This window comes from Genypterus blacodes, unplaced genomic scaffold (assembly GCF_046128005.1).
Source record: "Genypterus blacodes isolate CSIRO-AG114 ecotype Tasmania unplaced genomic scaffold, CSIRO-AGI_Gbla_v1 ptg000156l_1, whole genome shotgun sequence".
NCBI lineage: Eukaryota > Metazoa > Chordata > Actinopteri > Ophidiiformes > Ophidiidae > Genypterus > Genypterus blacodes.
Window position 1 is genome coordinate 10,679,178 of NW_027466957.1, and position 65,823 is coordinate 10,745,000.

Consider the following 65,823-nt stretch of genomic DNA (forward strand, 5'->3'; position numbering starts at 1 on the left):
AGAACAAGTTACAAAATGTTTACTACAGGTTACAATAAGTGATTCCATGTGTTAAAGTGCACGGTGTGTTAATAGATTTCACTTCATCTCCCACAGGGAAAGAGTACTCCAAAGGTGACAGCAGATATGTAATGTGAGTTGAACTAAACATGGAATTATGTTGATTTAAGGAATAACTACATTAAAAAGGACAACACATGTGACGTCACCACTGCATATGTATTTTCCATCCAGAGCAGATAACTTCACCGTCTGCATGGAGACAGTGACTGCTTGCCTGTGGGGGCCGTTCAGCTTCTGGGTTGTGTTTGCCTTCCTCACCAACAAGCCCTACAGATTTGTACTGCAGCTCATTGTTTCATTAGGTAAGACGCCACGGTTGTAAATTCCTATTCATCAAATTTGTGACTACCACGTCTTTAACCCTGGCTGTGATTCCAGGTCAGCTGTACGGGGACGTGCTTTACTTCTACACCGAGCACAGAGACGGATATTCTCACGGCGAGATCGGGCACCCCGTCTACTTCTGGTTCTACTTTGTTTTCATGAATATGCTGTGGGTGGTCATCCCCCTGGTGCTCATCGTGGATGCGTGGAGACATCTGTCAGCGGCTCAGACACATGCAGACGCCACACAGGCACACAAGTCGAAGAGGAACTGAGCAGCAATAAAATGATCTGATTGTGGGACTGTAGGACTCTTGGACTACAAGAGATACAACAGGAAAGGGACAACTGGTAAAGTCCTGAATTTGTAATGTTGTACTGTCAGGATGCAGAATGATCAATTGTTGATACCGAAACCTTTGTTTGGAATAGCATTATTTTTCATTTAAGATGTGTTATTATGTAACATGTTGCGCCATGTGCCTTTTGAATATCAAGTCCCAAGATATGTGAGCTGGGGGAACTGAATAGATAGACACGAAATAAAATCACAGTTTTCACAAAGCCATCTTCTAGTTTCTGTTGACTCATCACATTAACACGGACCGCTAGTAACGCAGAGTCTCATTTACACGTTATAACACGCTTTAACGTTAAAGTTACGCCATCAGCTTTCTTGTACTTATCACACAGAACTCTGCTTTACTGTACTGCTAAATATGATGTACGGTCCATATCAGTCTCACGCCGAAATAGCTCAGTTGGGAGAGCGTTAGACTGAAGATCTAAAGGTCCCTGGTTCGATCCCGGGTTTCGGCAATTTTTGTCTGTACTAATTTCCGAATTTATTTATATCAACATGACCCATTTTCCTTTTACTTACAGCAATGATCAAACACGTGTTTCGTGTCTAATATAAACACTTAACCTTGGCTAACAACAACATTCATGTTTTTTAAAGAGACAAAATAGCTCTCCACCCTCGTCTTTACCATGTCTGAGTTTATTGCTGATAAAGCCTGACACCTTGTGGTACGATTCAAACATTACATGTATGAAGGTTTGTGAGCTTATTTAATGGAGAATACAGAAGTATTGCTTATCAACCATGTACTCCTCACTCTCAACAAAAACACTGCCTAGATAAATAAAAATGAGTGCTATATGCAGCATAATTTACGTTTGAAGAAGTCACATGATCCAAAGATGAGCTTTAGTTTGGACATACTACACAGAATTTAGAGATTCACCTCAATATTTAAGTGAAGATTTGAATTCTTCTTTTGTGTCACCTTGCAGTCTTCAGCTGAACATTTTGCTGAGTCGCATTCCAAGCTGTGCGTTTGTCTCTTTCTCTTTATTGGCTACATCTTTCAGTGCTTTCAGGGCCGCAGGCGAATCTGGTTGGAGCTGCAGCAGTTTCCTAAAGGCGTGACGGGCCTCCTCCAGCTCATTCACCATCTGGCAGGCCTGGCCCAGCCGGTACCAAGCTTTAGCTCCGCTGGGCTCCAGGCTGGTGGCCTTAGCGGCGCTGGCCTTAGCTCTCTGTGGCAGGTTGAGTTTCAGCTGGCATAAGGACAAGTTGGAGTGCAGCTCTGCTTTAAAGGTTTTGCATTCTTTAGCTGAAGGTGAGACTGAGTCCGTGTGCAGCTGCTGCCCTTCATCACACGACTTCGCCTCCTTCTGCTCCTCACTTTCTTGCCCTTTTGCTGACGCCTCTCTGCTCTGTCGGTTGAGCGTGATGAGGAGTTTGAGGGCTCGGCTGTAGCTGTCTGCAGCGCCCCACACATCCCCACTCCTGAATCTAACCCCGCCCCTCTCCTTATGTGCCCTCACCCACTCCCATTTATCACCAGGAGACAACTCCCACCAGTCCTTGCCTGGTGTGAAAGTGTGGAGTTCAACCGTGGCATAAAGAGGCCGGCGTTCCTCTGCAGGCGGGGCCACAGGGTCATCGGATCCTTTTTCCACTGCTGTCAATAGAATCTGAGTAACAAATACAGATATCAGTATGTCATCATTCTTGTAAACATTCAGCATTAAGAAATATGACAAAATAAGTGACTATTATTTCTATTTTTCTATTCTGTCAAATAAACATTGACATTAGTATTTTAAATTCCAAAACAGAATTGAATCCAACCAGCTTAATGGCCATACCCAAAAATAAGTGATTAAATGTGTGTAAATGTCACATTCTTAATTATTTACTGACCTCACACTCCTCTCCAGCTCTCATTCCCTCCACGCAGGCTTCTGTAACGTCACACTGACCCTCCCCTAACTTCAGCGTTATCCAGTCACCCAGAGGAACCTGGAGCACAGAGTCGAGACACCGTGTGAAGGTTGTGATCACTTCGTCTGTCAGCTCACTAACCGCCCGGGCAGGTGGAACTGACAGATTTCCATTTTCAGCTTCCGGACTCTCTGTTTTGTCACCATCAGCTTTCAGCCGCACACGGACTCGACACAGAGAACCCAACCTCGGACAGAAACCGGACGACTGTGCTAGATGAGAAGACAAAAAACAAAATGCATGTTTCAGTGTGTAACTCTAGTGGACAGAGACATAATAACTGAGGCAAAGTGTAACGTAAGGCAGCGTACATGCATCAGCCCCTATAATATGAGCAGGAGCTGGACTTTTCTTGAGTGTTTGCTTTTTGTGAACCTCCCACAGGCCTCTGGGACACACAGACACCCAGGAGGAGACATCAGCAGCTTCAGAGTGAGCAGGATCCATCACTGGAATCAGAAAACAAACATATTTAGCATTCATTTCTGCTGTTTGTGCAAGCCTACAAATCTCAAAGCTGTTGTGGAATTGTCAGAATAAGGACAAAATGACAAACATTTAAGTTGCAAACACACATAAAGTCTCACCTACAACATAATGCTTTGATAAAACATAAACGTTAACCCGACAGAACAATTACAATGTTTAGGTCTGATGATACGCAGAAAGAGAGTCAAAACAACACATAACATCAATTTGAATTATGACATTTAGCCTCCAAATTTCAAATACTATCACGTGTTACTTCTTACTAGCTTTTTAAATTTAACCAACAACATCCTTCCAATCTCACACGCTTCTCTCAACTTCGCTTTGCAATGTAAACATATATAAGGAGTGAGAATTATCTGGGTAGTGTTTCTCAAAGAATACTCTCATTAGCTTTGCTACACGGAACAAGCGAACATAGATAGCATCACACAGCTAACAAGGACTCCCAATCCAAGCGTGAAGAAAACTACGACTGAATTCTAAAGTATCAACTTGTTCATTTTAAAGCTCATATCTCCTGCTTATTGTAAATCATATTCATTTGTGTTACCTTGGAAACACAAGCCCAATATTACGGCTGCGGCTCAGAGTAAACAAACGCTTAGTAGCTTCTTCCTTTTCTTTTTCGACCTCCGATAACAAACCTAGTTTAGCTCTATATCGCCACCTACTGCACAGGAGTGAAACTCATTGTGGCAAAATAAAGCATTTTCGACATACAGTATATTGTCCTATAAACGTTTCACGAATAAATAAAATAAAATCTACGCCACTATTTTAATTAATATTAGTATCTCCTATTATACTGTTATATTCATACATTTCACTGGCCCATTAAGAATCACAGTTCCCATTACCTGTGCAATGTTGTATTTTAAAAGAAAAGTCTGACTGTTTTTGTTCACAGTAAATTCAAAATAGATTATAAATGTATAGAAACAAACCCCTAGAAAAAAAGGTTCAGGTCACAAGCAGCAGGTGGAGACAAAGACCAAAATTATTGCAAATGAACTCAGGAAAGAACAGTCCGTGTAAAACAGCAAAGAAGGTAACAGGAAATGGAAACATTTAAACAACATATAGTCTGGAGTCACCAAAATGATTGAGAGGTGGTTTCATGCCTACTTGTCCACATACATTTGTCTTACTACCTACAAGAGCATTGGCATCACCTCCCTCCCCCCTTCACTGACGCACACACGCAAACACACGTTAGATCTCTGTGTATTGACCTTTGACTTCTACCACTCATGTTTAAGGCCTGTGTGTTAATCTGCCCTGTCAGTAGGAGTTAGAGCTCTATCGTTTGGCCACTAGAAACCATTAGGTCTATCAGAGGAATACCTCACTAAACTTCCCTGTGTGTGTGTGTGTGTGTGTGTGTGTGTGCGTTTGTCTTATAGTGTGGGGTGAGTGAGAGTGAGTGAGAGAGTGGAAGAGGGTCATTTAAGATGCTATCTGTGCTCTTTTGTGGGGCCTGTTTGTCCCTTGTTGAAGATAATAAACCTGCTACAGTGATGAGATTTCTCCACATGATATGATGAGATGAGATCTGTGCATGTGGCACAGAGGAAAGTCACATGGAAAGTTTGGACATCGAATCTTCTAATCATTTCAAACTGCTGAAACAAAGTCTCCAGAGAAATTGACCTTTGGCGTTGGAAGGTTTGGGTTTGGCTGCTCAAAGGCATAAGTAACTGCACACACACACACACTCATATTCATGAATCTCCATCTCTTGTAGTCCGTTCACCTTCCCCTTGATTTCCCCACTGGTGTCTTGTGTAACATCCCCGTGGGTAAGTTCAGAAGCGAGCTCAAACAACAAAGAGTGGTCCCAGGGCTCGTGGGCTGCACTTTGTACGCCAGAAAGGCGTTGCAACCCACCAAAAGTTGGGGCCGGGGAACAGCTGCAACCCCAGTAGCCAGAGCTCAGTGCTGTGATTCACTCCTGGGGTTTTAATGTGCGTCATTCTGGGAAAAGGTGGAGTATGACAGGTGATCAAAAAAGAGAAAAGAGCCAGGGAGGAGAAGAAGAAGTAGAAGAAGAAGAAGAAGAAGAAGAAGGGAAGTTGAAGAAGAGAAGCAGGACGAGACAAGAGCGACCACTGAGAACCTTGTACGATCCATCCTAACCGGGAATAAAAAAGACAAGAGCTTAGTTCTGTGTGTGTGCTTTTACCTCAAAAAGCTAAATCATACAAAAACGCGTGTTTGCCTGTGTTTGTTTTCTCCTCAAGGCGGACAGTTGGTCTGAAATGCTTCGATCGCATATCCTCCAACACTCACAAACACAAACACACACACACACACCGCCTCTGTGAGCCAGGCCGGCCAGGGTCTGACTCGTAAACAGATCGGGCCGTACTACTGGGGTGTTTATCCCTCACAGCGAGACCGACCGGCCGCTGCGCATGATACTGTCTGAGCGCCGAGGCTGTGCACTTGGGGTCTTGAGCAAGTGAGCACTTTAACCGTATCTAGCTTTACTCCCTCAGGGCTGTTTGTTGTTGATAGTGAGAAACACTGAACACAGCTCAGACTTCACTATGTAAACTCAATGTGAAGGCAGAAGTCAGCTCTAAGTGGTTCCCACACTCAGAATTGGTATATGAGACAAAGTAGAGGATCATCCCACCCCATTAAGACACCTTTATCACACTGTAAAACAACAACAAAACTATAATATTCACCATCAAATGAGTCACTTCTCAGATTTGTTGGATTTATTGAAGTTTCCAGGTCAAGTGTGGATCACGGTCGATTCGAGCCGCTGACACGATGAGGTCAAACGAGACAGAATTAAAGGTATCGCCCCAGCACTTGCGGCATCAACATACAAAGTACATTGTGTCCCATCCTGTGCTCATACCAGCCAATAAAAAACAAAGACTATCTCGCTGCACGGCCTTGTAATTCAGACTGATTGCCAGCAATATTGCACAAGCAGTGAAATATGACTTTTCTCCTCCATTAGAAGTGGTGGAGTGGAGCCTGCCAGGTCAGGGCCATTCATCTACATTATAATGTCATGATGAGGTTGCACGAGAGGAAAACATGCTGCTCGCTCAACTCCCAGCGTAACAGCACTTTGGAGTATTGCATCCTTTACGTGGCACACGCGGTTTTGCACGCGCGGACGCCGCACTCTTGTGAAAATGCACAGTAAGCCCGCTGATCGCTGCGAAAAGAGCGGCGGCTGCCATCGAAAACTGGATGCCTGACGCTGTGCTTTCTCTGGAACGGAGGGGGAATGTTAATGACATTTCAACACTTCTGTGGTTTTTCATTATACATAATCTGGTTGCAAGAAGCCTTATTTATCTTTATTTTGATATATAAATTTAAATCTGTATGTGGTTTAGTTCGAAAGCAGCGCATGCGAGAGAGAATGTCGAACGAATGCGAATGTGTGTGTGTGTGTCTGTGGAGTCAGGACGTGCAGATGTGGCACACAGTTCAAACTCTCCTCTTGCTCTTAGCGTCCACTCACACACTTAAACACACACACATGCGCACACACACACACACACACTGAAACACACACACATGCGTTACGCTGCTATTTTGCCATCACGGACGGATATTCACAACATTGTGTGTGTGTGTGTGTGTGTGTGTGTGTGTGTGTGTGTGTGTGTGTGTGTGTGTGTGCGCGTGTGTGTGTGTGTGTCTGTGTGTGTGCAAGCCTACTGGGAATAAGGGGGATCTGGCATTAGTAAGCCAGTAAGGGTAGATTTGTTTTAACTGGAGCGTGAACTGGCTCCTTAACTCTATTATGTTGTTTCTCTGGGGCCCCATTATACAGTGGGACCTGCGTGGCCTGAGTGGGAACCCACTGAGGGGAGGAGATGGCTATCGGGAGCCACGGGGCAGATAGGGGGACCGTTTTTATCGATGCACACGCTGTAATGGGGGTTTCCTGTGAGGGGGCCTGAGGTGTTCCTTCTGACAGAGCTTTCATGTGTTCTTCTACTGTAATGTGAGTGTGTGTGAGCAGAGAAAGTCACTGTGGGCCATTAGCCCTCTGCACGCATGCACACTAGCACACATCTGGATATGCTTCCGCTTAAACAGTCACCAACATACAGTCGTTTGATTCATGCGACCTTTAAACACCAATTGAACACTTTTAGATAACACCAATTAGACTATTTGGCCTGTGTATAACCACCACCATCATGTGAGCACCATATCTACAGACACACACACACACACACACATATCCACCCACCTGCCACCTGCTCATTTCTTGTCACAGGGCTTGCACGCAATTTTATCCACCATTTCACACAGATTGCAAATTTACATGCTCGCAACTGTCAGATATCTGTAAGAGAGTCTCCGGCAAAATGAATTCAGATGTGTGTGTTTTTTTTTTATAGTTGATACACTAAAGCACAAACTCTGTCAGCCGCTAACAGCGTAATCAGTGGAAACGCTCTCCATGTGTGACGATCCTGTGAGCGAGGGCTTGATGTACAGTTGACATACCCATAAAGATTTTACAGCTGTGTTTAGGAGACGGCCTTGCTTGTGAGGCCTGTAGGCTTAACTTAGCCATGTACTGTATCAGCTACTTGGTGCAGGTGGGGGCACACACACTCGCCTCTTCTCCGAAAGTGAGTGGTGGGTTCGCAGGAGTGCAAAGAGGGCAGGAAGGGCAGCGAGAGAGAGAGAGGGAGAGCGAGAGAGAGAGCAAAGTTGGCCAGTGAAAAGAAACAAATGTTAAGATTACAGAATCACCTGGGCAACAGTGATTTATACAGGAGTTAGGTTAGGTTTGGATCTGGGTCTGAGGTCTGCAGAGGGGGCGAGGGGCCCTAATTCAGACCAGCCTGCCGTCAAAGTAACAGTTATCAGCTCTGCAGACTGTCAGCTGGTGGACCGGGGCATGTCCTGTCATGTGTGTGTCAGCCTCACTAGATGGTCTCACACGGTGTTCTCAACAAGCTGTGCGTGTGTGTGTGAGGGATGAGGCCTGTGGCTTTGGTCTACATGGAGGGTTCCCAATGAAACAGAGCAGCAATAGTGAAAGGACTTAGAGTATATAAACCAATACAATCTGATCATTATATATTGTTTTGCTATGTATTCAGATTCAGATTTTTTGTGAAGATAGAAGAACTTCATCGTGCGGACATTTGAAATCCATTATTACACTTTTACAGCTATCCCACATATTTACTAGCAGTGGGAAATATGGTGTAAACCCCCCACAGGGAGGATCAGTATCATAATCTACCTTCAAAGTACCATTTCAGCTGAACTCCAGAAGTGTGTTATCTGAAAGGCACCGTACCCAGGAGAGCGATACGGGGCAGTGTGAGAGGGCAAAGGCAGACGAGGCCAGCCCACCCATCGGAGTGGAACATGCGGAGGGCAGATGTACAAAAGGGTGCATCGGGCTCCTTTCAGAGTACAAAAGGTTGGTTTTAAATAAGACCCAGCTGATGTTGCTGTTCTCTCCTCAGACTCCTCAGCCCTCTCTCGCTCTCTCCACTCCTCCATCTCTTCGTCATGTCCGTAGGCCTCTCTTACTAATCCTCTTGCACCGTTTGACCTGTGACTTTGTGCCCATACTTTTTCACATTTCTCCCCCTCTTTTGTTCTGCTTGGAGCGGGTGTATGTGTGGCAGTCTCAGGGGAGCAGGTAAAGTATAAATCTATAGCCGTTCTGACATCTCCCTGTCTCTGGTTCCCATTTGGTCTGATGCCCTGCAATCACTCACTCCTGTGCTCTCATCCTTCCCTTTTCTTTTCGCTTTCACTCTTCTCATTTTGCAGACATTAAGTAAACCATGTGGACTTTTTTGAGTCTTTGAGTTGGAAATTCAATTCATATCTTGACTAACAATGAAAACGGACCCTGATTGTCTTTCCTTTGCCATTTACTCTTCTTCTCTCCAAATGAACATAAAAAGGCCGGGTCAGTATTCCTGCTGACAGCTAGAATCAGCAGCACGACAAGATCCCGCTCTGCACTTTCATCTGCAGTCATATCTGGTTGATCAGTGAAACCGCTTAATGTGGACATGTGTTTCCCCTGTTAACAGTCTGCTACGGGGCACATACACTCACACACACTCAATGAGGAAGAGAGTCTGTTTCATATCCCGCAGTGAGCAGGCTGATAAGGAATTCTGCATTTATAAGAACTTAAATGTGTGGCTTGTACAGCATCATTTGAATTATGTCACAGTCTCTCCAAGTCAAAGTCCTGCTTGATCTGAAGGCTTTCTTCACTTCTTTCATATTGGGGACAGAGTAAAATAACACAGTGAATATTCACGAGTTAAGCCTTTGTTGTGTCTTATATCCTGATAAGAGAGCAGTGGAGAGTTGTGACTGCCCTCTACTGGAACTTAGGAGGAGTGTGATTGGATTGTATCAGTGTCTGCTCCACACAAAGCTGAGCCTTTATATTCTCAAGCGTTAAATATCTTTGGACTTTGTAAGCATAAACTCGAAGCAAAAGACGATGCAGTCTTTGAGCACAAACACCTGCGTTTAACCTCTAGTTGTGTCTTTAAAATGATTATGTCGGGGAAACGAGATAAAATGAGGGTGTTGGAGCAAAGCTGAGTGAGGTTTGGGAAGACGAAGGTTCTATGGAGCAGCAGGATGCTAGAGAAGAGTCAGGAGGAGGGGAATGAGACAGAAGACCACCAAAGAGGACAGAGGGGTTTGATTAGAAGCACATGGTGAGACATTGGGGCTTGCAACATTGGTGTATGAGGACGAAGGTAGGTGGGAGCAGCCAGACTACCTGGCATTAGGAGACTCCTGGGGCTGGTTCAGATATCTGCTGCAGGCCTGACGGGGATAGCTTTTCATATAGGGCTGATTCCAAGGTATACGTCAGCCAGCCACAGGAGAAACCAACACATTTCCACTACGCATGGCAGCACAAGTACGTGCGTCTGCAAGAACAGGCCCCACGTTCCGATCCTCAACATCTCCTGAACCCTGGCAGAGACTACAGAAGAGAAGCTTCCAGGCCCTTAAAGCGGTCCAGAGGCTGATCTAAGCCTCAGATCTACCAACATAGCTGTGTTTCAGATCTCCAGAGGCCTCAAGAGGGCCCGTCCATCACAGTCAGAGATACGAGAGTATACGTAGAGCTGACACAAGGGCAACATTTCACCCTGACAGGCCAGGACGAGCGCCAGCCCCCTGCCAGGGATGTGCCAGCTTTTACTGGACTGATTCAGTCAGCCACAACACAGCTATTGTGAAAAGATGGCGTGAAAACCCTGTGTTCCTCACCAAGAAAATGTTTTCATTTTGATGTTGACAATTACTTGCAGCATTCTGACATCAGCCTGGCAAGCGTCATCGCTCAAATGTGGAGCTGGTAAGCTGCTGTCACCGTTCCACGCAGGGCAGCGTGCAACTAAAGCTTTACATAATGTCTGCTAGACAAACTGCCAAGACAAAAACACACACGCTTCACCGTGAAGTGTGTGTGTACTTGCCTCGAAGCACAGCACAGCACATGGATTGAATGGTTGATACTGATACTAGTAATATATGCCTATAATAGAGAAATATGCAAAGATGAACAGTTACAGATTGAGATTCACTGTGATCTTTACAGCCTTGTTCATAAATGTCTTCAATCATTTGCATTCATTCCAGTCACTTTTTCTTCACGTGGTATCAGAAAATTTGAGCACATTACAGAATTGTTTTTAGACAATGATAGTTTGAAACGCTGCCTAGTATTACTATGATTTTGACATCAGATGCTAATATCGATAGTAGAAAAGTTATTGCAGTGCCGTCCATCCCACCCAGGACGAATATAAGATATCTGTTTAATCCGGGATTGAACCTGGCAGGAAATTGTAGGCCAGACAGAGGCTCACAGGGCTTCAGAGGCTCGTTGAAATGCCTGCAAGAACACACAGGATGAGTCGACTTTGACCCCGGTGACCTTCAGAGACAACCATAGCAGCAGAAAATTACATGAGTAACTCTGAACGTCTGTCTGGTGTGAGAATGAAAGGGCACACATGTGATCGTCCTATTTATGTGCATTACTTCTCTCATTCATAACACTTCCCCCGTAATGAAGTTGTCAACAGCTAACTCTTGACACACACACACACACACACACACACACACACATTCAGCAATTACACACTGATTACACACTCAGACACCACAGCACATGCTTCAAAATGTGTGTCAGCAATTTCACCAACAGTCACCAGGGAACGATGACGGCCTGAACCGGTGAGTCACGATGCCAGTGAAGCAGAGCTTCACAGAGGGACACAGAGGGACACAGAGGGACAGAGAACCATTCGGTTTGGTCTTCTTCAACAAAAGCTCCTCCATCCTGCTGATGTTCTTCTACAGTAGCGTATTAAACTTGTGTGTCTCATGTACCTCATTCCTTATTTGGCCTCACGTTAATTCGGTCCATGTACGTTACGGCAGACAGAGCTGTGAGTCCAGAGCTTTTATTATTGACACCCCCCACCCTCAGTCAGACGTAATAGCAGAGGCCCAGCAGACAGGCATCAACAGGGGTTTAAGAGTTTAATATTGTGTAGGGTGGCTTTACATGGGTTGTTGTTGCTGTTTGTGCCAGGGGATGCAAGTCCCTGTCTGAGCCCCTTTGTGTCTGCCGGGTTCAATACGTTTGGCACAGCAGTAATGGAGGAGCTGGGACTGGGGGGTGACCACCGTGGCAGAGTCGTACCTCCCAGTGTGTGTGTGTGTGTGTGTGTGTGTGTGTGTGTGTGTGTGTGTGTGTGTGTGTGTGTGTGTGCCTGTAATACAGCATGCCTGGGACTAAACCGCATTTGATTTTTATACGCTTGTGGCTAACAGAAGCCAGATGTGGCCGCCTCCAGGGAGCTCACCATCGAAACAGCCATTTATTTCTCTTTTTCACTCTCTTTAATGAGATCTGTGTGTGTGTATGTGTGTGTGTGCGCGTGTTTGCTCACATATATGCTTACATGCCTATAAGTGTGAGCAGAAAGGGCCGGTAAGCCGCAAAAGCGTTTGCTGATTGTTCAGCAAAAGCAGAATCCGTCTAGTTCTTGCCGAGTGTGAGGATGACGAGATCCATGATTTCATCACAGAAAGATAAATGAGAAACAATAGATCAGGGTGTCAGAGCTCTGTGGACTCACAGTCCTCTGGACGCTCAACCTGGCCCTCAGACACAAGAAGATTCATGGCGCCGAAGTTAGAGGTGAAGTAAGAATTGAGCGCGCGCACACACACACACACACAAACAGAGAGAGAGAGAGAGAGAAATACACACCCTGTCACAAACAGACTGATAACACACACAAAAAATAATCTTGGCATCCTGATAGAAGCGCATTCATCAGCTCATCAGTGTGCAATTATTCACTCACTACAAACAGGAAATGTGAGTTATTGCACCACAGTTGTCAGGCTGAGCATAGATTAGTGTTGGAAAGGAGAGCGGAGATGATATGAAGCAAAAGAGCAGCGGCAAAGAGGGAAGGGAGAGTGTTAACTGAAAGCGAATGTGTCTGCTCTGGCTGCTGGTCAGAGATGGGCCGCCGTCCCAGTTGGCTTCCACTTCAAAGGCTGCAGCCCGCCCCGTTTCAGGCGCACCTGCAGCCGGTTAAAGCCTGCTCTCATCACTCAGGGCGTGGAGGGAGCTCACCTACAACCTAGAGCTCTCACCACAAAACCGTTGCCAAAGGGCCCTAAAGGCCGCCGATCAAGAATTCAACCTAAAGCGCCGCAACACCTAGCATCCAACAGTTTCCACTTCAAAGTCCAGGCCACCTCCGTCAAAGGCTTCACTTCTATACACAAATTAACCCTCAGACCACCATTTAAAAATAATTTAATGTCAAAGAAACTTGGCGGAAGTATTCTCACGTGCACCTCAGCGCCTCCCAATGTGATCTGTGCCATTGGATTGGATTACCTTGGAGAAAATGCCTTTCGAGCAAACGCAGCTGCGGTCAGATTAGGCGTGATGAATTTCGACGCTTGTCAAGAATAAACTGTTATTTATTTTTCCTGGTATCTCCTGGAACCGCCTCAAGGAGCACACACCCTCTCCACACGGCCTGTCGCAACACACTGCGAGAGGCGAGAAATGTGGAGAGCAAAGGGGGGACCAGTCTGAACACCAGGACTTCAGCTGGACCCAGGTTTGTGAGTGCCAGGACAGAGATCGAACAAGACGAGAGCGTAACCCTGGAGGCGCGTTTGCAACAAAAAAGAGAAGGACATAGATGAGAGGACACGGTGAGAGAGAGGCTGAGGTTCATGGAAGCATTTGTGAGGAATGAAAGGCAAAATATCTCAAAATATCAAAATATAGAGAGAGAGAGAGAGAGAGAGAGGATTCACTGTTGGCTTCTATTTTTTCTCTGCTACCTCAGCTCATCTCCATGTGACCAAGCTGCTGCCCATGACCTACAGAGTACGTCACACACACACACACACGCACGCACGCACGCACACACACACACACACACACAGTTCCTCCACTGAAACAGGAAACCAGTCAGCACAAACTCAGTTCAACTCAGAGGGAGCAAGGAGACGCTGCGGCGCCCAGTGACCAGCATCTAAACCAGCAGTTAAAAAAATCATAAAGAAGATCATCTGTGTGTATATGTATATATGTGTGTGTGTGTGTGTGTGTGTGTGTGTGTGTGTGTGTGTGTGTGCGCACGTGCTTACACACGTTCCAGATTCAGCCAGCATGACGGTATCCTTCAGCAACCTGCTAAACATTCTTTTATAGACTTGTCAGCATCACATCCATTGACATTCGGTGTGTTCACAGCACCTATAAAGTCTATAACTGACAGGTGATTCTGTGGCTAAATAAAGAAGCAGGCTCACCCACGCACACACACACACATACACACATACACACGCTGTGGAGGCCAACCATGATGTAATCCCGGGGCACGTATAGATTGCAGATGTGTGTACAAACCTCCCTTCAGTTTACATGCCTGTCAGTGGAGCTGTTGCATTGTGGGGAAGTCGTCAGAGCGGCGTCCAAGAGTTCCAGAGGCGCTGAGTTTGTTCTGTCGGCTCATTTCTGTCAGCACATCTAAATTTACATGACGATAAATTGATCACAGAGATGATTCTATGGCTTGTCTACACACACACACACACACACACACACACACACACACACACACACACAGCGAAATGAATAGATGAATAGATGGAGTTGTAACAGCTCCTCTCACTGTCCTGTTTCATCTCTAACACTCTCCACCTCATGTTAACTTCTCTTTACCTCCTCCGCGTGTCTTACCACCTTCTCTCGACCCATCCTTGCTCTAATCCCCTGTGTGGGGCTGCACCACAGTGACTCCATTTCAGTGTGTTCCACGTCAGGCCTGACGACAGGCTGTCCCCACCCCGTCGGCCTGCCGTCAGATGGGAATACATGCTGAGCTCATCCATGGATCCGCCGCCTGCCTGCCTGGCCCCACAGTGTCAACCCTCTTGTTCCATTCAAACCTCAACTCCCTGCAACTTTCCTTCCACAAATAATCCTCAGTGATTACAATGCATCAACTCAGAAATCGACTGGATTACTCCGAACCCCCCCTGCCTCTGTAACCCCCGTCACCCCAACGCAGCACTCAAACCAAAGCAACCTCCATCAGTAATTTTCCTATAGAGAGACGATTGCCAGATTGAATCCAGTTTATCAGGGCAAACTTTTCCTCTAGCTGACAATCAGGCACTTGACTCTGTTATTGTTTATGAAGAGAAAGCTGGGGTCAAGTTCGCAGCCTGAGAGAGAGGGAGAGAGAGAGAGAGAGAGAGAGAGAGAGAGAGAGAGAGAGAGAGAGAGCGCAGAGACAGAGAGTCTGTTCCAGCTCCGGCCCCATGAGAAAGAGCATAACTCAGGGGTGTTTGTGCTTCCCTAATTCCTTTTGATTTAGCAGAAAATTGTGAGCGAAGCTGCGAAGCTCAATTATTCACCAGAGCTCAGATCCCTGGCCTCACCTCGTGGCCTCAAACAAACCTGCTCCCACTCTGCAGCCTGAGATATGTGTTTACCTGCACATGGCTGAAAAACGGTTCACAGCGTCTGAGTCCTGTTCTGACAGAACGCTGAGACCTTCTGCCAAAACACTAACGTCTCTAGAAGGAGCTTAGCTTTATCAGCAGCTTCGGGATAAACATTGGGTTTGTTTTCTTACTATGTGACAGCTAACTCTAATAGTTTCAATTCCGACCAGGATTTCCCTGATTTGTTTACTCGTTTGTTAGTATTATTGAGTCAGCTGAGTTACCTGTTCTCCTTCCAACATCACCAACTTTCCAGGGAAGTGTTGGTAAGATGTGTGTATGAACTGGCGTCTGTAAACGATTGTGTTTATCAGTCAGGAACCATTCAATGACAAAGAGAGGAATGGGATGATGGACAGCAGAATGTCAAGAAGCCTGAACACAACCTGAAGAGACAAAAGAGACAAACAACCAAGAAGAAGGTAAGGATGGTTGGTCTGTGTGTGTGTGTATGTGTGTGTGTGTGTGTTTTACCTCAGCGCTGTCTCAGCACTCTCTCTTACACGGCACATGTGGTTCATATTTGAGCCACAGTGCTGTTCCACTGGACGATTTGGCTCTGTTCTCCCAGTCCCACATTCCCTCCTTCTCTCTCTGACTTTCACTTCTGCTGTTGTTCGGCAGGCAGCTGCACACCATCACTATTATTTGAAATGGTCTTATTCTTAAATCATAATGAAATTAAAACCAAATCCTGTTGAAAATGTATGTTAAAAGGTAAATTGTCATGATGCATATTTGTCTGGGATTTAAAAGATGTGTACAGGACACACACAAGAGGCAGAAATACACACGATAATATTACTTTATATACAATTAATCTGATCTAATCTGCAGTTGCTCTTTTGCTATTCACAGGTGGATACATTTATTTGTAGAATAATAGAACGTTGGACCCAAAAAAAGTCAATTAAAGTGTGTGCTGGCAATTTAGTCACGTACTTTCCTGATGTAAGTGAAGGCATCATCATTAAAACAATGTCATTGCTGCGGCTTACAGGTGGATCGTCACACACACACGTCTCTCCATCCTCTCGCCTTTAATATCTCAAACTCTGTAACCTCTATACATTTGCCCAATGGGCGAGAGGAGCTGACAGCAGCGAGCCCTCCCTCATCTCCCACCCACGTCTCTCTCTCTCTCTCTCTCTCTCTGAGTGTGTGTGTGACTCTATCCACTGATAAAGAAGAGGTCCTGTGCGAGCATCGGACCCAGCACAGAGTAACAGAGCCGACGGAACCGCGGCGACTCTCCTTTGCATCCTCCCGGCTTTGATTTGGATACATTTGTGCGCAGACGCGGGACCATTGGAGGAGACGTCTCATCGCTCCGGACACTTGTTGCTCGTCTCTGTTATGTGAAACCTCTCTTCTCTCTTTTTTGGGAGCCATTCACTTCTCAGCGGAGAGTCCCCGACGCGCACATGGCAGCGGCGAAGACGCGCTCCACACACTCCTGACTGACAGCCGCGCCGGATAATGAGGCCTGATGAACCTACGTCACGTCAAACTTCACATGTTAAAAATCGGCACACTTCCTTCTGAAATCTGAAATTAACGCGGAGCCATTGAAAACGCACAGAGACATGTTGGGTTTGAACAAGATCCAGAGCCTCCGGGAAGCTCGGATCCGGAGCTGCGGTTCGCCGGGAGTCAGACACTCTCCCCGGGCTTCGTCGTGCCAAAGTCCCGGTACCAGCTCGCGGATTTACTGCGCGTGTGTGCTGCTGCTGCTGCTGGTGACGCCGCGGGTGGACTCGTCATGGTGGTGAGTTCACGGCGCACCTACAGGCCTTTACCTGAACGCATCACACAATTAAGGAAAGTATCAGAAAACATGCTGCAAGGTTGTAAATAAATAACCGAATTTCTTGTTTTTATTTTATTAATATTATTATGGCGGAATTTAGACACTGTGGAATACAGAGACGTCGTCGATTTGTAAAGATGCCCTCCTCATAATTGATCGTTTGAATCATTTTTAGGCGGATGTGGCGGCTTTCGTTTCTTCTTCTGCGGTTCCCAACGAATTTAACTCGAATTTAAATTCAGGTAATTTCGCTCGTTTTCCACGAAGAAGTCAGGCGAGGCCATTATATGAGGTTTTGGTGTTTGAGTTTATTTATTATCACGGACATTTAAGCTTTCTACAGTGCGTCTCTCATCCGCAGAATTGGTGGAAACGTTTCATTTTACTTATTTAATTCGCGCATTTTTGTTTGCTTGGAATCATTCAAACGTGAAGCTAAAGTTTATGAATATGTGTTTTATATTTATTGTCACGGATGGGTGTTATTATTTATGGGGTAATTATCGCGGACAGAAACTTCAAATGTGGTTTCTTGTCATTTCGTTTAGGCTCATCGACTCTTAAAACGGGGAAAATAGAAATAACATAATATTTTAATGAATAGGTGAAAATAACTGAACTGACCAGTTTGAAGCCCGTGTAAGGTTTTGTGTCTTTATGTCAGTTGTTGGCCTGCCACACTGAGCAATAATAATACAGCGATAAATATAATTTATGTCTTCGCTGTTGGCTGAGCTGTTCAACTCAGCTGGAGCTTGAATGCGGCGAGGCAGAGCAGTCATTAATAAACCAGGTACCACACACACACACACACACTTCTGCAAAATACCCCCAAAAGCAGCCATCTAGAGCATAGGTGAGGGGTGAAAAAATATCTGCGTAATAGCATATGTGAAAATGTCCGTGTGTGAGTGTGTTTATAGGAGAAGTGTCTGCCTGTGGGCGGGTGGAGGGGTGTTTGTGTGTGTGTGTGGAGGGGGGTGATGGAATGCCTAATAGTTTGTGTAGATTAAAAGCAGTTATGGGGAGTAGTGGGGAGGGTGTGTGTGTGTGTGAGGGCTTTGGCTGGGCATTATTGGCTTTGAAGGGAATCCAGTGTGTCTGTTCACGAGATGACAAATCGACAGGAGATATTAAGTGTTTATCAGCCCCCCCTACCCAGCCCCCCCCTCTCTGAGAGTCCCTGTGAGCCTTTTTGAGGAATGTGCCAAGAAAAAAAAGGGGACATAAAACAATACAAACAGAGAAATTGTTGTTTCATGATGAATTCAGTCCCGCTTGTGTTCATGTACCTGCGCCAGGTTTGGATTTTGGCTTCTGTTTGTTATGGCCGCGTTCCCCTTTTTCAACTATTTAGTGTACAAGCTCAGGCACCTGATCCATGTCTGTCCTGGAGCTAATTTGTCAGCAGATCCCCAGAGCCTTACATGCTGATAATGCCAAAGAAATGATATGGGAGATTATTTATCTACCAGATTCCTTGGACTGCTCGTTGTAAAGGATCCAACCTCTCCGCCTCTGAGACGTGTTTGAGGAGAAACGAGAGGACAAGAAGGGGTTTGTAGTTTGTACAGAAGCAGCCCACTGTCCCCATTTGTCTCCCTCTTGTCTTCCCGGCTGATCGGCGGTGCGGTCGCAGGGCTTTGCTGCGTGTTGTTTCAGACCTGTGGAGAATGATTTACTGACCTATAAAAGCCACAGAGAGCGAAACAAAATTACGTGTGAATTGCTGCCCTGGCTCTTTCCTTTGATGAGCACTCTTGTTCGTATTCCTCCCCTCTAATCCCTCTCTGGGGAGTGTGGAGCCTCCAGTCTCCATCCTATCGCCCGGCCTCGTAAAAGAAACCCAAACGACCACACAGCCTCACGCTCCCTGACCTCCGCTCAGCCTCTCAGCCACCAAGCGGCAAGTGGTCTCACACGAAAACACACACATGTAGTTTGATAGCATCGTGTTAAAGTCTGTTTTATTAGGATGAGGAGCACCACAGGGAACTGCGAAGAAGACGAGCACGAGAGAAGCCAGCGAGTAAACGGGCTCTTAGTGTGGCAGGGTTATTGGAGGGTCCCCGGACCTCGACGACATGATTTCAAGTCAAACAAGGCTTGTCGGGAAACATTTAAGCACACACACACACACAGACACACACACACACACACACACACACACACAGGTCTGGTGGGGAGAGGTTAAGTGCTTATTTATTTGAAGAGCAGAGTAAATGGTTTGCACTCCCCTCCTGCTCGCAAAGCTAAACTGTTAAGTGTAGTGAACTCTGACTCAGAGGACTGTTACTACAACTCTCCGTCACCCGTGTGTGTGTGTGTGTGCGTGTGTGTGTGTGTGTGTGTGTGTGTGTGTGTGTGTGTGTGTGTGTGTGTGTGTGTGTGTCTGCATGTGTCAAAACCAAGGCCTGTCATAGGGGGAGGTCTATGAAAACCAGTCAACCGCACAGCCATTAATAATTGAAGTGCTGCATATGGGCCTTTTCTGCCGTGTGTGTCAGGTACATCGGGGCTCTGGGGGCGCGTGTGATCTGTGACAACATCCCCGGCCTGGTGAACAAGCAGAGGCAGCTGTGTCAACGCCACCCCGACATCATGCAGGCCATCGGCGAGGGCACCAAAGAGTGGATCCGAGAGTGCCAGCACCAGTTCAGACACCACCGCTGGAACTGCAGCACCCTGGACCGAGACCATACAGTGTTTGGAAGAGTGCTGCTGCGGAGTAAGTCCCTGTGTGTGTGTGTGAGTGTGTCTCAAGCCTTCTCTCCTTCACTTTCACCACTGTCCCTTCCTTATCTCTCCCCTCTCCTTCTCCCCTTGCTCTGTTCTTTCTCCCGTCTTCCCTCCTCGTACTGGCGTATGCCGGAGCCCCGTGTTTATAGTCACTAATGGACCGTTGTAATGCCTTACGCCTCGTCAATAAACACGTGGGCTCGTCCTCATTTTGTTTTTCCACTCCTGTCAGACTTCCCCGCTTTGTAACAGATTCATACATATACAGCTACGTGCACACGCATGTACACAAACGCGCCTCCCCTCCGTGTTTGCAGCCCAGTGTGTGCGTACATAACTCCTCCTTATAAAGCGTTTTATGGCTGCAGAGAGTAGAAGACACACACAAGATAAATTGGTCAAATGATGATAAAAATGGTCGCTGTATCTTCCACGTTAGTTCACCTGCAGCAATCAATGTTGCATGCAAGGTAACCAGCCAAACATGTGCTCCTACATGCAACATCTGTAGGCTAGAAGGTTTAAATCACAGCAGGTAACGGTCGCCTGTCTGGACCCAGATAGCAGAAAATCAGGTGTTTGTTTGTTCTAACTCGGCGTCTGACGTCACTGACTCGCCTAGAGTTGTTATTGTCCCTCACTCAGCCACGCCAAGCATGCAAGGGGCCAACCATGCATGAAAAAAAGTAGCAGATATGAAGATAGTGTGTGCGTGTGCGTGTGCGTGTGTGTGTGTGTGTGTGTGTGTGTGTGTGTGGTGCAGAGGAATAAACAGTAATGTAGATGTAAATATTTAGAGAGATATTCGCACTGTCAGACAAACATCACATGTTGAATGATGACCAGGAACCCCATCCCCCACCTCCTCCTTCCCCCCCCCCTCACACACACACACACACACACACACCCTCTCAGCACCCCCCCGACTCCCCACCCAAAGAGATGAAACTGGACATTCCAGTGGATGCAGAACAAGCGGGTTAGGTCCCACAAACTCTTCGGTTCACATTTGCAGAGTTCATTTGTGCTTTTTAGATCCGTGACCTCCAACACTTTGACAGTTTTGGCATTTTGAAGACTTTTCTACTTTGCACTCGTCACTGCACAAGAAGACGTGTCAAGTTTGCTCCTATGTTGCGAGCGAGTAGCTTCGACTCTGCTGCCATTCTTTACGTAGCAGCAGAATAAATCCATAAATAAATCCTATTAAATGCAATGTTATGTAATCAATATAATCATTCGACCATTTTCTCCAGTTTGGTCAAAATGGACACAATGACAATAAAAGATGAAGACAAACTGAGTTGCACAGAAAGTGAGCAGCTCAAACTCGGAGGACCTGAATGCATGATGTGCAAACCATAAGGTGCATAATGTAGAGGAGACATGACCACCAGTGTGTGTTTGTGAATCAGAATTCCTCTCATGGCCGAGCTCTCTGCCGAGGCGTTCACGCTCCACACGGCACCGCTCTGTGACTAAAGCCTATGTCCAATCCTCTATGACTCTTTGGCCACACAACAGATGAGTCATCGTCCAAAGGAACTGAAGAAGAGAACAGATGAGCACAGAGATGGTAGATAATGCTGTCATGACATCATCCTGCCACTGATTAATGGGGTATCACTGTGTCTGTATTCAAACAATTTATGTGAGCGGAGGAGAGCCCCGCAGAGAGGATTACTTCCATGATAATATTTAAACAGAGCTGTCCTATACGCCACACCAGGCCTGATATGCTCCCGTCAGCTGCACCGTCACGTCCTCGGGGCTCACACCCAGCAGGGCAACATATGTGTGTGTGTTTGTGTGTGTGTGTGTGTGTGTGTGCGTGTGCGTGTGCGTGTGCGTGTGCGTGTGCGTGTGCGTGTGCGCGCACCGTTCAAATCAAATCTTTGTGTGTTTGAGAATTGATTGGGAGATGTGCCAACGTCTACCTCGGCCTTAACACTCCTTCTCTCTCGCTCTCTCTCAGGCAGTCGCGAAGCAGCGTTCGTCTACGCCATCTCCTCCGCGGGGGTGGTGTACGCGCTCACCCGCGCCTGCAGCCAGGGGGAGCTCAAGACATGCAACTGCGACCCCCAAAAGCGCGGGCGGGACAGCGACGAGCGAGGGGAGTACGACTGGGGCGGCTGCAGCGATAACATCAACTACGGCATCAAGTTCGCCAAAGCCTTCATCGACGCCAAGGAGAGGACGGTCCGAGACGCTCGGGCGCTCATGAACCTACACAACAACCGCTGCGGGAGGACAGTAAGTGTGTGTTTTACAATTTCCCAAGTCGAATGGAAAAGGAAGTTGTGTGTGGCGGCTGAAATAACGCAGCAGCATCTCTGTGTTCAGGCAGTGAAGCGCTTCATGAAGCTGGAGTGTAAGTGTCACGGCGTGAGCGGCTCGTGCACACTGAGGACGTGCTGGAGGGCCATGTCAGACTTCAGGAAGACCGGAGACTACCTGAGGAGGAAATACAACGGGGCCATCGAGGTGACCATGGATCAGGACGGAACAGGCTTCGCCGTAGCCAACAAGGCGTTCAGGAAGGCCACCAAGAACGACCTGGTCTACTTCGAGAACTCGCCCGATTACTGCCTGCAAGACAGAGCGGCAGGTAAGAGAGACCAAGGCAGACCGGAATGAGGAGAGGGGCAAGTTCTCATGGATGTTGATGGATTGGCCCGACTGTGTTATGTGTGTGTTGTGTGTATGTTCACGCATGACTAGTGTGTTTATGTGTGTGTGTGGTGTTGCGGTAGATAACACAGCAGGCGTCCTGTGTGATGTCTGTGGAAGCTAATATCTCTGTACCCTGGGGACACAGGGCTGCTGCTGCTGCTGTGACCACCTGACCTCTGTCAGTCTCTTGTCAACACACCGAACACACACACACACACACACACACACACACACACACACACACACACACACACACACACACACACACACACACACACACACACACACACACACACAAAGAGAAGGTGGCCAAACATTTTTGACAAACCTTCACGCAGCGCTCCACATAGATTATGACGGCTGTTGATTGGACTGTTGCAGGACGACGTGGTGTGATGCAGTTTGCTTCGCCTCTATAAAAGTCAGAAAGTCAGAATGTGAACCTGCGTCCTCTCCTCGCTCCCTTTGTCCGCCTCACTCTTTGTCCATCCCCCCCCCCCTTCACCTTCCCAGTGGAATCCACAGCCTTGGGACACAAGCATCTAATTTAAAAAAAAAAAATCACTTCTTTCTGTCTGTCACAGTCTCTCTCTCTCTCTCTCTCTCTCTCTCTCTCTCTCTCTCTCTCTCTCTCTCTCTCTCTCTCTCTCTCTCTGTCTGTCTGAACTAAGCGTAGCTGGAGGGCAGAGTGGGCCTCCGAGTGTGAGAGCCTGTCTGTCTGTCACGCTCCACTGTCCATTTAACCCTCACACACTCACACACACATAGAGCGGCTTCAAAGGGAGCAGTGGCTTGGGAAAGGCAGTGTAACTATAGGACGCTCTACCAACACCGCATAGTTGTGTGTGTGGGTCTGTTGTTCTACGGACAGCTTGTTGTGATAGGTAGCAGTTCAGACGGGGAGCTTCTCCCACCAAACACCAGCGCTAATCTCTGTGGGGATGACATTCACACAAGACACACACACACACACACATGACGCATTAGGTAATAGATTGGCTCATTCACTCGCCACTGGTGACAACAATGTCTTGAGCAGGTTTGACTCAAAGTATTGGACAGATTTGTAAATAAGGGTGTAAAGCACAGCCATTGAGCGAATTGGGCAAGATATGGACATAAATAGCTTGTTATGTCTGTTTTTCTTGCTATGAGCACAGCAACTATTGCAGCTGAATCTGTATGAATTCTGAATCTATTTTCATTAATATTCCAAAAATGTACTATTATATAGAACGCAACCAAAATGCTGCTTTTTGTCATTTACTAACCGATGATTCATCTGCTTGTCTGCGTTTAGGTTCCCTGGGCACAGCCGGGCGAGTCTGCAACAAGACGTCACGCGGCACCGACGGCTGCGAGGTCATGTGCTGCGGGCGAGGCTACGACACCACTCGGGTGAAGAGAATCACCAAGTGCGAGTGCAAGTTCAAATGGTGCTGCGCCGTGGAGTGCAAAGACTGCGAGGAGGCCGTGGACATACACACGTGCAAAGCCCCCAAGCGAGCCGACTGGTTGGACCAGACCTGAGGACGCGTCCCTCGCCCCCCCACCCTGTGACGGCACCCCATCCCCCTCGCCCTTTGCAGGACATCCTGTGGAATGTGGCATTCTGGGAAAGTCCAAAAGCTGTTCCGTGTCTCCGCCCTCCTCTTCCCCATATTTCGGTTTCCTCATTGCATGGCTTCTCAACCCGTCTCTGTGAAAGCACTAGAGTTCACTACCCATCAATATGAATACATAGCCATTAGCCCCCGTTTGTGCACGGCCCTGTGACTGGACAGTGGATCGCATGGTGGTCAGTGAAAACCAGCCGACACTCGAGTCAAATTTTGGGATTTGAGCAAAGAGGTTTTTCTAGCATGTGGTTCTGGGTTGAAAATGGTTTGCTGCTTTCATGATGCTTTAAAGACACATTTCTACATTAACTGAGCCTTCAAACTTATCCAGTATTATTACAACAACAACATATACTCACATAGTTCTCGTGTTTTTTTGTTTGTTTGTTTGGGAAATACCTATCTACCAAAAAACGCTTGGTTGGACAGTTAGGAAGTGGCTTGACAAGTGCACTTTGAGAAGTGGACAGTGGACGTCAGGGCGTAGGCCCCTGATGACAGGGAGACGGACACCGGATGAACAAATGGACGGATAGATGGACGTATACGCCAATGGGAATGCTGAATGCAACTGTACAAAAGAGAGAGCTTGTGTAAAGTGATTTATTTAATTGTAAAATGTTTTATTTTTCATCTGTGGATGAGACTGCACTACGTTTAGCCGACATGAGGAGAGAGAAGAACGCTCCTGTTACTCTGTGTTTGCTAGTTTTCAGACGTCAAGAAGAAGAAGAAGATGTGGATGGTCACTCGCGCGTCCATCCTGATCGCACACAAACGCTACATCAAACAGATTTTGCATCTCTGCTCTCCAGCTTGCTTGTATAACAATGTGTATATGGCCTCATTATTATAAAAACAGATGTTCTTATGAAATATATGGCGCATTAGTATGACACTGGAATCTTTGTTTTTTTTTTCCTCCATCGGACAGACAAACATATAGAAGCTGGGTGTGTGAGAGAGAAACACACATACACACACACACACACACACACACACACACACACACACACACACACACACACACACACACACACACACACACACACACACACACACACACACACACACACACACACACACACACACACACACACACACGGAGCAGAACTAATCAGCGTGACCGAACAGGGTGTTGAGAAAGTTCCGTTGTTCTGCTATCATAACCTGCTGTGTTATTCCCATCACACACACACACACACACACTCTTTGGGGGAAAAGTATGTGAAATTGTTCTCAGCGTCCTTACGAAAATGGAGAAATATTTAGTTTGAAGTAAAGTCCTGAGTTTCAAATGTGGGATAGAATGCTTTTCATCCAAAACAGTAAACCTTTTAATTGTCAATTTTGTAAAGAAATAATGAAAATGATACAATCTATCAATCATTGCATTTAAAAGTCCAAAATTGCAGAAACAAAGAATTCCAAGTAGAAAACACAGTTGGTACTTTCTCTGTAAACCAAAGTATATAAAGTCTCCCTCTCTCTCTCACTCACACTCACACACACACACACACACACACACACACACACACACACACACACACACACACACACACACACACACACACACACACACACCATAACTGCTCCTCACCAGTAGTAATAATGCAATCTATGTCACAGTAACAAAGGCTGATTCTGTGTGGATTGGGGTGGGGTCTGTTATGTGAAGGGGAGTAAAGTGTTTGATTAAAGGTCCGGCCTGAGCCCCCAGCCCCTCCTGGCCCCATCCCTCCCCTCCTATGTGGAATTCCAGGTGGGTCCCGGCCTGATGACTAGATGGCTGTAATTACCCCGGCCTGTTGATAGCTGGTGATTGGACATGGTGGTGCCACAGAGGAGCTAGTGTGGGCTCCTGCTGGGACCACATTTAATCAAAGACTTCTTGGCCGGGTTATCAAAGGGAATACTTTCCAGCAATCTTCTCTGCTTCAGCCCCCTTTGCTCCCCAGCCTCTCGGTTATATTAGGGCCAAGTCCAGACTCCTGATAACGTGAATTCAAAAGGCTATCATGCAACAAGAACAAAATGAAGGCAAAGAATGCACCGAGCAAACGCTGGAGCTGACTGCTTCTTTATTTTTAGGGACTTCAGTAAGGTTATAACACCACATGCTGTGATGGTAGCTGTGTCTCTGGGTGATAAGATCATCTCTCCTTGCTCAGGCACAGAGCAGGACGCCTGATCGGACAGACCAGTTCCCCGACACAGGAAATACAAGGACAAGGAAATAGCTCAGTACAGGAAACTGAAAATGTGAAAATTTCCAACCTAACCTGTTATGAGTTTGCTCCAAGTTTAAGGTGTAACCTCACCCCAGAGCAGTTTAAGTGTTTAATTAGTCAGCAAAGGACGATCATCTGTAGCCCTTAACATTGTAGGAGGTCTTTTAATAGCTGCAGGAGGCCCATATCCCCAGATAAGATAAGCCTTATTGTCCCTCGGGTAATATTATCGAGCCATCCTAGTCATTGAGTTTTAGTGCCAGTGTACTGTGGCAGAGTCTATCTGCGTCCTGGATGCCAGGCTGAGAGCATTCCTTTTGCACAATATCACAGGCAAACCATTAGTCTTTGCCATTGGCAGGCGCTGCCCTGGGCCCCGGAGAGGGAGACGGTCCTGGGGTACGGATATGAAGCGACAGAGAAGGTTGAATCCCACAGTAAGGTCCAAGTAGGGCCGAGGTAAAGCGTGTAATCCATCTGAGCGCTCTTACAGTGGAAAACATTAAAGTGGTACACAGACATTTCTGTTATTCTCTACTGTGTCACCCTGTTTTGCACTTGTGATATATATTCTCTCTCTCTCTCTCTCTCTCTGCCTGTCTCTCTCTTCTTCTTTGTGAGTTCTGGCAGCCAAATGACAACATCCCTGAGGATACAAGAATGCGGTAGACACGCACCGGACAGACCGGAGAGTGTGTCCTGAGTGATCGAGGGGAAGAGGAGAGGTGTGAGATCGTCGGGAAGGTAGCACAAGGAGACGAGCGGATGGTTCCAGGGGGGAGAGGGAGGGGTGTAGGGTTACTCAGAGACCCGGCGGGCATGTTTATCACCAGATCTTAATCTGAGCCCAAAGAGCGGTGTTCCCCACACTTCATCATCATTAACCGCCCCACCTGCCACATCCCGTTGACCGCCTCCCTCAGCCTCCTGCCTGCTCCTCACCTCCATATAAACACAGGCTCCGGTGGGAATCTAGCTGACATTCCCCGCCATCGGTCCTCCTGATGGCCCCTAACGTTCACCTGAGGGTGGTCTGGGTGTCGGGGTGGGGGGCACCCATGCGATCTGTTGCGTACACATATGCACATGTACACACCTGCAGGGTAGGACCCCCCCCCACACACACACACACACACACCCCTGGTCCCCCCAGAGCTCACCCATCACCTGTCTGCTATAACCTCCAGCATGTTAGCCAAGCTTTATAATCTGTCATTCACTGCTCACACTGCCCTGACCAGAATGTGCACACAAACATAGGTGTGTGTGTATGTGTGTGTGTGTCGTGGGATATGTTTACCCCTCAGGGCCAGTAGAACCTGGGTCATTCCTTTTTTCAGGTGAGGAGTACGATGAGGGAGGTCAGGGGTCATAACATTTAGGAGTATCGACGGAACACCTTCATCAGTATGGATGACCACCTCTGGGTCCATCTCCTGCTGCTGGCTTAAGACCTGGACATCCAAGAGAGTCAACTCTTCATCTCATATTCTCTCTCTTTCTCTGGCAGGGTTCGGCAATGGCTATTTACTGGAAAGCTCAGACTGACCATCCAGAGAGAAAGATTAACTATCAAAGCTCAGAGTCCCACTGTAGGTAGGGTTCTATTTGCTTGGTTATGAGCTCGGCTATGAGAGGCGCAGACTGAGCAGCAGCAGCTTGAGCCCATGATCGCACGATTCCATTCATGTTTCTCACTACTATCATTTGGTATCGCAAATAATAGAATGCTGACCCGAGGACATTTTGATGTATTTTAATGGGGAATGACTAAAAAGAAACCTGTGAAAAATTGATTTCTGTATATTGATGGTTTCTGTACCTGAATGAATGAAGAAGTTACAAGCATTTTGAGTGACAGCTAAAGCTCAAATTATTTGAAGCCACTATTTGTTTATAAACAACACATGCAGCAAATTAAGCAGAGCCACAGATCTGAGTCAGTCTGAAGGCAGAAAATGCCTCAAAGTCACATGTGGAATAACTCGCTCTCATGCAAAAGATGTAACTCATATCGTTCCTTTATGCCTTCTTTTTACTCATTTTCTTTCTCTTTTACCTGTCCTGTCATTCTTCTTTTTCTTTCTCTTTTTTCTCATTACTGTTGTTCCTTTTCTTTCTCTCTTTTGTCAGATTTTCTCAGTCTTTCTCTCTTTTTTCCCCCATCCAGAGTCACATCGCCCGGTCACGACTCATTGGACGGACAGCTCAAATCCTCTGAAGCCGCCGTTTGTTTATAAACCTACCTAGTTACCTAGTGTCGTCGTGCACATGACAAATGCTGCACCCGTGCAAATCGCTGCAAAGTTCCTGCTGATCATTGCTGGACATTGTATTCTTGCTCAAGTGGATCTGACCCGACGCAGCAATTTGTCATAAGTGATGTAACTCAGTCAACACGTATAGAATGTCTACGTCTAGCTGAACGTTAGATAGCAGAAGATCCACTGGCAGGTTGTGCTTGCTGACAGCTTCACTGCAGAAAAGGTTAAAGGACAGAAAACATGGGTGCTGAGCTCCAGGGGTCGCAGAGTTACTCCGGTCGCAGTGAATTCTTCACCGTACAAGGTGTGGGCTGCGATGTGACAAGGTTTGTATATGCGTGTGACAGTGTGAGTGTGTTTATCTCCATCTCCGTGTGGGAATTTACAGACACACCTCACGAGGCACAAACAACGGTGACCTGGACAAATAGTCGAAATTCCACCAACATACCAGGGAATCTGGGGGTTTGCGTTGATAATACACACACAGGCGCTCACACACAGACACAGACACAGACACAGACACTGGGGGGGACGGGGGAGACGGAGGTGTGGGAAACCCAGGAGATACAGGGTCAGGGTCAAATTGTGCAGGCCTCACAGAGATACCGGTGAGTGATACCAGCTGACACACACTGATGCTGACACTAACAGTGATACCACGGCTACCTGAGTGACACTGATAGATAGAGCCCAGCCATCCCAGCGTGCACAGGCTGTCACAAGTGAACTCAGCTCATCCCTGTGACTTTAAATCCATGTACCAGGATGTATTCTTGGACTCGTCGCCTTGTGAGCGCCAAGTGTGTGAGAGGCGACAGCGTCTTTTAGAGCATGAAGCTGTAATCAAACGTGTTCACAACTGTGTTTGTTGTTGCTCAGCCAGCGCAGAGTGGATGTGTTAACCTCACCTCCCTGACAGTTTCCTCACCTTTAGAAATACAAAACGTACCGCAAAAACACACACAAATTCACTTGTACACGGTAGAACCAACCAAATGTACGATGTGTCACGGAACCCCGGAATATGTGTTATTTCTACACAAACTAGCTTGAGCTTTAACTCAGTTTATATGGCCACACACTATCCCCGACTGAGCTTCATCACGGAGCAGAGACGACACAGTACAGTAGCCTCAGTCGCTCAGTAAACAGTGGTAAACAGAGCAGGCGCTCGGCCTGAAACAGAGGAATACTGCGTGCAAAACATTTACACAGAGCTGCCAGGGGAACAATATCATTTCAGTTTTACAATAAAGAGCTGCCGTGACAAAAGCAATAGAGGGGAGCTCATCTGTCCCTGCTTCTGCTTCAGGGTGGCCTGTTTGTGCTTCAGCCCCCCACACGTGCTGAAGGGGGGGGATGATTCAATCAAGTGTAATAGAGCTCTCAGAGAGGCTTAACCCAGCTTTGATTCAAACACTACAAGACGAGAATTCAGAGTTTCATCGACAACACGTTTCAGTTGTTGAGCACCTTCTCATCACCTGGAAAGGGTTTGAATCCCCATCGCGCCTTCACACCCAAGCAATATCACCTCAGATGTCCACACTAGATAGATATGACTGGAGCCAGGAGATGGGCGAGACTAAGAGACACAACAGACACATGTCCCACAGGCACTCAGCAGGACAGACAAGAGACAAAGACAAAAGCCCACAGAGACTCTCACACCACACAGCTGTCACATGACATGTCCACATACACCTATACAGAACCTCGTCCTTACATTGTTTCTCTCTGCATCATAAATACAAGGAAACATAGCTGCGGGATGATAGAGGAAAGTGTGGAAAGAAGGCTAAAATCCTAAACATCACATATGTGCATGACTACATGGCGTGTGTGCTTGTGTGCACGTGTGTGTACGTGCACCAGTGCATTGTGCGTGTTGACGGGGTGATTTTGTTCTCACTGTCACAGGACTACAAGGACGCTCACGTCCACTTCATTGGCTCGGGAGCTCTAGTCTCCGTCAAGTGTTTGAGCTGGGATAGTTTAGGCGAGAGTAAACAGAAGTCTAATGTGTTTATCAGACACTAAAGCGAACACCATCAGCTGTTTACCACACAGAGAGACCAACAGCGCAAAACAACAACAACAACAGCACGCTAACGTAATCTGACGGAGTTCAATGGTGTAAGGAGAGCGATGAGGGAGGCGTGCGTCTGAGAATATGGCCACCCTGCACATGAGCGTCCAGCTGCTGCGGTGCACTCTGTCACCCTATAGTTTGGAGGGAGGGAGGGTGGGTATAGCATGTACTCACATACATGTTTTTTTGACATGCTACAACTTTATTTGTGCTGGCGGTCAGACCATGAAGCGTCACCCAAATGCGATGTGACACACTTTGGATCCGCTCTGCACACGTCAAAATGTTCTGCTCTGTAAATATTTAGCCTTGCACTACTTCACTGTCAACATCATTTGTGCGTTTTTGGCCAAACGTATGTACGCATCACACGATGGATGGCGTCCTCCTTGCACAGAGAGGAGCGAGGGACGACAAAGGCAGCCAGTGTGAAAGATATCAGATTGGGATTTATTCAATTTTGAAATATTATAAATGACTTAGCAGATTTGGCACTGTAACTGAAAATGTGTAGCATCCTACATCAACATCTTCACCAATCCGCTTTGATGGAGTGGGCGCGCACGTGTGTGTGTGTGTGTGTGTGTGTGGTGTGTGAGGAGGGTAGAACAAGTGTGGCATCTTGCCATGTCTGGATCCAGGAGTGAGAGAGGGAGAAGGGACGGCAGGAGATAAGTCCACTTCAGAAAGCTCAATGAGACACTTCAGTGCAGGCGCGGCACTCACCCTGAGCGCTGTCTGTCTGCCTGTCTGTCTGCCTGTCACGACACACAACCAGGGAGGGAGACAGATTAACTTCAATAAGTGGACGATGTTACCGTGATGTGGCACTGGTGTAACATCGGCATACAGACAATGTAAGGTTGCTATGGAGGGCAAAGATACTAAACATGATTCTATATCTGTAACTGTGCCTGTGTGTGTGTGCCCGTGTCTGTGCCTGTGTGTATGTATGTGTGTGTGTGTGTGTGTGTGTGTGTGCCTGTGTGTGTGCCTGTGTGTGAGTGTGTGTGTGTGTGTGTGTGTGTGTGTGTGTGTGTGTGTGTGTGTGTGTGTGTGTGTGTGTGTGTGTGTGCGATTGTGCCCAGCAAGCACAATGACAGAGACAGATTGGGTGTCTGAGAGGAGCAGATAGCCTCACAGCCAACCTCCACTCACTCATTGAACGAGATAAAGAACAACTTTCACACACACACACGCGCACACACTCCTCCGCTGGCATCCAACCAATCAGGTTGAGAAATAACTGAACCCTTAACACGGACAAATAGGTGTGGATAAGCCTGCCTTAGGTCCGCAGAAAATTGCCGATTCATCACAAGTTTCAAACAAACAGATTAGAAGAAGACTGTTGTGGTATTCAAATGGACTTAAAGGATTTGTCGGTGTATACACTCTGCGCCGGTGTGTGTGTGTGTGTGAGCGTCAGGAGGGTTTGTGAGTGCGAGAGTGCGTGAGTGTGCCAAAACAGTGACAGGCCATTCTTCTACAAACAGGTTTTCAACAAGCTCTTATCTCTCCTCTGCTCCCTCCTCATCCTTTCCCTTGTTTCCTTCTCTCCTCTCCTCTCCTCTCCTCTCCTCTCCTCTCCCAAACGTCTTCATATCACAAATGGTCGCTCAATAAAGGCCACACTTTACTGTAGATGTGTGTGTGTGTGTGTGTGTGTGTGTGTGTGTGTGTGTGTGTGTGTGTGTGTGTGTGTCTGTGTGTGTGTGTGTGTGTGTGTGTGTGTGTGTGTGTGTGTGTGTGTGTGTGTGTGCGTGTGGGGCGGCTCAGGTTGCCATGACTATTAGAGCAGGGGGCTATTAGAGCGTCAGAAAGTGGGAGCATCCCCTCTCTTGCCTTGGTGATAAGATCAAGGCATTCCGACAGCCAGAGCGGTCATTACGCTGCTCTCCAGCCCATAATGTCCCTCCATTAAAACACCCGGTTGCCATGGAAATGCAGCTGCGGACGTTTAAGTCATTTCTTGGCCCTGCTGTCTCCCTGGGTCACTGACTCACACGCACACACGCATACAGGCACACACGCACGCACACACACGACTATAAAGACTTCCATGACATTTGATAAACTGTTACACATGCGCACTGCTATCAGGGTTTTGCACCCTGTTGCGCACACACACACACACACACACACACACACACACACACACACTGGTGTCTGGGTCTTGACCCTGGTGGGCTGCTGCAGGGTCACAGCCGTCAGGACAGCAAGATGACCCCTGAGTCACTGCCGGCGCTCCCAGACAGAGAGACGAGAGGTGACACAGACAGAGATGATGGTACGGGGAGAAAATCTGGAGTCTGGCTGAGTCACCATGCGATCTGAGACACAAACACAGATACACACACTCACACACACACACACAAACAGACGCATGCACAGCAATAACACTGATCAGAGTAAACAAACAGCTCTGGTTGTTCTGAAGATTTGCCATCAAACAAACCATGACCCTCATTTGAGTCATCAGTGAACACACACACACACACACATACACACACGCACGCGCACACGCACACCAGACCATGTGAACCTCACTTTCTAAAGACTCGTCCCTGCCCTCTAGTGGTGATCCTATGGAACTACTGAGCGTCTGAGCCAAAACATGCAACAAGTTCAGTCTGGCTGCAAGTGTTTGTCCTCCATATAATTCAAACATGATTCTAAACATGAATCTATGATGTCAGAGCGTGTGATGTGATTGGTTCATGTGACTAAACAATTCAATAAGGATATTATAGACAAACATTCATTCAATTTCCAATGTCAAATGTCAAATATATGGAAAACAAATGCTGCTATGCTATTATATATAAACAGTGTATATATAATAATAAACATATCGGAGTAATGCGGTATTTACATTTAGATATTTATCACAAAATGTATGAATCATTATCTATATTATCTTATCTTATATAGAGAGCACAAATCATCGGACCATTTCATTTCATATCTGCCCTGACACGTAGATCAGATCTTTTTTTTAGAATAACATTACTGCTGCTCAATTTTATAATACGGTAAGAGACTCTCATTGTTGAAGATTGGAAATGGAAGATTCATGTGTGACCGTGAGGGGAAAATGTGATGATGATGACGATGATGATGAGATGACAAATTGTTATATGGCAGGTACATTTGTTGCTGTGTGTTTCATTATTATTTTTTTACCTTTTTAGTTTACTTATGAAAGAAATTAAATACACTTATTACTGGATGGAATTTCACAACATCCTCTTAGGGGTCAGTGTGGAGGTGATTGAAGGAAAGGTGCTCGTTGTACTGAATGTGCATATACATCTATCCGAAAACGAGATAGTGTCGCCCCCTAGTGGCATAAACGTGGCAGGCGCAGATGTAAAACTGAAAGGGTTTTCTCTCCGTCGGTATTAGGCCGTGGTGTGAAGCCAAAAAGAGGCCTAGAAATGAGTTTTCATTCCACCACCTCAGAACTACTTGCTCTTTGTGGTTTTCTAATCTTAAATATGTCCTAAACCATGGGTAAAAAGTTCTCCGTGTGAATCCTACCCAGTTTTGAGAAATCAAAGACAGAAAATGAAGTTTTGAGGGAAAAAGGTCAAAATTTGGCCTTGGAGCACTTTTCACGCCCTCATGAAATTCTCATTTTTGGACTTACAAGCATGATTTTTTGGATTTCATCAGCCATTAGAACTTTCCGCAAATGTGCAAAGTATCAATACTTTTCATTGTTCTGTTGTAAAAATATGTTAAAGTGAAAATGGTACTTTCTGTGATTACAGCATTCATCACTAAGCACAAGTAATTCTTCAATTCTTATATTATGAAGAATTTAATGTCCATGCAGGTCTAATGTATATTTAGACAGACCTTAAAATGGCATTTACCAAATATATAATGTATCTATATACAATAATATAGGCCAAATCTAAAACCAATTTTAATGCTTCAAAGAAAACATTAAGGACATTCTAGTGAATTTCAAATACAACCTTTTATTTAACAGAAATGAATTAAGAATCGGCATCACATCTATGCCATCTGAGGTCTGCAGAGACACTTCATCAAGGGTAGCAACACAGTTCACACATTTGCAGGAGAATGAACAAGACACTTTTGCTTTTAGACAAGAGCATTTACCCTGAGAACATTTTCCAACTTTACAAGAACAACGAGACAAATGTAAAACCAAATCTGGAGCAGCAGCTAGAGTCATCCATTTCACAGACAATACTCCATCCAATAAGGCCCAGCCATGGCTCTCTGGTGAAGGAGCACAGATCTGTGGCTCAAGTGATCTCCGGTGAATAGCTGCTTGATAATTCACTCGTAAGCTGTGCTGATACAGGGCATCTTTTGTAGGAGGCAAGAGCTTCTCTGATGGCGTTGATACACAAAATAAGTTGTATCGGGCTTCATTGACACTTGATCCTTCCTGACCGTACAAATGACAAAGAAATCTTTCCAACTCAGAAAACTCTGTCAAATCAAAGCTCTGGCCTAGCTTAATGAAAGCATCACAGAAACAGTCTTTTTTGGTCAATAATTCAAATGCTTTCTTTTTACCCTTACCAAAGAAAGCGCTGACTGAGTCACAGCCTGTAAATACATAAAGCCCTATTAATGCTTCACTCATCTTCGCACCAAGAAAAGCAGCAACTCTTCCAATATCAATCAAGCGAGTGTGTTGTTGGGTACCAGTAAGAAAGAACAGCTTCAAGTCTTCTGGCAAGTACGATTTTAGTGAGATGGCGAGTACTGCTACATCTGTATCAGGACTGCTGATAATGATGGAGCTAAACGTCTCAGCAGCATCCTTCGCATGAAGTAACAGTCGGGTGTCTGCTTCTTCGTGGTCACATGAAGTCAACTCTGGTACAACAGACAAACAGACTTTACCACCCATAATTGTCAAGAGATGGCATTCCTTTCCATGAGTCACAAATATGGCAATGTCCTGTTTTAGTGAACTGAAATCAGCATCCTTCCATGCAGAGAAGAGGAATTCTACAAGGGCCTCTTTATTGTCACCATCTGAAAGGAATTTATTCCACTGTTTGGGAGTCTTCTGATCTTAACTGTAGATGCTTATCTTTTGGGTCCCCAAAGAACTACGACGTGATCGCTCAATGTTTTTTATACTTATTGCAGGGTACCTGTCAGTAACAAAGTCAACTCGTTTGCAGTTGTACTTAAAGGCAAGGCTTCTGAGAGTCTGAAGTATCCTATCCGCTACCTCGCCAAATGTGCTTGGAACAGAGGTAAGAGACTGCAAAACTGCCATACCATCAATCATAAGAGCGGCATCATTGGGCTCCCCATCAAATAGACAGTCACTGACTTTTTCTTCTATGACATTTAGGAGAGCTGCTTTGTTTGTCTTTGCGATTATAGTGCCATTATCAGCAGCAAGAGGGTATGAAACAGGCCCAAGGGAATAAGAGAGAATTTCCTTAAGATCTATCTTACAGTTTACAACTATAAGAAGCCTAGTTAACATCTTTGACAAAACGGGCAACCTTCTTGCATATTATGCAGACAGCAGGAAGTATATTGCTGGACTGTGGAATAGATGTAGACTTTGTTGCCAATTTGTTCTTCATTCCTGTTGTGGATCTCAACCTTTTGGGAGATGATGGCACAGTAGACGATGTACACTCGTGGTCAGATGCTCCACTGTCATCATCACAGGCAGTACATTTTGAAGCATTTTTCTCAGCACTTGTAATTCGTTTCGAGTCAATAAAACGTCTATAACAAGTAGGATGGAAGCCACGTTTGTTACTCTCGAGAAACAGTGACAGATCTGCAGGATTTGACGTGGAATCATATTCTTGGATGAACCTTTCATTGTGTTTACAAATGAACTCCGCTAGTACGCGTTCATTTCCGCCGATTTCTATCCATTTACGGGCGTAAACAACCAACTTACTCCAACGAACAGCTGTCAAAGGCTTTGTTGATTCATTTTCAATCGCTGACACGTGTATGGCACACTTGTAATCATCGTTGCTGGCGTGTTTTCTGTCAGGTTCTGCGGTACAGGGTTGCTCATCGGGCGCAGCCATTACTGTTTTGGTGAGGACTGAGCAAGAGCTCAAGGTAATCATGTGACCCAAACGACGCGGTCTTATTGGCCAGCTCAGGTGCGGCTTGATATGCGCGCAGGGTTACGTTGTTGTCTGGTTACGGATATAGTTCTGATTTTAAAGTACTCGTTACACTAATTGTGGAATAGTTCGAGTGGAGAACTTTTTGGTTATGAACTCAAACGGCATTAATGGGTTTTTTGCGACCATTATTGTGTAGTGCCTGAATTAGTGGAACGAACTTGCATCAGTGTGTGACTGCGCGCAGCTTTGGTCTGGGGGCGAGTTTGAAGTTTCATTTCAAACAGTCTTTCACTTCTGTCCAAAATTAAAACCGATATTATTATACCGCAGTGTGAGACAGGGACCAGGAGAAGTTCGGAGAAGCATCAAGGTAAAGGTTCATTATTTATCATCTTTGGGTTCTTGTCCAATGCTTGAGCCTGTTCTAACGGGTGCCGTGTGAGTGGGGAATTCCACCCCCAACCAATATGGCAAACTGATTTTGAAACTGGTTTTAAAAGGCGGTTTGCACATTTATGACTTGTTCATATCCTCCGTCGACTGATATTGTTATGAAACGAAATTACACTCAAACTTTCTAGACCATTTTACAAGTTTAAACAATTTAAAAAAATGTCAAAATTGTATGTTTTTCCATTCCTATCGCAACTATGACTTATAACTTAACTCACTAGGGCCATTGAGTGTTTACTGTGTAAAAACGTATACAATCTTTAAATGAATCAGAATTATGCAAAGAAACCAACTGCTTAAATCATCTTCCCGATATAGAATAATATTTACACCCAAGGACTACATTAAAGAATCAAAAATAAAATAAATAACCACAAGATAATAAAAAAACATCAAAAAGGCAAAAGAAAGATAGATAACAAAAGCACAGGATGTAATGGGATCTTCAAATAGCAAGTTGTAATAGATTTATAGGGTTGAAGATAGGCACATTCTCCACTGGGGGGGAGGGCACTCCATAGTCGAGCCCTGCTACCCACCACTGTGAACACACCATCTTGAGGCTTCTCATACTGAGGGTTTCAGGTAAGAATGAAATCTAAATCCCAAATATGTGTTGAAAACTTCTTAAATGTGTCTAGTACATAGAACGGGTGAAGGGGTGAACAATGACATAGGAAGAGCTAAGAGTTAGTAACCGTTCTAAGTGTATTCTGTGAGAAGTAATAAGAATGAGCAAGTAAGCAAATAAGGAGAGAGAGACAGAGGAATGGAGAAAAAGAGGCATGGATTTAATAATAATAATAATAATACATTTTATTTGTAGAGCACTTTTCATAGTTAAAAACAATACCAAAGTGCTACAGAGTACAGCAAAATTAAAACAGGTTTAAAAACAAGAGAACTATGACACAGGGTGTTAAAAAAAATGCTTGACTGACACAGAAAAGTAGTTTCGCTTGAATCTGGGTTCAGATCTTCGAAAGCCACAGCATTCCAGTAAGTGATAGTCAGAGTGAAACAAAATGAAGTCATCAGTGCATCCTCCTCCACACACATATGTGTTCGATATCGTCATTGCCACCACTCATTGCTGTTGATCTCACTGCAAACTAACAGTTGAAAGAATCAACTTTAGACATCTTGGTACTTTTACTATACTACTGTATTTACCAAGGTTTACTCCAGTTATACTTAAAGCGTGTTTGAATGATTGAGCTTAAGCAATCCTGAATGATTACATAATATATGGAACATGTATATTCACTCACGATCCTTTTCTGGTTCTGCTCCTGGTCCAACAGAACCAAAGGAAAGAAACCTGCCTGCAGTGGTAAAATAGCCAGGAAGCAATCCAGGTAGAAAGAAAAAATTGTTAGGGTCCGGTGTGAAGTTTCCTTCCTGTATATGTGTTGATTTACTCATTTAACCATATATGCTAGAGGCTTTCCATTATAAGCACATATACACTTTAGGCCTTTTTGTCTCCTTCCTCAATATTGTCATTACGACACGTGTCACTGCTTCCTCTCGGTTGGAAACAGAGGAGGAAGCGTGAAGATGCAGCATCCTGTCTCTTTCTCTGTCTGGCCTGGTTTCTTCAGCTGTATTGCATGTAGACTAAACAAAAGTACTCAAAAGGTCCCAATAGTGTACAACAGGAAAGTCCCAATAACGTCACACTAATGTCATGTAAACATAACATAAGTGTGTTGATTATATTGTGCATTGTTGTTTTAATGTTGCAGCGTTTATTTGGTACAGCGGTCTGATGAGTCATTGCTCTCTGGTTTCCAGAATGTCACGGAATCGCCTAATCACTGTGCGTCCTTTGAAGAATTATCCGCTGCCGTGGATAGACCTCAAAGAAGCAGATGGGTAAGTATCTTCATTCACACACACTTTCACTGAGCATGTTAAAGTAAGTGCAGCAGGACATTTTGGAGGCTACATCAGAGTGTCAGAGGTGATAAGAGAAGGAGGTCATATTCTCTAAAGGCTAGATTAGATGGACCTCATTTCAAGTTCACGCTTTCTTGCTTTGCCAAAACATTTGATGTACTGAAACACTTTTCATTCAACAACTTTCCATTAGAAACACTTAGGAAACATGTAGCTATTATCTTTTTTGTCTGGCTTCTCGTCTCCTCAGGGTTCTGGAGAATTGGCCGTAAAATCTGGAAAATGATTACTTTACGGTGTCCCAGCTGCTTCTGCATCTACATGAGCTGCAGGAGAAGAAGCACCAGGTTGGACGCACGCACGCACGCACGCACGCACGCACGCAGGCACGCAGGCACGCAAGCACAAGCACAAGCACACATTACTCTGACGCAGCAATTTACCAACAAAATTGTTTTTGTTGTCAGGGTTCATTCAACCGGCTGATCTTTAATGTACAGCACAGAGCGGTCGAGGGTGTGTACGGCATTTTGCAAACGGTTCTGTTCCCGTATTACAATGCCCCTTCTGGCCGTAAACTACAAAAGCTCAGGTCAGACTGTCTCCTTCCTCTATTTAGATAACAAAATGATGTGCTGAACAAGAATGGATCACACATAAACGTCTGACATAATACATACCTGCATTTCACGTCTCTTACATCATATAAACTGTAACTTCAGTTTTTGTAATGCATTTGCTTTGGGATGCAACACTAACCTTGCCTTTGCTTTGACCTTTGACCCATTTGAAAAATAATCTATAAACGATGCTCCTGACCCTAAACCCCAAACAAACCTGCCAGCTTTGATCCAAATCTGATGAGTTACCTCTGTGCAAGTCAAACAAGCAAAACAAACAAACACATGTCAGTGATTACACCTGTGTGCGACATCATAGCATGGCGGTGACTCAGCGTGCAATAGAGACGCAGCCATAATTCAGAGCTTGAAGGGAAACTGTTTATACACACTTGCACTCTCTGACTCCGCTCTCATGTTGTCTCCATCTTGTTAGACTGTTTAACAAGCAGCTGAACAGAGAGCAGCAGATGGCCGTGAAACACATTCTGGCTCGCTCCTCCGATCCGGCTCCTTACCTGTTGTCTGGCCCTCCCTGCACAGGTGACACACTCTACCTGCATGTTTGAGCGTGTTCTTCAAAATTACATTTCAGAGAACAAGTACCCCTGCCAAGGAACCAACAGTCCGCTGATTTCTGCGTTGATACAGATCGGCGTCGTCAAAGCAAATCCTTGTAGTCAAACTCATTTTATTTGATTTTCTTCAATAATGTGTTATTTTACTCTTACTGTTCTGTGTAAGACTGCCAGAAAATCACGTTTCATTTCTAAACATGAAATCAACCACCAGGGTTTCACACGAATGCAAGAGAGAAATAACCTTTACATCACCGATATCGATAAAAAAAATAGTTTAGACGTTCTTTTTAGACATTGAAAAGCCTGAAGACGTCACGTGACACATGAGGAACTGTCACTGAAACTGAGTCATGTTGTGACAAGCAATGACTTGCCCCTAACATATTGTTTTTATTTATGTTTTCATCAGGTAAAACTGTGACATTGGCGGAGGCCATCAAGCAGTTACAGCAGACATCTGTCAACATCCTGGCTTGTGCTCACCTCAACCGTGCTGCTGATCTTCTATGTACGGAGATTCTGAAAGACAACCCAGAGGAAAACAGCGTGTTTCGCTTCTACTGCCTCAGCTACCCTGTGAAGAAGATTCCTGCAGAGCTACAGGTCTGCATCGCTCTCTCTGACTTCACTGATACCACTTGAGCATTCCAATGACAGCATTTGTTTAGACTCCAACTTAATGTAGCTCCTCATATTAATCAGTCGGTTGTATTCCCCTCACCGTCTGTGACCTCTGTGTGTCTGTGTGTTTGCTTTGTCGTTTTCTGTAGCGTCACTGTAACTTGGAAGACAACATGATTGTGATTCCCAGCATAGAGGAGCTGATGCAGTATCAGGTCATCGTCAGCACGCTGGTGAATGTGTCAAGGTAGCTGATGCCACATTGTAATGGTTTCTCCTCCGCAGTAACAAGGAGTACAGACAAAGGATTGTCTGATATCTGTATGAACTTGAATCAGGGCAAAGGGCCAAAAAGGGCAAAAGTACACAGTAAAACATTTAATGAATAGAATATATACTAGATATGTATTTTCACTGAATAAACATGCTTTCTTGCTTAATATTTAATTCTGCACAGGACTTTTTGCTCTTAATCCATGTAGGAATGAAGTTTGGACATGAAAAAACAAATCCACTAATCTATTTCCGTTAAATGATCATGGGGAGCCCCGTTCAGCGTGTAAAAACAACTTTACAGCTGCTTTAGTAGCTGTACAGTTGTACTGAGGTGTAGAGGTGTAGATGTGTAGCTATGTAGAGGTGTAGAGGTGTAGAGGTGTAGGGGTGTAGCTGTGTAGAGGTGTAGAGGTGTAGAGGTGTAGCTATGTAGAGGTGTAGAGGTGTAGAGGTGTAGGGGTGTAGCTGTGTAGAGGTGTAGAGGTGTAGAGGTGTAGCTATGTAGAGGTGTAGAGGTGTAGAGGTGTAGCTGTGTAGAGGTGTAGAGGTGTAGAGGTGTAGAGGTGTAGAGGTGTAGAGGTGTAGAGGTGTAGAGGTGTAGGGGTGTAGAGGTGTAGGGGTGTAGAGGTGTAGGGGTGTAGAGGTGTAGGGGTGTAGTAGAGTCAGAAACCCCTGCACATTTCACTGAACTCAACACACAAAAAAGCTTCCAAACCGCAATGCCTGCAGCTAAATATTAACATTTGCTCTCTGTCTCCTCAGATTAGTGACCGGGGGTCTTCCTCGAGGTCATTTTTCCTCTATCTTTGTGGATGATGCAGGCCAGGTAGCAGAAACAGAATGCATCATCCCTTTGGCAGGTGATCAACACGTTCAGCCTGTTTAAATTGTTTGAGATCCTGGCTTTACCCTTTATATGTATGTGTATATATATATATATGTGTGTGTGTGTGTGTGTGTGTGTGTGTGTGTGTGTGTGTGTGTGTGTGTATGTGTGTGTGGTCCACAGATCTACTGGACCCAGAGCGGGGCCAGGTGGTGCTAGCTGGAGACCCCAAACAGCTTGGCTACACCAATACAGCCAACTTAGTTAAGATACATGGCATAGGTGGGCAAGTCGTTTGTTTGCTTTCAGTGATAAATATCAGATAGAAAAACACAACAGTTGAATAAAATGTTCATCATAGTCAGAACCATCATCTCATATATATGCAGTATAAACAACTGTTGTCTTAGTCAACCAAGCATTTGTCTTTGTTGTTTTAGTTGTTCATGCAGCAATAATAAGCATATTGCCTGTGATCTTGTTAGATAATAAGAATTGTATCTGTTTGTTTTAATTCCTTGCACTGTTATTAGTATAATTATCATTCTTATTTATTATTACTTAATTAGTTGTATTTGTCTTTTGTAAAGCACTTTGTTCTGTTCTGTGCTCTATAAATGAAGTGTGTTTACTCTGAGCAGATGAGTCCCTGATGGAGCGCCTGATGAAACGTGACTTGTACCACAGGTTGAACCGCCGTTTCATCACCGATTTACAGAAGAACTACAGGTGTGGTAGTGATGAGGCTTTTTCTTCTCATAAAATTACTTTCAACCCCATTATTTTCACCCATCTCCTGTTAACATCCAATTCATTTTGCCTCCGTCAGCTGCCATTCTGACATTCTGGAAATTCTCGACAACCTCTTCTATGAGAAAGAGCTTCAGGCTATGGCTGATATACGGCTCTGCAATTCATACTGCAAATGGCGTCATCTGCCCATGAAGGTAGTGTACTAGCAAGCTACACAGAGCAAGCACACACAGATGGACTTGTGTATGTGTGTGTGACTTTGTCCCCCATCCCCCTTTCTCTTTCTCATTCTATCTCTCAGGGTTTCCCATTGATCTTTCACGAAGTGGCGGGTCGTAAGAAAGGTCCAGGCAACGGCAAATGGCTTTGCAACATGGCAGAGGTGGATGTGGTGGTGGACTACGTCAAGAAAATAGTTCTGAAAGAAGGGGGCGTAACCAAAATTGGACCTAAAGACCTTGGGGTCATTACCCCATACAGAAAACAAGTGTGTGTTACAGTGTCAGACTGTGTCAGAAACACACAGTAAATGATTTCTCAGCTGGTGTACTTGTGTATTTACATCACGTATCATCCTGCTCCTTCTGTCCTGTCCTCGCTGTGCAGGTGGGGGAAATCTGCAATGCTCTAAAGATGGATACATCCCTGGCAGCAGTGGACTTACGTAATGTCAAGGTAAGTAAATACAAAGTGACCATGTTAGGAGGAAAACGTACAACAGGGTCCTGAAGTCCGCAACCAACTGTGAAAATGCATCTATTTTGCGTTATTTTCTAATTTAATACAAATGGGAGGAAGGCCCTTGGCGGTCACCACTAGTTGCTCTCATTTGGTCTTGAAGTGTGGGGTCAGTGTCCTGCTGCGGACAGATCCAAAGCAGAGGGTGCAGGGGGTCAATTCTTCTCTCTGTCGGTGTGTTATCAATTTCGTACAAGTGTCCAACTCCAGAGTAGGCAAAACATTCTCAGACTTCAATCACTGTTGTTTGGATGCGCTGTGGTGTCAAAGTCTCTCTCCTACTCTTCTCCTTCCATGAACCGTTCTCTTACTGCCATAAATCTCAAAATTGGATTCATGGGTAAACTCCACTATTTTAGCTTTTGCCCATGCCAAACTTGTGGCCTTGTTCCTTCCCTGTGCTACTCGTCCTTTGAAACATTACATTACGATCATTTGGCAGACGCTTTTATCCAAAGCGACTTACATTACATTACCACCCTTCGCAGAGAGGGGAGCAATTGAGGGTTCGGTGCCTTGCTCAGGGGCACCCCGGCGACCCTCCGGTTCCCAAGCGGAAGCACTACCCACTGAGCCACTGCCTCCTGTGGCTCAGTGGCTCTATTTCCAGCTTTTTATAAAAAAAAACAATATTATTCCAATGTGGTCTCAGACTTTTGGACCCTGATGTGTGTTTTTGAAAAGAACCCTTTAGCAAACACTTACATGCCTCTGTTTCCATAGGTTGACACAGTGGAGAACTTTATGGGTGAAGTGTACAAAGCCATTGTGGTGTCTACAGTGAACAGCAATCCCACACAAAGAATGCTGGGCTTGGTCAATAACAAAAAGGTAAGAACAGCAATGCCTCAGTTCAATCATCCGGCATGTTTAAGGTCACGCTATACTCAGATCTGTGCACGACTGGGATTAAGGTAAAAGTGCTCAGATGAAAAGGCACAAATGCAGAGAATGCATCCAAACACACTCATTCCATGTATGTGAAATAGTGGTGTGTGTTGGTATGTCAATAAGATGACAGTTATGGAGCAACATTAAGCAGTAATTATGTGTGCTTCGCCTTCAGAAGTTCAACACGGCGATATCCAGAGCCCAGGACCTGCTGATTGTTGTTGGAAACCAGAGAGAGTTGCAAACTGATGAAAGCTGGGATGAGTAAGATCATTGTCTTTAAATGGAGACACTTGTGTTGGACTAACATGTACCCAAAACCCAAACGTCTCATATGTTGACCCTCTCTATTAAGGTTTATCAAGTACTGTTGGCAATATGGTGGCTACGTTACTTCTCCAGTCCCTGCTTTTGGTTGATAAACAACTCTGGTAATGATGCACATTCACACAAGGTCACTCACACTTTCTATGGCTTTCCCTTGTTGGAAGTTTGTTGTGAAGACTTGAGAGGCGCTTACGTTCTCCTTTCTCTCCCTTTTTCTTTTAGCTTACACCCCAGTGTGGAGTGTGAAGGGTCTGATGCTGCAGTTGGGCCCGTGTCGGAGAAAGACAGCTAATTCTCTGATGTTAAGCATTCTACATTGAAAGGCAAAAGACCAAAAAAACAGGAAGTGAGAGTGTGGACCCTGTCAATGTTTAGTCAACTCATTTACATTGTGAGTTTCATCATGATTTCTGCAGCCGCTTGGGCAGACTTGACCTTTGCGGTGTGTTCCGTCTTTGTGAACACCTTCACAAATACGACCCTTCTTTAAAAATGTTTGTTTTGTGGTATTTGAATATTACAAAACCCCAACCACAAGGGGCAGGTACAGTGTGTGTCTCCTTTAAGTCAGATAGGTCAATAGAATTGGGTTGGTCTCAGACTTGCTCTTAAATTGTTACATTTAGACGGCCTTGTGAAAACAGACAAATTATAAGATGAAACAATGAGGTGTTAGTATTTTCTTTCTGTTCTGATACATATGAATCACAGACACTAGACTTTGCAAATGTCTAGTGTTTATGATTTATTGTTCTTTCCATCATTTTGACCATTTGTAGCTTACATTTCATTTGAACTTGCTTCTATTAGTTAAAAGTTAAACTACTTTACTTCATACATGTTTCATACGTGGTGATTCCTCCATTGCTTTGCTTGAATGATAAAATAAACCTGACATGAATAAAGTGCTACATTCTTTGTGCCGCGTTGTCGTCAGTGAACAGTGAAGGTCATTCAAAGTCAACTTTACCACGAGTCTCATTACATTTATTGTAATATAAACTATCAGCCGTTATTGTATGATTGACATGACGGCGTGAGACAGAGATCAGAAATCAACATAAATGTGTAATGTCAACATGCTTTCAGTTATGTTCTACTGAGAATGTGTTACCGTTTCTATCCAGAAGGTGGCAGCACAGTGCTTTGTGGTTGATTTAGAAACTATTTACTTAAATATTTGGGTTTTTACTTGTTATATTTACTGTATATTTATTGTTGGTCAATGTCACTGAATCTGTAACAGCTAACATTTACCACAATGTGGGTTTCAATGCTCAAACCACAACATGTGATGCACAGAGTGTGACACACCAGGTTCATTTGAGCTGGAGCAGAAATGTGCTGAGACCAAAATAAACATGTAAAAGGTTGTGTCAAAAAGCAGCGGTTATCTTTGAGAAAATGTGAGCTTTTTTCTGCCAGGATATCACCAACATCCTAACTTTAACATGTAGACCTGCTGCGTTTACAGTATATCAGCTTGTGCGATGATATGACATGATTAAGCTTCTACATGTATGTGAAAGGGTGCGGCGGGATCACAATGTAACTTTGAAATTGTTTTACATTTCTGAGTGTTTAGAAAAAATTAAGTTTCCTCCATTCAGGCAGCTTCTAGTTTCTCTTCATTTTCATAATAGATACAAAACTCTGCGTGGGAAGTCTGAGAACTTGCTTAGTCCACCTGCATTCCTCTCTGACGGTTACAGGCTGCTTACAAAACAATTACAAGCAAAGGTGGCGCAAGGTTACTTGGTGTTTCAAAAATACTTTATTAACATGATTCTCACTCAGATATTGAACATATCCCACTTCTGTTTGAAAAGCATAATCGCAATGACCATTTCCTCCGTAACTACTCTGTTTTGGAGGCACTCTCCAGGAATTAGCCCAGGCCCGCTGCCTTCTGATCTCAGTGGCTCTCAATGTGCTGTCAAGATCAATACGCTTATACACTTATCCAATTATGTTCAGCGTGTGAAGGGCTCTTCCTGGACAAAGCTGGATATGAATTATGAACTACAGCTGTTGCTTCAGCCACAATGTGCAATCGGACAACAAAATGCCATCATCCCGTCTCAACCAGGTACGCTGCTCTTATTGCATTGGAGTGCCGCTTGTAGGGAGATCACAGACACAACTGACTGTGTGCCAAGAACGCAAAACTAGAGACTGAACAAAAGCACCACAGCGGGGAAATCTGCAGCTGACAAATTGATCTACAGATTTTCATTCAAATTCACTTACACATTCAAGCTCAAGTCTCCCAGCTTTGTTTGAGCATCCTGATGAGACGTTCCATCATCTGGGGTAAAAATAACAAACTTGATTTACTGTTTCATTATTCCCCATCAACATTTAAGCAAAAACCTTCATTGGTTTCCCTGATATCACTGATACGTCATGTAAGTACAACTCAATTTGTTGACCTTTATTGGACAAACACTTAAAAATGTCCGTATTTTCCCAATCACAATCCACGCAATGGCAAAGAGTTTGATAAAGAGCAACTGTGCTGGCTGGTGTGGTGTCAAATAAAGGGCATGACACAAAGAATCAGAATGAGTTGGCACATTGATAATGACAACGTCTGAACTGTCAATTAAGTCATCAGCAGCACAATTTTATTAAAACTTGGATTTGGAGAATGGGTGATGCAAATGTGGCTGTAAACATGGCCATGCATCCAAACCTGTATGAGGTCACATCATGATTGCATACTGGATGTGAATCAACAATACAGACAAACTTGGGGGGGGGGGGGGGGGGGGGGGGGGGAGGAGGAGGGCGCTTGTTGGCTGGGGGGTGTGTTGGTTGAGGTCTGGTCAGCGAGTGAGACTAGCAGTATTGTGCCCGTGACAATGGCCCTGTGTCTCCAGTGCCAGTTTATGCTCTCACCACAGCAGAAGCGGCACAAGGTGCATTCCAAAACGTCTCCGCACAAACGCTTGCTTTTTTCCTGTTCATTTACATTTCAGTGGATCTTATTAATTCAGTGTGAATGAGCTGCAGATTTAGTTCTTTATGTCAGAAGAAACAGCTCTGGAGGAAAGACAATGGGCTCCACTGACTCAGCGGGTTTTTTTCCAAGGGTGCAAAATGAATAAAGATATAGCAAATAGCATAAAGACTGAAGCTGATGTACAAAGGAGGAGAAGGAGGAGGAGGAGTGGAACATGCAGTTTGAATATCTAACTAAACCCAGGCTTTTCTTCAATGCTGACAAATCTAACAGAATGCTGACACTGGATGGACCTGTGAGCGGTTTGGCCCTTCTCTGTAAACAATCCTAAAACAGAGGCGGACACGTTATATATTGGTAAAGTATATGCACACATAAATACAAACGTACATTCATACATATAAGAGGAGGGCACGGGACCCTGGCACAGACGGGGCAGTGTGCTGACGGAGGGAGAGAGGGAAGCAAAAACAAGACAAAAAGGGTGTGTGAGTAGAAGAAGAAACCAAGAGTTTCATGTGGTTTGATTTGCGTTGCTTTGAAAACAGGTGTGTCAGTCTTTCATATCCGCCTGTGGCACCTCTGCGTCTGTGAAGTGAGTGTAGTCCAAGGAAGCCATCGGTTTAAAGGTTTGCTCTGTGTGGGGCCGGTCGGGGGAGGGAGGGGGCAGGCGGGGGTGGGGGGTGGGGGGGGAGTGGAGTAGGAAGTCCTCCCTCTGTTGCTGATTGGTGGTTTGACTACGGAGCCCCCTCCCCTTCACAGTAGCTGGCAGCCGCTCCGCTTCTTGCGCTTGCGAACCTGCAACGCCGCCCTGGTGGCCATCTCAAACACCTCCCGCACGCCGTCTTTAGTCTTGGCGGAGCACTCCAGGTAGCCGAAGGCACTGATGCGGTTGGCCATGTCTCTGCCCTCGTCTGACTTTACCGGCTCCTGGAGGGTTTAAGGCAGAGACAAACAGCGAGGTTAATGGAACACTGCCCACGCCCTACACGCCGCCCGGCCTCCGCTCGGTGCCGGTAATGCAAAAGCAGAAGCAACGCACCTGTTTCATCTTGGCCAGCTCCCTGCGTGTGTGCTCGTCGTTCCTCAGGTCCTTCTTGTTACCCACCAGAATGATCGGCACGTTGGGACAAAAATGTTTGACTTCAGGCGTCCATTTCTCTGGAATGTTCTCTACAACATTGAAAGTAAAAAAAAAAAACTAAGAAAAGGCGTAACATAATATAAACTCAAGTCAATGCGCTCTCCTGATACGGGGCAGAGATGACATCATCTTTCCCTAAAAAGGAGAGTGGAGAGAGCCTGTTCTCTTTCCCTTGCGACTGTGCGGAGAGGGCGCTGACCCCTGGCTGAGGCGTGAGCCATGTTTGAACTGGACGGAGATGCTACGCTGATAAGAGTGAGAATGTCATCTGAGGATTGGCCGCGGAGTCGGAACGCTGTGGGAAGAAACGCCGAGGCTGAGATTTGACCCAGCGAGATGCGTTTACTCGTCTGTTCCATTTCGTTATGTCGGGAGCCGAGAACGCTCGGATCACACGGCCTCAAATACGCGGAGGGTCGCCTGCGTTCGCTTCCAGAAAAAGCTGCGATAACCTTTTAGTTTAGCGGAGCAACTGTGAAGTTTGTGAAATGTTTCGTGTCTCTTTGCAGAATGTAAACAACTGAAGTGAACCACAGGGGATTTCTCTTCTCTTATGGATGCGATGATTCAGTCCTGCACGGGCGATAGGTTTTCGTTTCAAGTCCCTATCCACTTATAAATATACTTCTGTGCTCTTTTTAGGCGTTCGCTGTACGAACTTCATGCACAATACTTTCACGGATTGATGCTTGGTGTGACTTCCTACAGAACCTGGACTGGTTTTATGAGGCACTTTGGTCTCCTCGGCAATTACCGGCTGAGATTCATGTTTTACACTCAGACGGTGAATCCTAATGAGCGAGGCGGGCGAACAATACTTCAGCAAGCGTGACAGTAAATGTTTCCGTGACGAGTGTGTCGCACGCAAGACTGATGAGGAAGATGTAGTTTGAATCTAACAGGGTACGTTTATACAGAACCTTCCCCTGGCCATTAACCAGTGCAGTGCTAAATCCCTCCCATGTACCGTTTGTTTGGCAGCGCTTGAATGCGGCTTATGCATTTTTGTTGTGGATTAAATCCGGACTCCAGGCAACAAATTCCTGTCTAACCAGTAAAGAGACAAAGCTGACTGCTAAAGGGAAACGGCGCGGCGGATTTGAGCGGTTTTAGTGAGCAGGTCAGCGGCTTTATGCGGCCTTACCTAAACTGTCGGGACTGTCTATGGAGAAGCACATGAGGATGACGTCTGTGTCCGGGTAGGAGAGGGGCCTCAGTCTGTCGTAGTCCTCCTGGCCCGCTGTGTCCCACAGAGCTAACTCCACCTGAGAGACGAGGCACAAGAAGAGGTCAGTCCAGAGGCCAACGTGGGAAGGAGAGAGAGGGAGCGAGAGAGAGAGAGGGAATGGGCAGGGGAGAGGAAGAGGATGAAGAGACACGAGAACTATTTTAAATAATCAATTCCCTCCCTGTCAGGCCTATAAAAGCAAACTCCCCAGAGGTGGCGCTGTCTCCCTCAGGCCTCAGGCTGTGAATCAAAGTGTTGGCGGCCCCACACTGGGCTGCAGATGACCTGCTCCACATAAAACAGAGGCACAGCACAACAAAAACATTTGACGCAACTCCCAAGTCCTCTGTAGGAAAGTGTTACATAAAGCAGCCTACACATGTATTCCCATGCACACAGCACATCACGGGGCCTTTCTACTTCCTACTGTTAAAAGTCTCCACTGCAGCCTCTGAGCTTAACGGTGCTTCTCACCACGCACGCTGCCCGCCTCCATCTTGCGGAATTAATTCTGCAGAACACTCGTCCACATTGTACAGCTGCAGCGCTGTGCCCACTTCCACTGAGAAAGGAGCTTTCTTGCAGCTTGGCATTCTGATTTGTGAAGACTCTGTAGAACCGTTATTATGTCTTCAATTATATTCGGTCTACGGCGGGGAGGATTCGTGTGAATATCCACGGGAGCAAAAACGCGAGACACGGGAAAGACGGTGGTAACGTTGGAAATATGCATAATCTGATCAGGCATGAGACGCTGGAGCGGAGGTTGGTAACTCTGCTCCCCTGGAGGCACAGAGCAACCGATTTTCCCACAGCGCCAGCTCCACCTGATGAGCAGAGCCAGGTGTGTTCATTTGATCAAGTCCCACCCAGCATTCCACGTTGCTGGGAACAACAAAGGGACTGGCACAGGTTCAAAACTGGTTAGTATGTTATCGGTGTTGTCAATGCTCAAGAACATTTAGATGGAGAATATCAGGACCCTGGATGTGTTTGCCTTGGAAGCAGTTACCATGGTGACACCGTCTAACCCCTGCCCGAGCAGATAAGAGGTGTGAGACGGGCAGAGAGTGGGCTGAAACGCACCACATCTTCACCCACGCAGAGGAGAAACCCTGAACCCTGCTGTTGCCCTCTCTGACCACTAGGTGTCTCTGTGGAGCGAGTGTGCTTCATTTTCATACTGTGCAGGCCGGTTCTACACGCTTTGGGCTCCATACTGAGGCGGTGAGGTTTAACCACAAGCCCTCTTTGCTTCCTCTGCCTACCACTACAACTGAAGGAGCAAAAACAACATCATGTATGATTATATACCATTTGTTAGTTTTTTTAAGCTCTGTAATCTGTGGAATGGATCGACAAGGAAGCACAGAACACAGAACTGCGAGCTCCTCCGCCTGAAGTAATGAGTTTAGGTAGAAACATTGTGCCTCGGAAAGAGGTTTTACTGGAGATACACATGCAGGGAAATTGGTCTTACAAGGTGTTACCAACATTGCATCATCAAACTGTTTGGGAATCAAAAAGTTACATTGACTTTGCACTGTTCATCAAATAGAAAAAGGCTCAAAAACAGTAAGTGTGTACCAAACAAAGTCAGCCAGTGACCTAGTTTTAAGATTTTGTACAAATGCAAGCCCTGGGTTATAATCAGCTTTGTCATAATACAGCCAAATCTCAGCAGGCTGACCCAGAGCAGGAAAAGGGAAAAGGAAGTAAAGCATTAGTCACGATGTATGGGTGGTATAACCAATTTCCTGTTGTTAGCTCAAACATCTGCTCAGGCATCCACTTATCCCACTTTACCCTCACATTTGACGCAAAGACAATAGGCAGACGCCGCAAACATCACGTTTACCTGTTTGCCGTCGACCTCGATGTCAGCGATGTAGTTCTCGAACACGGTGGGGACGTAGACTTCTGGGAACTGGTCCTTACTGAAGACGATGAGCAAGCAGGTCTTCCCACAGGCACCATCACCTACTATCACCAGCTTCTTTCTGATGGCTGCCATCTAACAAAACAAGACACCTTCAAATTAGTCCACACACCATGCTTCAGGTAATGAACACACAGCATCTTAAATCACACAGATGACAACAATAACTGCTGAGTAGTAAACAGGCTGAGGGTACGAGCAGGAAGGGACGGTGCGGAGGTGAACCAGAGTAAGGGTGAGAGCCAGAGACAAAGAAGCGATGGAAGAGCGTTTTAGAGCCGCACCCTTTCCCCTTCCTGGGCTGCGTCCTGTGTGTGTGTGTGTGTGTGAGGTGACAAACTGGGGTGGGGGTTCAGCAGTGGCCGGGAAAAGCAGCAGGAGAGGAGGGAAGAAGGGAGCAGGAGGAGCACCAAAGTCCTGGGAATGTGCTGCAGGACGTAACGCTCTACACACTGCTGCAGCACGTGTGCGCACACACACACGGGCACACACTCTTAATGCATCACTTCTACAGCCTCTTGGCCCGGTGATTTACAGCTCCTACTGATTTTGGTTGACACCTCTATATTGCACAAACTCTCTCCTGCGCGCACACACACACACACACACACACACACACACACACACACACACACACACACACACACACACACACACACACACACACACACACACACACACACACACACACACACACACACACACACACACACACACACACACACACACACGATCAATAATCATCTCCCACAGGCTGACAATAATGGAGAGAAAGGAGCAGGTGATGAGACAATTTCCAGGCGGCGTGCCAGAACCTTGCACAGATCTGGACCGACCAGGACCAGCAGCGGCCCACACACACCTGAAGATCCAACCTGAAACTGTGTTCAGACTTCATGAGGGGGCGGACAGTTACAACTTTATCCTCTGAAAGTGTACTTGTTGATTAGTAAACAACAAAACTACAAGACACTCACACATACACACTCACACACTGCATCATTTCAATGGCCGTTTACAAAAGTGTCACTAGAATTAATATAATATAACCAAAGCTGTGTAAAAGAGAACAAGCTCTAAATATGACCCAGGAAAGGAAACAGTAAAGGGTCAGTGTTTCCTCGGCTTGTTCAGGCCTCTATGAGAATAAAAAGACGATTCTTCCATTTGCTTCCCTCTCTCTCTCTCTCTCTCACACACACACGCACACACACGCACACACACACACACTATCAGGCCAGCGTGCTGTCAGTTTGTCTCTAGAGAGAGCCACCTGTTCTCTGTGATATCAGGCTGCTGCTGACTCCATACATCATACTGTCACTGCCAGAAGGGAAGATGCGGGCATAAACACACACACACACACACACACATAAACACACAAACAGACTGGTGGCTACAGTGTAACCTCCATAAAGCTTGAGAAAATGGGCCCAGTGTTGCTGTGCTGGGTTGCGTGTTGATGTAATGCAGCTTATTGACGGTGGCAGCTCTGGCTCTCGTGCCTGATGTGACAGTGGCATCACATGACGCCCTGCAGTGATTATGCCCCATTCCTCGCCTTTTGTACGTGAACGAGGAGGAGCTCCGGGATCGCACGGAGGTTTTTCCTGCATAACACGCTCGTTATTGCATATGTGCCATGTGGAAGTCGTGCACAGACTGCTATGTATTCGTACGTATGCAGGCTTCATATTATTTTACATTACATTTAAACGAAATATAACACTGTGTTGAGTATAAAACTACCATGTGAAGAGACGAGTTTCAATGTTTTACACAAGTCTGTCTGTCCCATTGAGAACTTGAGACTGTTGTGATCTGATTTGGGTCAAATAGTGCAGGTTCACAGGGGTCAGTCAGCGTTAGGACCATGTCAAGTTCCTTTGGTCAGCCTGATGGTGGCGCTAATAACCACCTAAATGTTTGATATTTTCATAGTCATGGGGTTTAAACTCTTCACCATGGTTTCCCTGGGCCTTCTTCATCACTGTTTGACCACATTTGAGCGGGCCTGGCTCAAGCCTTCAGTCACTCTTTCAGCGTTTCCATTATTTCACGTTTTTCAGATATTGTGAGTTTAAAATACTTCAGACTTTCGTAGATTGTTCAGCCTTCCCCGTGTGTGTGTATTGTGTCTTGTTAGAGTGGAGGCAAGTTGAAGCCGATTGGCCGAGAGCCTCACAATCTATTCAATTCAACTGCTGGAAATTTCAACTTCAAACACGTGTTCAACTCTGAACATCCACAACTCAGACTTCACAAACAATACATACATAGAAACAACAAAAGAGAAGCATTAGTCAACCTGGTGGTGGTCAGCAGTAACATCTGAGTGCATTTCAAGCTTTAACTATGATTGACCATGCTTAGAATATTATCTCCACCCTGTCAATTAGGCCTCAAGCTTAGTAGGTCACAGAGATCTACTGGGACACGCTGTGCAGCACCTGTGTGAGGGGGAAAGGCATGGGCGTGCCAACGAAACCAGCAGACGTTTGATCAGAATCTTGCTATGTTGTTCATTCAGCTGCATCTTGAGATTATGGTAATCACAGAATTATATTAACATTTCCCATAAATATTACATTGACCTGATTGAAATGCAAATTGAATGCACCCAAACTGTTGTCCTAAGGTTAAAGAGAACGGCTCCTTCACAGCTGATATCTTGTTAGTTATCCGTCTGATTGTGTGTTGAGGTATTCTACATTGTGTCATTTTGAAACATTCAATAATTCAGAGCATCCTGGATTGCAGTTTTAAAAAGAAGTAGGTGAAATACACAGAACACACAGATATTAACATGTTGTAAGCTTGACATAAAGGAAGTCAAGCTTGTGGACACTCGACTGTAATCACGAAAAAGGGTTCTACAATGGATCAACCAGACGATCAATAAAGGCCAGTTCTCACACACACACACACACACACACACACACACACACACACACACACACACACACACACACACACACACACACACACACACACACACACACACACACACACACACACACACACACACACACACACACACACACACACACACACACACACACACACACACACACACACACACACACACACACACACACACACCTTGAAAGGGCAGGTCATATGACTGTGCAAAAGATTAAAGAGTACACACACACACACCATGGGAATATGCGATCCTACCTTGCAGTGTTTGTCCCTATATGGGGGAGCAAGGAGCAAAGTTCGCCTTCCTAGAACACACGGCACACACACTCACACACACTCCTTTTGCCCTAGCAGGACTTCAGTCCTCCCTGAGGTAGTAACACATTAGCCAAGTCCATGTCTTGCTCAGCGGCTAAGTCAGGGGGGGGAGACAACAAAACAAACGCCCGGGGAGAATTCCAGCATGGGAAGAAAAAAAAAAAAGGAAGTTTTATCTCTTCCCGTAGTCTCGATCAGTTTCTAATCACATGGATCAGCAAACTCAGGTATTCGCACAAACCCTCTGCTTAGTGACCCATTTGATTAAAAGTAGAACGATACACAGACCATAAAGCTCCCATTATTGAATGTCAGTAGGCCTGCACCGGTCCAACGGGAGCAGAGCCGTGTAAGAGCCTTTCTCAGCGTTTGGGCTATTTCACCACAGAACAGCTCCAAATCGTAAAATGCCTTCACAGAGATTGGTTTACGGCCGCTAGACGCAGGAGAGTTCAAAAGACTGAACGTACAGGCACCCACATGGTACACACCGACCACTCCTCACCGCGTCATCGCATTCACATCGATAATAACAATACGTCTTCAACATTAAAACCACGCAACCCCCATGTAAACGCCTGTGTTAGCACGATGCTAGCTGTCTCTTAACAGCATGTAGTTCTCCAAAAGCAAGAAACGTCGACATTGCCCATCATTCATGTCATATCTCAGAATGTTAATCTGATATATATGCTCTGTAAATAACAACTTTCAAGGAGATGACATTCATCTTCAGTCTGCCTGCTGGATCAGAAGGACCTGCTCTGACCTCAGAGCTCACTGAGGACTTCAGCACGACAACCACACAAAGCCGAGCCGTGGAGCAGCTTCATGACTTTGTTCGTGAATGTCACTGAGAACTTAAGAGAGGAATGCGAGGGGGGGGGGGGGGGGGGGGGGTGAAACTGTCCTAATTTAAGCGTGTAAAGTGGGCAGAGACACCCAGGAGGACTCCTAGCAGACCGACATGTGAGGACAAAATGACTAAATGCTGTTCACCTCTTACTCAGAAGGTGATGTGAGAACGGCTCTGATCGCCCACAAACTAACTGCACACTTGTTATCTATCAGGTGAGGCACGAGCAGACAAGTCTGAGTTGTCCCGAGAGAGGAGAGGGACATCAATTGACTGTTGGCGGTTAAAGTTTTGCCGTAGACGAGGAAAAAAGCAACAAAATGGATTCCGGATGATGATTAATATTGTGTCACCGAAGGAACACACTGTTTGGCTTGTGTGTGTGTGTGTGTGTGTGTAAAACTGTGGGAGGACATAAGCTATGAGGAATTTCGCATCCACGTCCGACACCACTCACCCTTTTCCCCCCTAAACACGCCGCATCCCTGCCCCCCACCACAACGCTTCGACCCTGGCTGAAGGGTTCTGGGTGGGATTACATAAGGATCCATCCAAAATGCCAACCAATGAAAGGTGGGGATCGGTTCGTACACACACCTTTGGGAAAAAGGAAACGAGTTGACGAGGAAGTACCTAGAAAATATCTTCAGTTACCGTCTTACAATCACTAACTTAACTTCAAATGGCGACGGGGGCGAGGACGTTTACAGTGAAGTCTTATCTCAGACCTGTGCAGATCACTTGGTAGGATCCAAGAAAAGGGGAGCAGCGCAAAGTCAAGAGAACCTAGCTGGAGCCTAAAATAGGACAGAGCCATTGAGACAACACATGCACACACGCGCACACACATGCCCGCACACGCGCACACATGCCCGCACACGCGCACGCCCGCACACACACACACACCCAGCCCAATTCATCACAGTGTGCAGCTCGACCGAGAGCAGAGGACCAGGGAGAGAAACATCACAGAGAATCATCCCTTCATCCACTACTCTGAAATCTAGAGCACCAGTCGGGGCTGCGGCGTGGACCACAGATGTGCAGAAACTTTAAACATCACAGGCCGCCTTTGATCAATACTACAAGACATTTAATAAAATAAGTGGATGAAATAATCATGGGGTGACTTGGAGAGAGCAAATCGGGAAATAAGGAAGCACCGACGATCACGTTTCCTCTTTCCCAGTCTCTCTCGCAAAATGTTTACATGGTTCTCACACACACACACACACACACACACACACACACACACACACACACACACACACACACACACACACACACACACACACACACACACACACACACACACACACACACACACACACACACACACACACACACACACACACACACACACACACACACACACACACACACCTAGTTGGATATGGTGAAGGAGCAGATTTGTTTGGATCCTTTTTTCCCTCACCAGCTCTCTACTGTCACTATCTTTCTCCCTCACATCTATCCATCAGCCTCCAGGCTAGTTCTCACTCTGTCCCTCTCATCTCTTCCTTCGCTCGCTCGCTCGCTCATACACACCCACACCCTCTCTCTCTCTCTCTCTCACTGTGTTGCAGTGTGATGTCACCATCGGGGAGCTAATGTTCTGTATCCTTAGGGTGCTGCACTCCTCCTCTCCGACTGACATACACAGCACAAACAAATGCCAAAAAAACAAGTAACACAGTCTGGACGGAGTCATCACCCCGGTTGCTCTCGCTTGTTCGGTACATCTGTGCCGTACGGCCGTGTGAGGTGTGAGGAAGTTGGCGGCGGTACCAGCTGACACGCTCAGCTTTTCAAACTGTTCAAAGCTTAATGTAACCATTTCATGAGGAGATTGCGGCTTGGAATTTTCAATCCCAAGGTTTATGCTAAGATTGTACTTGTATACAGTTCAATAGGCGCTGGCATGCAGACGTTAGAGCACTGTGTGTGTGTGGGAGAGAGAGTAATTGGTGTTAAAGAAGACCCATCAACAAGACATGCCCGGGTCTTTGCAATACAACACCACAGACTTGTATCAAATTGTGACTATAATATCGGTTGGGAAAAAAAAATCAGGGTACAGTCTGACTTTGATGTCCTTATAGGGACTTCCTGAAACAGCAACCTCTAAGGTCCAAACAGGAAATACTCCCAGAGATTTCCCCCCTCAGAGAGTTTTCTTTTCCATCCCTGCCGTCTAAAACCAACAAACCCAGTGAGCTATACGGTCGCGTCTGTCAATCACTGTCATGACTAGGAAACAGAATCCGTCACACACCATCCTCCCAATATGCCGTGGAGGCCTCAGTGTCTTCAAGCTTCCAATCTAGACAAATATTAAACCAGCTGATAGCGCTGGTGTTTGGTTAACCTGATAACCCGACGACTCTCTGGCATCCATGGCACTCAGGTTGGGGCGTTTCGTTCCTAAAAGCTGCAGTCCAATTATCTTCATGTACGATTATGACATCAGCCAGGTGGAAGTCTCTGGTGAAGGCCGAGAGCTCAGGCTAATAGGATAACAGGATACTTAGAATTGTGTTTGGACACATTGGCTGATAAGAGCACCTACAGCTCGACAAGGCACAAACCAGACACACTCCACTTTGGGTTAGAAGGATGAAAAAGGGGTCTTAGCAAGTAAATCTTTGGATTGTATTGTGACCTATTATTAAGTATACTTCCTGTGTTTTCCACGGCAGAAGTTGAAGCCTGCACGTACACTGGGCAAAGAAACCATTATAGGTCAACTGTAGAGAGCAGCGCGACAGGGAAGAGAATGAGGCACAACACCAGCGTGAAATGGCTTCTGGCTACCCAGGCATGTGTGGAGCTTTTGGTCTATAATAGCTTACAATAAAGAGTTTCAACAGAGGCCAACTGGGCAACTCGGGTCCTCTGAGACGCCTTCGCCTATGAATGAAAGCTCACGCACTAGAGTGACTCCTATTGTGATATAAGATCAATGTTGTGTTGATCAAACTCATCTTAAAGGCTGCACTATCATTTCATTTCAATAACGTTCCCTTTGCCCTACATTCCCTCCCTCTGCACTGCCACCGATCTGTGCAGCACAAGGTTAACACTGTCACTTCTGTCCCGCTACCTGCGCAAACCGCCCGGTCAGCAATCAGCTGTTCATCCACAATGACATCATACCCTCTGCTGTAGTAGCCACACAAACCTGCACACACACACACACACGTCAGGATGAGGATGTAGGAGAACATTTGATGCATTCCTCCCCTACATGTGGTCGCCATGCAACACCCCCTGTGTGTGTTTGTGTGTTAACCTACATAGGTGTAGGTCCTAAGCGTTTCGTGAAGCCACTCGGTGCGTTTTGATGTGGGAACATGCCGAGACGAGTTGGGAACAAGCTGCTGTGAGATATGAGGGTCGACTACAGGAGCCGGGGAGCAGTGGAAGGGTGTGGTGACTCGGAGAGAGGAATGTCATCAGCATAGACAAACACTTTCACGGTTATTTGCGGTTTATTAAACACGAAACTAAGCAAAGGGGACAGCGCGGTGATTAGGGAGCCAAAAGATGCGTTTGCGTTTCAAAATGACTGTTCAACCCAGAGGCGTTGATTGTACCGAGGCGCGTTTACTGGCCTAACAGGCTTCCAAAGGGAAAGAGAAAATAAACTTTTCATGCTTTATCCTGCCCGCCTTCGCCGCTGAAGTCTGAATAAGGGCGTTATGTAAAGTGTGTTATGGGTTCACACAGGGCTGGGTCTGTGCGTTAGGATCGGAACGCTGCTATCTCGACAGAACAAACGAGTATTTTGACTTCGTGGCACTTCTCGTAGCCAAACCGTGAAACACTGGCGACATTTTTCACGGGGAAAGTTCGAAACGAGTAACAGGTTTCAGCTCGGCGAGCTGTTGATACCTCCGACTCATCAACGTCTCCGCGGAGGGAGCATGCAGAGGCGGCTACCACCCAACGCTCCCAACTTCAAAGCTCGTTTTAGCAAGTACGAAACCTCTGCGTGCGCAAAATAAGAGAAAGGGTGACATATCGGTGTGTTTGTACTCGCCTCTCCCTGTGTGGGTCTTCAAATAGCGGGGAGCTCCGTGTTTCCTCGGTGCTTTCCTGCCTGGGAGCAGCTGTAATCAGGGTGTGCGCCGAGGAAGAAACTCAACTCACACCAAGACCCGCCCATAACGCTGCGTTCAGGGCCCCGCGGAAAATACACACGCCCTGGCGCGTTTGGCTTGAGTTCTAGATCCAAAAGACGTCCTGAATCAGTGGGAGATGGTGTAAGGAATGTAACTATAGTCACTTGTAACATTTGTCAAAAATACTCCTAAATGATTTTTTTAAACTGAAGACAACTTACAGATAAGATATACAGTATAAGATAATACCCAATTTCTATTACAACAAGGACGACACTGTACCCAGTTTACGGACAAAAATCATTTTCCCCATTGCAGTATTGACAAGTTCAAAAAAAAAGAAAAAAAGTACCCCTTTCCTTTGTGTGCATCTATTTTTCGGTGCATTGCAATGAGGGAAAACAAAGCCCTTTTCTTCTGACATTCTCCCACGGAGAGCAGGCACTCCGTGTGAGGTTGGGAAATTGCGGGCTGCACTTTAAAGCAGCACCATTTCTTGCGTTTGAGATTCCTGCGCCTTCACGCTATTGGATGTAGGATTTAAGCGCTTTTCCTTCATTTAATGATTAGAGAACGATGACATCATTATGCCAAGTGGCGCGCGTGTGCACGAGGGTGTATTATTAATAGTAATAGTATTAATAGTTATATTATTATTTGTTATGTAAGGCAATGGACTTTGACCTGAGTGCTTTTCTCCCATAGTGTAACAGGAAATCACACAAGAGGGATTTGAGCTTTTTAACATGCCATTCTCTCATTAGGTCATTAGTTCATGCACCCGGGTGCAGTACACTGTAAATACACTGCTGCTCTTGGTGAAAAGAACAGTGTGTGAAACAAGCACATTATTATTAGCAATCAGGAGTTTATTCTATGCACTCACAACACATGTTACTACACAGTCTCCTTAAAGTCGAATCCAAAAATTGTACTGCTTCCAAACAAAAACACCTCAGGCAGAATTCTAGAGAGGAGATCAGTTTTTTACTCTCAGGAGAAGAAATGTGTCACAACAAAGACGGAGAGTTGAAAGGATGGGAGCACAAGCTTCCATGACAAACGTGGATGAATATGACTTCACTACATCCTGGCTCTTTGGTTACAATTTGGACAGTTCTCTGCAGTTTCCATGGTAATACCCCCATAGTTTCAGATAAAACTGTGCACACTGGCACATCCAAGTCCCAAAGAATACTGATGCTATTTCTGTATGCTGCCTGGGCCGGGGGAGCTGCTGGCTGATGTGTGTGGCTGGGGAGAGACGCATGTTGAAGTGGAGCACAGTTCAGAGAGAATGCCATCCTACATCCCATCTCTACGCTGCCACTGTGCAGATGTAATTCAGGATATTTCCACATAAAAACACACAAAGATGAGATAAAACTGCTGATCTGTGTGGTTCGACGACAGGAATGCATTCAAAGAGAGGAGGGGAGAGAATTCAGATATTACCTCAGGTGAAATAGGCATTAACAGCATCTTGGTGGTGTTGAGAACATTTTGTTCTAACCAGAGCGCTTGGTCTACAAAAGTATTTCCCCTATCTTATTTAGAGATGATTATACAAATATAGGACACAGAACAAAGTAGAAGATAAAAAATAATCAAAACATATGGGATCATGGTGTGTGTGTGTGTGTGTGTGTGTGTGTGTGTGCATATCCAGGCATTCACTAGGTGGGAGGGATGAAGGGACATGTCACCACAAGGCTAAATAATGTTACATCGTATGCAACACTACACAAAAGCGCTTTGAAAAAAAAGACGACCTGCTTACTAAAAACAAATACAAACAGTCTAGATTGTCCCTCAAAAACACTAGGTAAGTACATTTGTGATGTAACATGTGGAGGACATTGATACTATGCTGTTTCAAACACATCCAAAGGGCCAAACAAAGGTCAACGCCTGGTGGCGAAAGTGATTTTAATTCTGTTCAGTTGCAAGAACCAAAACATTGTAATGTAAACATTACAATAAATACAAAGAAATAACTTAATATCTTAGCCTGAGTTTACATCAGGTTTGCCTTCACCATGTCAGTACAGTTTCAGAGGAAATCGATACCTTAACACAACAACATTTCAGTATTGCGTCACTGTGAATTCCCCTCACTTCATGTGTGAAATGAGATCATCTGAAGTACACCTGCTGTTAACAGTCAAATATCAATATGTTTAGGCGTGAAGGTTTACGCATTTCTTCTCATTTACCCCAGAGGATCAAAGAAACCCAGGGAAGACTCTCCACAGTGAACTACTGAGTCAGAGGAAAGATTCCTCCTTAGAGAAGGCTGTCCTCACCTCACCCTGCATCGCAACATCTGAACTGTGCAGACACAGCAACACCCGGTGGTTAAACACAGTCAATACAACCGACCGGCACGTTTTACAATGTCATAGGAATAAAATTGGAGTTGTGAGTGTGAGACACAAGAGAATCTATTTGATGCTGCCCTCTTTTTGTTTAGCTGGTGACTGATTCATTAGGAAACAGTGCACATATTCTAATTAAACCATGACATCAGTCTTTGTGGCGCAGAAGCTTTAATATTCATAATTGCATCGTCATACACCCTTTGTAAATTGGCAGTGAAATTAAGACATTTTTTCAATTTAATAGGTGAAAGAGTTTGTTTAGATGACCACGCAATCTACTAGAAAATGTTTCATTGCTGTTTACAAAAGTGATTATTTCTGGGAAAACACAGTGTCCCCCATGGATCACTGCACACCGCCTTTGATTCTGTGAGCGGAATGTAGAAGTTGCAGTTTAAGAACACCCCCAAAATGTTGCCGACAAGTCTGAATGGGGCCTCTTGAGTTATATGACACGGGCCTCCATCCAGATCAGCAACTCTGTGGGCATATAATTGAATTCTAGGGCAATACAGGCCATTAGAACTCCTGAGAATGTTGCCCATTGAAGCAATTTGTTCTTTATATGTTTGTGCTCCTGCCTGTGGAAGAATGATGCAAACAATCAACATAGCAATACTCTCTCCAGTGAAATGCTACATCCCCAAAGGCTTGTTTATCTCAGTTTAGACATCATTGCCTACATTGCAATACTGTATAAACACTTATATTGGAGTGTTGCTACAGGTGAAATAGCTGTTTCTAAGGGTCCATCTTTCACCTGGAAGGCTGGTGTTGTTGGCAGGTCTGTCACCTTCAAAAACCTATCGCACACCAGCTCAGAACACCCACAGATTACTAAGTAGCAGTAGTTGGTACTCACTGTACCAATGTTGTGCCAATGCACACAGGCCTGGCCACCAGAGGGCCCTCCTGTCACAGGGATGACAACCGCTTAGTCATGTAACCCGCCTTCCTCTGTGGGCTCTCCTATACATCTTCTCTCCTATACATAATGATGCAGGCTTTTATGTAAGACATTCTGCAATGACTAATCTGACAGCGCTGACTGTCCAAATATCTCTGTTACTATTCACAACTCATTTGTTCCTTTGTAGTTTAAGTTTAGGACTTAAACTAAGACAAAAAAAAGAACTGCATTTCTGCAAAAAACGATAATCTCTGTCCCACCTCCTCCTACTCGTGCTTTGAGATGATTATTCTTGAAAATAGTGCTGCTGTAGCAAATAATAGAAGCTCTCTGTGTTTTCCCTCTCTTGTGTCTTTTATGTTGGCTCTCTCTGGTCTCTTTTTCTCAGTAAGACAGAGTCAGTTGAGTAAAAGACACGACTGGGAGCCCAGACAGAGTGAGAAGAAATTCCCCTTGTTGCCTCAGAAAGAAAATGTGCCCAAACAGCAGCCATTGGCCCGCTCGCATTATCATTAATCGTGCGTAGGTGTTGTCATCGGGGGGGAAAACTGGGATGTAGGAGAAGGAGGTGAGGGGGGAAAAGGGAGAAGCAGGTGGGAATAGAAGGCTGAGGGAGGGGGAGAGAGCGATGAATGAAGGCAGTGTAGTCCCACTGGCAGCGTATACAAACTGACTGAATTGCTTTCAGTGGCTGTGCTTCACACAGCGATGTCTCTATGGGTTATAGGCACACATCTGTATGGATGAGCTGCAGCCAGCCCAGAGTTGTTTTCTATCGGGCACTTTCCACTTGTGCCAATGTGTATCCAGGCCGGACAGGTTTTTGTTTAGCTGACCGCGTTCACCCGGATTTGAAAAACAATCGCCACCCTACTTGTACGGGGCTTTACAGGGATGAGCGACCCACGCCGCCACGCAAAAACCCAGAAATTGAAAAGATGGTGACAGTTTGATCTCATTTCAGTCGGACGAGATATCCCGCTGTGCTTCCAAAATATGTAGAGCTGCACAGGCAATGCCTCGATGCTCATGTTTGTGTCAGACTCCCTAATCCATCTTATGTACACCGAGCTACAGTGTAGCAGGGTGTGGGCTGCAGGGATGTAGAGAATCTGGTAATACTTTCCAATGCTGTGTAATAAATCCTACGAAGATGTACGCTCTCTCTCCCCTCTCTGTGTGTGTGTGTCTGTGGCCTTTCTGCTGTTCTCCCTCCAAACTGCACTGTCGTACAGTATAAACTTGGCAAACACACTGGCAGCAAAACTTTCCTCCTCAGCCCACAGATAGAGCCTTTTCTGTCTGATCCCATCCTGATAAGAACTAAAGCTGCTTGCCAGATTTAGAGGGGAGAGATAGAGAGAAAGGCAGACAATGAGAGCGGGAGAGAGGGAGAGAGAGAGGATTAAAAGGAAGAGAGAAGGAGCGACAGATATTCCTGTCTCTGAACCAATAGCGTGGAACAACATAATCCCAGATTTTTATGGCTATTGTTTCTCCTGAAAAGTGTTTGGATTACGGGTGGCAGCAGCATTAGAGCGCCTGTATCTCATTGTGTTCGGAGGATTATAAACACAAACATATGGCCTCGCTGCTCCGATCAGTGACCAGCTGAGAGGTCGAGGCCAAGAGGCAAACAAAGAAAGAGAGAGGAAGGGAGGAGAATGAGATTACCTCAGACATTTAGTTTGACATTTTTCTCCCCTCGCCTCCGTCATCACTGCCGACTCCCGGTGAGAGGACGCTCAGCCCATGTGCTAACGTTTCTGACACGTGGAGACACCCGGCTGCTTCTTTTCACCTGCCAGAGTTGAGTTTCACCAGCTAGGTGAAAGGTGAAAGGCACAAAAGGTTCAAGTTGTCACCCCGAGACCCATCGGAGCATTAGGAGACGCAAGTGAGGCAGCAAGGACGAGTTCCCATCCGTAAACACAGCCGATCATGTTTGTTGGAACGCAGTTACGCCTCCACTTTTCTCTCTTTTATTGCTTTATGGGTCCCCAGTGCCCAACTGCAAAATCCATGGTGTGCTACACTGAACAATAAAGAAAATCAGTATGGAGCTGCACCAAAGGAACAAGTTTCCCTGCTGCACTCACCGCGTTTACACCTTCGCTGTACATTTTCAAAGAGCCGTGCAAAATGAAGTCTTGCACCGTGGCAGACCGAGATGGAGTAAGAGAGAGCTGTGTGGCTTAAATGCTGCATCGGCACCGAGGCCCTCAGCCTCCGTGTGAGAGAGTGGCTGGCTCGCTGTGCAGAGGTGTCG

General features: G+C 45.7%; 5 protein-coding genes and 1 non-coding gene across 8 annotated transcripts in view; 4 read left to right on the top strand and 2 right to left on the bottom strand.

Annotated features, from left to right (window-relative positions):
• The window catches only part of ebp (EBP cholestenol delta-isomerase), a 1,609-nt gene extending 657 nt beyond the window's left edge, over nucleotides 1–952 (top strand). For both annotated transcript variants that reach the window (XM_076166140.1, XM_076166141.1), the window contains exons 3-5: nucleotides 97–133; nucleotides 235–365; nucleotides 442–952. In XM_076166140.1, the coding sequence (XP_076022255.1) occupies nucleotides 97–133; nucleotides 235–365; nucleotides 442–662 (389 nt within the window). In that variant the 3' untranslated portion in view covers nucleotides 663–952. The remainder of the gene's footprint in view (nucleotides 1–96; nucleotides 134–234; nucleotides 366–441) is intronic.
• A 181-nt stretch (nucleotides 953–1,133) lies between these two features.
• trnaf-gaa (transfer RNA phenylalanine (anticodon GAA)) lies at nucleotides 1,134–1,206 on the top strand. The gene has a single exon. It is a non-coding gene; the product is annotated as a tRNA-Phe (tRNA).
• A 168-nt stretch (nucleotides 1,207–1,374) lies between these two features.
• On the bottom strand, nucleotides 1,375–3,817 carry fkbpl (FKBP prolyl isomerase like). Of its 2 annotated transcripts, XM_076166688.1 has the most exons (4): nucleotides 3,726–3,817; nucleotides 2,995–3,132; nucleotides 2,603–2,895; nucleotides 1,375–2,373 (listed from the first exon to the last, which is right to left on the bottom strand). In XM_076166688.1, exons 2-4 carry the CDS (start codon nucleotides 3,128–3,130, stop codon nucleotides 1,690–1,692), a joined length of 1,113 nt encoding a protein of 370 aa, XP_076022803.1. In that variant the 5' UTR covers nucleotides 3,131–3,132; nucleotides 3,726–3,817; the 3' UTR covers nucleotides 1,375–1,689. The 2 variants fall into 2 exon arrangements, with proteins under 2 accessions (XP_076022803.1, XP_076022804.1); XM_076166689.1 differs by lacking the exon at nucleotides 3,726–3,817 and having other exon boundaries at nucleotides 2,603–2,890; nucleotides 2,995–3,087.
• A 12,655-nt stretch (nucleotides 3,818–16,472) lies between these two features.
• LOC143013550 (protein Wnt-2b-A) lies at nucleotides 16,473–24,959 on the top strand. The gene is made up of 5 exons (XM_076167228.1): nucleotides 16,473–17,006; nucleotides 19,556–19,776; nucleotides 21,763–22,040; nucleotides 22,131–22,395; nucleotides 23,761–24,959. Exons 1-5 carry the CDS (start codon nucleotides 16,825–16,827, stop codon nucleotides 23,988–23,990), a joined length of 1,176 nt encoding a protein of 391 aa, XP_076023343.1. The 5' UTR covers nucleotides 16,473–16,824; the 3' UTR covers nucleotides 23,991–24,959.
• Nucleotides 24,960–39,407: 14,448 nt separating this feature from the next.
• Nucleotides 39,408–45,845, top strand: LOC143013530 (putative helicase mov-10-B.2). The gene is made up of 15 exons (XM_076167198.1): nucleotides 39,408–39,478; nucleotides 39,599–39,723; nucleotides 40,188–40,294; nucleotides 40,742–40,935; nucleotides 41,103–41,200; nucleotides 41,992–42,089; nucleotides 42,239–42,337; nucleotides 42,697–42,784; nucleotides 42,885–43,002; nucleotides 43,110–43,295; nucleotides 43,415–43,483; nucleotides 44,270–44,377; nucleotides 44,613–44,701; nucleotides 44,793–44,868; nucleotides 44,987–45,845. Exons 3-14 carry the CDS (start codon nucleotides 40,222–40,224, stop codon nucleotides 44,854–44,856), a joined length of 1,284 nt encoding a protein of 427 aa, XP_076023313.1. The 5' UTR covers nucleotides 39,408–39,478; nucleotides 39,599–39,723; nucleotides 40,188–40,221; the 3' UTR covers nucleotides 44,857–44,868; nucleotides 44,987–45,845.
• Nucleotides 45,846–47,173: 1,328 nt separating this feature from the next.
• LOC143013531 (rho-related GTP-binding protein RhoA-D) lies at nucleotides 47,174–60,299 on the bottom strand. Its single transcript, XM_076167199.1, has 5 exons — nucleotides 60,182–60,299; nucleotides 51,960–52,115; nucleotides 50,018–50,138; nucleotides 48,772–48,902; nucleotides 47,174–48,659 (listed from the first exon to the last, which is right to left on the bottom strand). Exons 2-5 carry the CDS (start codon nucleotides 52,113–52,115, stop codon nucleotides 48,486–48,488), a joined length of 582 nt encoding a protein of 193 aa, XP_076023314.1. The 5' UTR covers nucleotides 60,182–60,299; the 3' UTR covers nucleotides 47,174–48,485.
• Nucleotides 60,300–65,823: the final 5,524 nt, after the last annotated feature.

Excerpts from the sequence above, each read along its gene's own strand:
- LOC143013530 (XM_076167198.1), top strand. The coding sequence starts at position 40,222 with ATGGCCGTGAAACACATTCTGGCTCGCTCCTCCGATCCGGCTCCTTAC. Across the intron at positions 42,338-42,696 it reads AGTTAAGATACATGGCATAG|ATGAGTCCCTGATGGAGCGC; the intron begins GTGGGCAAGTCG and ends TACTCTGAGCAG. Across the intron at positions 42,785-42,884 it reads GATTTACAGAAGAACTACAG|CTGCCATTCTGACATTCTGG; the intron begins GTGTGGTAGTGA and ends TGCCTCCGTCAG.
- LOC143013531 (XM_076167199.1), bottom strand. The coding sequence starts at position 52,115 with ATGGCAGCCATCAGAAAGAAGCTGGTGATAGTAGGTGATGGTGCCTGT. Across the intron at positions 48,903-50,017 it reads AGACAGTCCCGACAGTTTAG|AGAACATTCCAGAGAAATGG; the intron begins GTAAGGCCGCAT and ends TCAATGTTGTAG. Across the intron at positions 48,660-48,771 it reads AGCTGGCCAAGATGAAACAG|GAGCCGGTAAAGTCAGACGA; the intron begins GTGCGTTGCTTC and ends TAAACCCTCCAG.
- fkbpl (XM_076166688.1), bottom strand. The coding sequence starts at position 3,130 with ATGGATCCTGCTCACTCTGAAGCTGCTGATGTCTCCTCCTGGGTGTCT. Across the intron at positions 2,896-2,994 it reads TATTATAGGGGCTGATGCAT|CACAGTCGTCCGGTTTCTGT; the intron begins GTACGCTGCCTT and ends CTTCTCATCTAG. Across the intron at positions 2,374-2,602 it reads GAGCTGGAGAGGAGTGTGAG|ATTCTATTGACAGCAGTGGA; the intron begins GTCAGTAAATAA and ends TTTGTTACTCAG.
- LOC143013550 (XM_076167228.1), top strand. The coding sequence starts at position 16,825 with ATGTTGGGTTTGAACAAGATCCAGAGCCTCCGGGAAGCTCGGATCCGG. Across the intron at positions 17,007-19,555 it reads CGGGTGGACTCGTCATGGTG|GTACATCGGGGCTCTGGGGG; the intron begins GTGAGTTCACGG and ends CGTGTGTGTCAG. Across the intron at positions 22,396-23,760 it reads CCTGCAAGACAGAGCGGCAG|GTTCCCTGGGCACAGCCGGG; the intron begins GTAAGAGAGACC and ends GTCTGCGTTTAG.